The 70,198-nt window shown below is 36.4% G+C and overlaps 1 protein-coding gene across 2 annotated transcripts; it reads right to left on the minus strand.

Moving 5' to 3' along the window:
- Window positions 1-25,296: 25,296 nt before the first annotated feature.
- RASSF9 (Ras association domain family member 9) lies at window positions 25,297-52,528 on the minus strand. Of its 2 annotated transcripts, none has more exons than XM_042816198.1 (2): window positions 52,330-52,528; window positions 25,297-28,246 (listed from the first exon to the last, which is right to left on the minus strand). In XM_042816198.1, the coding sequence occupies exons 1-2, from the start codon at window positions 52,374-52,376 to the stop codon at window positions 26,971-26,973; spliced, it is 1,323 nt and encodes a 440-aa protein (XP_042672132.1). In that variant the 5' UTR covers window positions 52,377-52,528; the 3' UTR covers window positions 25,297-26,970. The 2 variants fall into 2 exon arrangements, with proteins under 2 accessions (XP_042672132.1, XP_042672133.1); XM_042816199.1 differs by lacking the exon at window positions 52,330-52,528 and adding an exon at window positions 51,988-52,084.
- Between the last annotated feature and the right edge of the window lie 17,670 nt (window positions 52,529-70,198).

Genomic DNA, 70,198 nt, shown 5'->3' on the forward strand with positions numbered 1-70,198 from the left:
CTGCAATCCAGAGCGGCCTTCTTAAGATCTGATGGGAGACAGGATTTGCAAAGATAGACCTCACAATTGTAAAAAGTAAAGTTTTTGTCCTAAAATCAGCAATTCAGTGAGGCTGAAACACTACTATGGCTTGCAAACAAATGGCAGGTCCTGGGGGCTTCAAAATGTATTTTTAAAAGAAACATATGCTAATCATGATATGCTCTATATAGCTGAAACTGCAAGATTCACAAGGGAACTTCATCAGCCCCAGTTCTGAGTAGTGCTAGAACTCTTGGGAGATTCAGTAAACTAGGTGATTTAAAAATATATGTATATGTGTGTGATTTTTGCTAGTTGAGTCCTCTGGGCTTCACAGGATTATTTTTTTTTTAGTTCTGTTCTTTTCCATCACTACTTTGCTGTCACACAGAATATAGATTGTCATGTAGGAAAAGAGTAGCAGTACTCTCCTCTCTGACTTCAGAGGACAGGCAGATCATTAATGGTATACAACAGCCAACTGAGTATGTCTTGACTTCTGTAAAACAGACAGGCAACTCATCATCCAAAAGTAAATAGATGGGTACTGACATAAATTGCAGCTAAACAATAAACCCAGTGGATTTTATGGAATAAAATTCAGTGTTAGTTTGTAAATAACTTGGAATATCATGCCTCAAACTTGATTAAATAATGCTTGACAACGATAAATAACTATGAAAAAAAACTATAAAACTAGAATATTCATTCATTTTGTTCAGATTCCATTTTAAAAAGATGAATGGTTGATAATTTAGTAATGCAATAGCTATTGTATTCCAGTTTATAACTGATATTATTAAGTATAATTTTCACATTCTTTTCTTTTTATTAGGGGCAGAAATGAAATGGCAATGGAATAGAAGAGAAAAAATGTTAGCGGGGTAACAGGCTCTGTACAGCATGTGAGTTTGGTGTCGAACAGAGAAGCCAAGGGGCAAAAGGGCTACTGTCCACTCACAGGCTGCATTTAAATCCTAGATCAGCCTCTGTGACAGGAACAAATGCTAAGACACCAAAGTAAACTCTATCCTGGCAGTTTCAGAGAACAGTCTCAGGGCACCAGTGATGATTCAGTCATGAACTGTGAGTAAGCGCATATGAAAGCCTTTCGAGAGTAGGGCATAGTCACTGCATCTTCACCAGCAGGGCTGAGGCCAGCATGACCGACTGTTCCTTCTTCATTTACCCTGCAAGGCTCACTGAGCCCATGCTGAAGCTCATTTATGGTTTCTGATAATATCAAGTATATCCCTGTGCTGCAGCAGGCAGAGTTTGATCTGAAGGCTGTTACCATGGCAGGAGGCAGGTGGAGCCTGGCCCACTGGCTTGCTGGGCTTCAGGTCAGGAGCACCCAGCTCAGGAATGTGAATTCTGGAACCTGTCTAACCTTTGGTAACAAAAAATTATCATGTACGCATAGGCGATTAGTCCCATTGATCCAATTCACTTCAGAATTCTTCAGCAGAAACTGAAGAATTACTCTACTCTCAGGCAGTAAGGTAGATTTTCTGTGATAGTATGAGGGAATTAGCAAGAGCTAATGAGTGAGACATACCCAAGGTGTTTTAAGTTTATGCATGGCTGCTTCTCCAAATCTATGTGGCCATTTTGCCATGAAAATAGTTTGCAACAGAAAACCAAACTCAAATCTGTTTGCTAATGCTAAGCACTTTTTTTCTGTGCTTATTCTCCAGATACTGTGTGTTCTGTATCTTTCAATCTAAATCCCGTTGAGATTATAATATGTAATATGTGTTTATTTATTTGTGAAGAGGAAGATAAGCCAAATACTTCTATTTTTTTGTTTGCTTGTTTGTTTGTTTGTTTTGTCTGTGTGTGTGTAGGTGGGAGTGTTCAACAATCAATCTTGAATCTTGAGAAAGAACTTGGACAAAAAATCATAATATTTGGTAAAATGCAGCCACATTGCATTGTGTTAGAGCTTCCTGGTCTGGAAAACCTTACCCATGAATTTGGGTACACAGAGAAACTGTAGTTTGCAATAAGAAAACATTTTAAAGTACTTCACAAAATGAAGTTACTAAATACAAGCTAGTCCACTGTGCATAATTTTTAAACATTCACGTTGTAGAGGTGAAAATAATTGAAAAACAGGGCAGAATTCTTTTCTGCTTTTTATTTTATCATTTACTTTGGTGTAATATTATCCTAACAGTAGTATTCCCTTTACTGCTGCTATGTGTTTGAAGTTTTGTATGTGAGACTTTGGATTAGAATACTGTTGAAAAAAAAGTTTGTCATGAGTTGCAGATAACAAATTACTGTTCTGTTTACATCTACATTGAAATAAAGCATGGCGTTTCCTGCTTTAAATTACGTAAAATCCAGCCATTGTTAATCAAAGGAAACTTCTTTCTCTGGTATCTCAGATGAGATCTGATCAAAACTTTTCAGAGCGTCATTAAGGTTGGACATAGTTCTTGTGAAAGTCTTTTTTGACAGATATCCTCAGGATTTCTCGGCAGTGTTAGTCTTCGACAAGTTGCATCTGCAAAGGCTGCAGAGTTCAGGGCTGGCTGGGCACCCCCTTATGGCTCTCTGGCTCTGGCCTCCTTTCCCGAGACCCCTCAACTCACAGCTCATGTGAGTAGAGTCAGAGAGTACCTCGAGCACTCTGATGTGAAAGTGACCATGTACACCAGCTCCTCTTAATATAATAAAAAGTACTAAAGTAAAATATATGCTTTATTTATACTATCTTTTCCAGAAGATGACATCTTAGACATTTACCTCTATATTTGTACAGGCAATCAGTATCTTGCTATGCAGAATTAGGAAACTGCATGTGCTGCTTCTCACTCTTATACAAGTATGTCACAGGAAGGGCGAAACACTGCCAGACTGGTCTAAATAAAATCTACAGACTTTCCAGGAATTCTTCCACATAACACAGATGAAAATGCAATTCTAAAAACTGATATTTTTTTTTTTATTCAGTTACTACAATCAGAACATAAATTTATGACAATGGCAACTCTAAACTGAACAAAAAAATCATGCAGCACTACATTTAAGTTGATTCTGCCAACTTTAGGGAATCACAAAATTTATATGAATCTCAAATAAGACTTACCAGACACAAGCAAAATAATTATTGGCGTCTAATACTGCTGTCAAATTAGAAATAATGAACTGTGAGGGTAATTCTAAGATGTATATTAAGAATAATAACTGTTAAACTGTGGACAGTTTTGGTCAGTGAGGTAGTTATTGAACAATTTAAATGCATGATCTCATTTCCAGTTTTATTTTATTTTAAATAACTCTGCCAGAATTCATTTCATATAGGATTCCATTCTCATCTTGTTATTGACTTCTTTCTAATTCAGCTTTCTCTTCTTATTTTGCTGCCCACTCTTTTCTGTTAGTATATGTAAATCCACAATATTTTCATATTCCTCTTCCTTTCAACTTCGGGCATTGCACTGTAGCAGAAACATGTAAAATGCAGAACTAGTGAAATATTATATGTTTTTACATGCAATAAATAAATAGATTTAAATGAGCAGAATTTCACTACCAACATTTTTTCACAACTAAATGATAGGATCTGAATGTTGTTGTTCTTTTCTTCTTTTTTTTTTTTTTAATCTGACAGCCCAGTGGCTGGCTTTCAGAACATTTAAAAATAAACAAACAAAAAATTAGAGACTACAGCAGAAAATAGTACAAAGGATCTGCAGGAAGAAAATGACAGTCTTTGAGGAGAGAACATAACTCTAAACTTCACCTTTTCTAACTGAAGAATGTTAGACTTCTTTTTTCCCTGCCTTCTTTTGTGCCTCATCAACATAAAATATTTCTACTTTTGTTATATATACTTTTTTTAATCTCCATTCCTTTTTATTCTTGATTCTAGAGGGATAAATGTATCCCTCTCTACATGGTCTACCTTCAGAGTGATATTATTAAATGGCTTCCCAATTTACAAGACTAAATTTAAATTGTTTTACATCTTGCACAACTGATGCAAACAATTTTTTAAAATAAATTTTGGTTTTGTGGGCTTTTTTTCCCTACAAGAAGTCATCGTTAATAGGGAATATATTCAAGCCCATATTAAAATGGTTACAATTAATGTGATCAGCACTTTGTGTTTGTGTTGTACTATTCTAAAATTAGTAGATTCCAAAGGACAGGATCACAGGCTGCTTTTCATAGCTCTGCTCATCTCATTGGTCCGCTTATACTTTATTTTCTGTAGATCAATTAGAAAACTACTTGGAAATTAGGAGATCTCTTTTCTGATCTTCACAGAATCACAGAATCACAGAATCACAGAATGGCCAGGGTTGGAAGGGACCTCAAGGATCATGAATCTCCAACCCCCCTGCCACATGCAGGGCCACCAACCTCCCCATTTAATACCAGACCAGGTTGCCCAGGGCCCCATCCAATCTGGCCTTGAATACCTCTAGGACAGGGCATCCCCAACCTCTCTGGGCAGCCGGTTCCAGCACATCACCACTCTCTCTGTAAAGAACTTAATATCTTATAGAACTTACAGTCTTATAGGACTTGACTCTCGGAGGTACTGGAACACGTACTAAAAGTGGAGTTAACTGGATATCTAAACATGTGGTAGTTAGCCTGAGATCTAGAGCAGTATTTCAGGATATAATTTCTATCATTTAGGTCTCTAAATGCCTTTCAGGATATGGGCCATAAATTTGAAAAACATTATCTTTTACTGCTACCTCAGAAGTCTCATTTGTAGGACTTTACTGTGAGCTGTAAAATTCTTTCAAGTTACCTGCACTCACAAGCAATAAATACTCAGTTTTTCATATCTAACATTTTACTGTATATAGTAATTTACAAGAAAATGTATGTAGCATTAGTTTCTGCCTTTTAAATTCTTAAAATTATTTTTTTCATCTGCCCGTACTTGTCACACCAGGCCTCCTTTTGTTTCTAGAGGAATGAATTTCAGAACCCTGCTTGGCATCAGTCACTGTAACAGAAGTCCTCTATTAATGCTCATGCCTAGAAGGCTGAAGGGAAGATTCTCTTGAATATCTATGACAGATAATATACTCTTTGCTTAATGACACTGCAGTAAATGTCTTGTAAACTGAAATATGAGATTCCTATGTATTTTTTACTATGTTTTTATGTTACTTGTGTTTCCTCTGTGCTATGTTGTCAGAATATGATGTAGTTAAGGATTTTCCACATATAAGAGCCATCAAAACCAATTATTCATCTTTATTTGTTACTTAGCAAGGCTTTCCGTAAAAGATAAAAGAAATACTAGTGTTTCCACTGCATGGTATACTTTAGACAGGAGCAGTATGTTTCCTTTATGAATCACTGAGTCTGAAGGCAGCACTAGGTCTACAGTGTAAAAGCATAAGAGTTGCAGGCCTCTTCCTGTATAGGAGAAGATAGATGCAGAATACTGGCAATATGAGAAGATTGCGATGCCTGGGAAAAAAATTTGAGTGGAGAGAGGAGGGAAGTAATCACCCAAGGATCAGTTTATAGCAGTGAGCAGGCTTGGCTCTAGGTTATTTGAACTATTCTGTTTAATTATATCATAGAAGCAAATGACAACTCTAAAATTGTCCCAGAAAAAGCACAGTTGTCTCAACCAGTGGTTGCACTGTTTGAAGTAATTTTCAAAGTGAGCACTTTTGAATTTCAATAGGGCATTTCCACAGAAGAATATTACAACCCCGCATATTGTGTAACTTTGGACCAGATAACTTATGACAGGAGCTAGGAAAATATTCTGAATGGAACAAAAGACCAACTATGAAGGTACTGTCAATGAAAAACAGCTCAGTCCTTTAAACAGAAGTTCTGTGTAAAAAGAGAGCAGTCCTTTTAAAGAGCAACAATGAAATTTGTGTGTCCTAAAAAAAAAAAAAAGCGTGAAAGCATTAGGAATCAGCTGGTCAGTTTATAGTACGTGGAAATTCAACAATCCTGATGATTAAGAAAATGGAATAGAAAATAAATTTTTAATTTACCTAATACAGATAGGTCAGATTAACCTGGAAACAATTCTATTTGTTTCCAAATATTTTTACAGGGGGAGTTCTGGAGAGAATTGTGTTCTGACTAATGAGAAACTAAAGCACTACAACAAGCAGCAGAAGCTTTGAACTCTATTCTGATAGTAATTACACCAATATGAATGAGACTAACATTGCTATTGAGTTTTCCAGTACAAAAGTCAGATCACAAATAAGATATTCAAACTTCAAATTTTTCCTGGAGGAGGTAAGGGGCGATTAGTAAAGAAAATGACTTATTTTAAAAATTATGATATTCAGAAGAGTCATTATGGAATTTGGAATAAAAAATAAAAACAATTTATTATTCCCAAAGGGCATCAAAGAAATGGAATTTCTTAACATGAAAAACATTATTAGAGACTATTTTTGTTACTTCTGTGGTCACATAATTTACTTTTCATAATGATATAAATTATAGCATATTAACTTACATGCATCAAAAAGAGTTAAACAAGATAAATATGATAGAAACAAAATGATGATGGTGGGCTTTTTTGTTTTGTTTTGTTTTGTGCTTTTTTGATATATACATTGTTTTAACATTGGAAAGTAACAAAATAGCCAGGGGGATATGACTTACAGGATGATTTTCTAGGCAAGTATATCCAAAATTCATAGATAGCACAAATAAAGATCTCATTACTATGCTGAAAAGGAAGAAATTTTGAGTGTTATTGTCCATGTTTATGCCCAAAGTTACAGTTTGGGAAATAAGATCCATGCAGAAGGTTGGAGGACTTCAATGACTTCACAGTGCAATCTTGAAAAAGAGATTCCATCTACATAATCCACAAGACCCACAAAAATCTGCCTTTGGTTTTGTGAACTTTGAACAGCCTGTGCCACAATCTTACAGTATGTTGACAGTGTCTGGGCTCTTTTTAATTTTTTTTTCCGCCTTCATCTTTTTTTTTCCTGATATTTGTTATTTTTACATACTAGCCTTAACCAAAGGCTACTAGACTGTAACTTACCCTGTATGAGAATTTAAAAACTATCTTACTCCATACATGAAAGAGTCCTTTGTGGTCTTCAGAAAAACAAAAGAAAAAAAAAAGGAAAAAGTCTATGTTCCTCTTCTTTGTACTACTTTGAACATATATGTAAAATGCTTAGAAACTGAAATGCTACTACCCATTACAGCCACAACAAAGGACATTGCTTTTTCAAGTGAGTGGAAAGTCATTTTGAGCATTAAATGCATAAACAATTACTTTATCGATTTTCTCAATTTTCCATGACATTGGAAGTCCAGCATGTGACCACATTAGTCAGAGAAATTTCAAAGAGGTATTTCACAGATTTAATTGTGTACATTTTTAAAATGGAAGTCAAAATAGTAAATGCGTAGTGTATATTCATGTTCATTGTAATAGGAGAGATATTCTCATTTGTAATTGCTGTCCAATCCACGAAAGCATTTTTAACTTGTGCTTGCTTGCTTACTATATTACAAAGTTTTAGCATTAATGCTCCCACTGGGACTTTTACCATTGACTTCAAAGGGAACCAGATTAGGATTTATAAAGATTTGGCTAGTACCATTGCTTGTTATTAAAGACTTTCTTTTATGTTGCATTAAACTTTGCCCGACTTTAACTATTTAGGCTGGAATTCCATCTGCTTTGTAGCTGCCGCAGGCTGAACTCTTCTGGAAAACTCCAAACATTTTCATATTCAGTTCTTTTCAATAGCAAAGACTGACTAGGCAAGAAGACTATGGGAAACCAAGGAATGTGACTGAGAATGGAAATGTCTGGAAGAGGTAGCTTGGCCTGGCAGCAGCAGTAGAAATCTGCAATAACAAGGAGAATTTAAGAGGGAGAATCTAGAGGTGTATGTTAGAAAAGGACAAACCTGAGAAACTGGAAATAAAACTTTATGGACAGAACAATATGGCTGAGGCAAGAAACTATGAGTGAGAATGACAATGAGCTGAGAAATGGGTGGTAGGTTAGAGAAGCAACAAAGAACGGGATACAATACTGCAACACCCTGTGCTATTGCAGTGTCATCTTCTTTGCAGCTCATAACAGAGCCTTAAACACTGTAACTTCATTGTTCATTCCTCCTGTAGGCAAATAGCTACAAAAGCCACCAGCAAAATTGCTCATTTTCCTCTACCACAAGTCCATGCAGAGGATAAAATTTGCTAATCTTTCCTTTGACCACATTAGTTTACATGGTCTTAAATCCTTTATTTTATTCTATTGTCTTAAACAAGGAATATAAATATTCCAATTTCAATGACCCATACATACGCCAATATGAAACCACAAGAGAACTTCATGTTTCTCCATTTCTTCTTTAAAAAAAATTCATATCTGACTTCTCTGATTCAGTGACCATAAATTCACATTTGGAATATCAGATTTAGAGTCAGATCTAAGCAATTGCCTCCCTGTGACTATGCAATTCCTACTGCTATTTTTTTTCCTAGCGAGGAACAACAGCTATGTATTAAAGAGAGACCACTGCCACCACAAACACCACAATAACAATTAAATACTATCGGCCAAGAATGCCAATGGCATCCTGGCTTGTATCAGAGATACTATTGCCAGCAGGAGCAGAGAAGAGATCATCCCTCTGTCCTCAGCCATGGTGAGGCCACGCTTCAAGTACTGTGTTCAGTTTTGGGCCCCTCACTGCAGGACACTGAGGCCCTGGCACATGTTCAGAGGACAGTGAAGCTGGTGAGGGGTCTGGAGCATAAGTCTTATAAGGAGTGGCTGAGGGAGCTGGGATTATTTAGTCTAGAGAAGAAACTTCTAGACGCTGTACAGGGGGACATGGTTCAGTAGGACAAATTGCTAAGAGATGGACTTGGGCTGGGTCATCTTAGCGTTCTTTTCCAACTTTGGTTATTGATTCTATGATTTTATTTGAAAATTAAAGAGGAGATCTCAAGAGAAACCAAATTTGAGATTATAATACTGCCTCTACCTAGAAGCTCCTATTGTGAAAAGTGTATGTCTGATTTATTTGCTTCCAACTTGCATATTTTGCTCTCACTCAGAGTGAGAGGGTCAGATTGTAAGGAAGACAAGAGATTGCTCTTCCTCTTGGGGAGGAGATCATGGAGACAGAGGAAGCTCACTGAAAGACTGTAGAGAAAAGCAGGAGACAAATGAAGGAGAATGACAGCAAGAAACTAGGAGCACAGGTCACCATAAAGATCAGAGAGTGGACAGATGTGCACCTAAGACAATGGAAAGAGAAAATCCCTAAGGACCATTATGGGATATGTCATTTGTGATTGATAGCAGACCAAGACCTGCCATCAGCAGTGTGATGTACAAAGGAAATGTGGCCTTTTTATTTCTGTTTCTATTTTATTTGGTGAGATTGCATTGAGTTTTTACTTTCATTGGATTTTTGTTTTATTTTTGTTTTATTTTTATTTACTTGAAAAACCTTGGAAAGCTCAAAATAAACAAAAGGACTAGGTAGAATTGGCAAAAAGATCTTCTAATCTTGGATATTGACATGACAATGAGTTGAATTTTTCAAGGGCAACTAATGATTTTGAATTCATTTCTTTTTAAACAGGAGATTCCATAGGAAGACTGATAGACTTATTCTCTACATGGCAAACAGTATAATCGTACTTTATCCCTAGCTACAGAATCATAAAATCAGAGAACTACCAAGGCTGGAAAAGACCTCCAAGATCACCTAGTCCAACTATCCACCTACAACCAATATTTTCTCATTAAAATATGTCAAAAGTCAGTGCAATAATTAATATTTCTTGAATGCCTCCAGGGGTGATCCTTGTCTTATGCATTATATGCTGTGTACAAGGCTGTATCTGCATTGCTCTTCTTCCACTTCAGCAGGACCTCTTCTTCCACTGAGAACTGAAGGACTAATTTATGGGGATCCTAAGAAATCAATGAAATGCAAATAAAATCAGTGGAAGTCAGAATTTTGAACTTGTCATTGAGACAGGGTCAATGCTATGAGTCAAGTTCTAAAGAACTCTTGTTAAACATGTAATATTAATTGATATGTTTGACCATAAGCTTTTTGTGCTTCAGCTTCTCTTTTCCTCTTCACAGAGTGGCTTACAACAAAAAAAATGTGAGTCTTCATAAATCATTTGTAAATTCCATGGGTGCTTAAAACAGTGGAATCCAGGATTTATTAAGTTTTGTTATTGCCTGAATAGTGTGCAGTGCATAGAGGAGAACATCATAACAGGAACAAGGAGAGAATAATATCTGAAACTATGGCCCATTATGTGATAAGTATTTTACCTGCACTGAACAAAGGACGATCTTGCTGAAAAACAGTATATGTTAATGTGGTTGTGGTGCCTGCATGTTATAATGCCTGAATTCAAATGAATTTAATTCATTTTATGACAAGAAACTGATCCTGACATTTGAATGCTTGATGTTGAAGTTAAATAATATATTTTTAAGTAGTTTTCTTAGATAACAGTTTTCTTGGATAAGAAAAAAATGATTCTGTAATCTCTATGCAGAAATACCTTTTGTGTTACTGGCACAAATATGAGAAATTAAGTTGCTATTTAAATAACCAAACTATTAATGACTGAAGAACTATTTCCATTATAAAAATGAAAATGCCTCTTTAGAATTTAGAAATTTATTTCCATAGACTGTACCTGCACACAGACAGAAGGAAAAATCAACACTGTGTTTATCATGTTTTTCCATATAAATGCTATACATTATCATTTAGAATGAGATTTCTACTTAAAAATATAGGGCTTTTTTTGTTTGTTTGTTTGTTTTTTGTTGTTGTTTGTTTGTTTGTTTTGCAGCAATTTCATTACTTTGCAACTGAATGGCAGGCTAAGTGATACTGGCAAACTCCATTCTCTTCTTCTGCCTTGCTTTACCTTGAAAATAGCAATATTAACAAATTTCAGAAGATGCTGTAAGACCTGAAGATGAAAATCTTCATGACACCTTTCATGAAAGCTTCTACCAAAATGGTCGGATATAGTAAAATTGCTGCTGAATGTTGTCTTAAAATGTAGACATTTTAATTTTCATTTTCTTCTCATCCATCCTCCCTAGCATATACCTAAACAGCATTTTTGCACATTCAAAAATTTGTTCATGAATTTGTCCCCACACTCCAGTGGGTCAAATAGCTTCCCCAGTACATAATGAAAAAAATAATTCAGCTCTTCTAGCAGATGCTCAAACAATGTGGCTTTTCAGTTCAGATGGCATATGAGAAGGAATGGTTTCAAAACACATTCCCTTGAGTCACCACTCAGTAGAGCTAAGTCACAGTCACAAGTGGCAATGACAGTAATACCGGTAGCTTTTTGTCTTGCTTTTGCTTTGAAACCATTTTAAGATGTGATCCTACAGTGATAACAAAAGCAATGAGACCCTATTATATACAATAGCTATGGGAGACTCTATGACATTCGTTACCACAGCAGGAAACTCTTGAGTATGCCCTAGATGAGGTATCTTAAGGCAGAAAATTCAAAGTGAAACCTACATGCAATTTGTAACTCATACACACTGCACATCCTTTGCAGCTAGAAACTAAGTAGTTTCACAAATATAATAAAGAGCCTGTTGCATGACTGCAGCACACGTGGCAAAAAAGCCAGCTATTATTTTTGGAAAATGACTGTTGGTGAATATTGAAAAATTTTGAGTGATAACAGCTTTGGAATTGAGGAAACAGTGATAGACGTTTTACTCTGTAAATAACTGATACTCTGTGCATATTTTTCCTGGTTAGCCACAGTGCAGATTCTGGACTCCACACATGGGGAAAGGCCAGCTTGATGTCTAGAAAAAAGCTGTGCGAGGGTGTCTCTTTTTCCTATGAAGCAGAGGCTCTAAAATTTGCTTTCCACGGAAGCCTCTGTCACTGTCTCCCAGCCTCTTGTGAGCTGAGGGAGAACATTTTTAGAGAAATAAATCCATGTGCATCATATTAATTCTACCTTCCACACCCACACTTTCTTGTTAGCAGGAGGGGATGGGCAGAATTTCATCACTGATGCATCCTCCATTCTTCACCATTTCTTCTTCACTGTTCTGCTCCCAACCAGAGTGTCCAACAGGAGCCTGCTTTGCTAATGCATGTTTGCAGATATGTATGATATATTTGTAAATATTTACACACTCCACCAATAGTCCCTGTGAACTCTTACTTCTGAAAGGAACAGTTACATCCTTGTAAATCCTCAGGTATCTTAATGGGAGAGTATAGTCAAAAAAGGATCTTGACACTCGAGATGTAGGTGAAATTATATGAATTGCAATAGATATGCTAATATAAGCAGTCACTTGTTGGTGTCACTCAGGCATGGATGCAACAACAAAATGTCTATCTACAGATGATGGATCAAAAAAACCATAATGCACTGACAAATCAATAATTAGGCTAATATGAAAAATAAGATTATTTTTCTCCTTTGTCGCTTGACTGTGACCATTCTGATAGCACTTAATCCTTAATTACATCATATTCTGACAACACAGGATAGAAGAAACATCAGTAATATGTGAAGTAGTTATTAGACAATTTCTTTCTATGCAATGAGCCTATTTAAAGGGAGTAGTAACTGAAGAAGTCAGGCGTATATTAAACTATAAGTGAGTTTTTGCCAGTATCTTACTGGTTTTACTTCTTTCCCTTGGGTAAAACCTTTTTATTAGAAGTTTGTGTTGCCATAACCAGTTCTGAATAGTTATTCCTGGATCTGTTTTCTCCCTAGCACTTCCTCCTAGTGATCTATTTATAATATAACTTATGCTCCTTAATTCTTTTGCCTGGCATCAATAGCTGGCTATGAATGACTTCAGTGTCAATGTTCCTGCAAAATTTTACACTTCTAAGTCACATGTAAATTTTTGACATTTATTTAAAAACCTATGCAAATACAGGGAACTCACTATTAAAAGAAAAATTAAAAAGGAGGAAAAACTTATGAGAGTTTTCAGTTTGTAGAAGGAGATCCATAACATTGTCCCGACAATGACACAACAATTTCATAAATCACTTGTTTTAGACTACTAGAATCCTAAACTGGGACAACATTATGCTATATGCTACAAAACAAATGATGCTTCCACAAAGAATAAGAAAAAATTGCTTCTTGATGCTTGTAACATTGTAGCTCATTCATCATCACTGTACTTGATGCATCAGCTCTGAAATTGTATTAGGATGCAGCGTAATCTTTGCTGAAAATTCAGTCCTACCTATTTGAGAACTATGTGTACCAAATTCCTTGCTAATTATGTGAAGTCAGATCGCTATTTTCACTTTTCCTTGAGCAATTCTTCCTAATTTTTAATGCCTTAAGGCTCTTGCAGGCCTTACAGTACAGTTCGATTTCGGAGTACATCAAGCTTTAAAAGACTATGAAAGCAACAATTCCAGTTCTTTTGTTCTCTACTTGTCTGTTCCCAAGAACATTGTATCATTTGCCAAGTTAGGCAAAGAAAGATGTGCTTAACTTACTGGAGAAACAAGTCACGCAATTCTGTGTGAAATAGCTATTCCTTTAAAGATAAATTGAGCTTAATTTGCAGATGTTCTTATTCTTTTACATGTAATTTGCTGCTCAGCATAGGTATGTATGTACAGAGATCAACACAGTTCTGCAAGGAACTAGGAGGTTGTCAAATAACTTTATTTAATAAAATTTGAAAAATTACTTTCCAGAGGCTGCTATCAGGAAAGCACATTTCCACCAACAGTTTGTCAACTCTGTTGTACAGTAAATTATCCAATTCCCATTACAATAGATGGAGTTGGCAATTAGATGACTTCTCATATAGGATCATCTGAATTTTATTAACTGATGCCTATGCTGAAACTAAATCTGAAGAATGCACTGAAGCATTTCTACTTTGTTCACTCTCTAAATTAGATCCTTCATCTTTTTTTTTTTTTTTTTTTTTCCTCCTGTGGTAGCTGTTTTTTGTTGCTATTTGTTTACTTTCTTTTTTGTGCAAGCACAGGAGACCATATCAATAGTGTGTGATTTAACAGTATATATGTCAATAAAAAGATCTATGACATTAGATATCAGCATTAGATATAGCATTAGATATCAGGGGGAAGTTTTTCACACAGAGGGTGGTGACACACTGGAACAGGTTGCCCAAGGAGGTTGTAGATCCCCATTCCTGGAGGCATTCAAGGCCAGGCTGCATGTGGCTCTGGGCAGCCTGGTCTGGTAATTGGTGACCCTGCACATAGCAGGGGGGTTGAAATTGGATGATCATTGTGCTCCTTTTCAACCCAGGCCATTCTATGATTCTATGATTCTATGATTCTATGATTCTATGATTCTATGATTATGTTCTCATGCTTTCCACATTTGTTCAAAGGACCTGTAACACACCTCTTATTCCTCAGTCTTGCAAACACCTTGTTAGAATTTAATAAGTTACTTTACTGGAAGTGTAAATCTAACATAAATACAATCCTCCTGTTAGTGTGCTTGATGGTTTATAGTAAATCTGTAAAAAAAAAAAAAAAGCACAAGTAATCTTTGCAGGTGTTGTTTTACAGCAGCAAGTTAAAGACACTTCAGTGTAACTTCAAATGTTTTAAATAGACTATGTCAGTACAGATTCCAAGTCTAATAAAGTAAAACCAAGACTGATTTTTAGAACTTGAATTCATACGAACACATGCAGCAAAACTGTCTCAAACCTAGACAAAAATAGTGAATAGAAAATTAAGAATTAAAGTTGAAGTAATTTGGAAATTTGCAATTTATCCTTAAAAAGGATGCGGCATCCAGCTAAAAACTATGCAGAAGAAGCAGAATATAGAATTAATACCTTTCAGCTATGGCACAGTTGAAGAAAATAGAAATTTACTTCCTTTTTTTAAAACATGTATTTCAATTTATTTTCTCTTTGCATTCATTCATTTTCCCCATCTTCTCACTTTTTATAAGATGTCTCACACAGTGCTTTCACTTGTAGTCGTGTGGTAGTGTTAGAATTTTAACAGAAGAAAATATGGAAGATTTACTGTGTGCAAAGATGTAGAGACTAGATGACAGAATCTAGATAGGAAGAAAAGTCAAACTATACTAGCTTAATAGATCCAAGCCTAATTCTTTTTATTCATTAACTCTGATGGAATTCACAACTTTGAATGGATCAGTCATTCTGAGCATAGTTTCTCACTTGTAAGAGGATGATTTTGCATCTGTTTAGACAGTCATGCTAGCAAGTGAATTTCTACATGTCCTGACATCAGAGGTGTAGGCAATACCTTATATTGCGGGGTGGGAGAGCATTAAGAATTCCCAGTTTGTGGATTAGTTCTGGTTTTATTTTTGTATGTTGAATGTTTATTTATTTTTGAGGTGGCAGGCATGGTGATGGCTATAATCAAGTCCAGAACAAGAAGATTTGCCTGTTCTGGAAACAGTAGTGCTTTAATTACAAGAAAATATTTTAAGGCAGTTTTTCAGGTCTCCTCTTTTCTTTTATCATTTCTTCGACAAGGTTTTGTTTCTGAGAAGATGTAAATTTTAAAGACAGCTTTTAAGACATAAGGATCATCTGGCTTGATCTTTGCCTAACACAGGCCATAAAAGCTTACCAATAATTCTTGTAGTAGAACATATCATCTTCCTCTCCTATGTAAGTGAATACTGTCAAGCTCAATAATTTGCGGTTTACTAGAGCATAAGTACATCCTGTCTCAATTTAAGGAATCCTAGAGATGATAAATTTCCTTGTTCTTGACAATGGATGATTAGTGTCACTGCAGAACAGTTGTTTCTAATTTTCATTTTCAAATAGAAACAACTCTGGGGCTGCCATATGATATGGGTGAGTATGGCCTGAGAGTTTGTCACACCCACAAGGGAGAAAATACTGTATATCTGTGTGTATGCCTTTGCTCTGTTGGCTTTTTATAAGTATGTTTTAAGGGTTTTTTGTTATGGTTGGCTGCACTTTAACTTTTGCTTTACTTTTATCTTGTTTCATGCTTAACCACACAAATTCATCTCTCTCTCGGATTTCACAAAAGCTGGTTCAGACCACAGAAAAAGTAAGGCTGAAATTATATGACACATCATGGGATATAACAGTCAATTGTGTGATGATGGTGTTTCCTGCATCTATAAGAGTATGTGCTGGGAGAAAAGCTGTGGCAGCACAGTTCAATTGTGAGATTCACAATTACCTGCTTTGCGAGCCAAACATCTGCCAAGCATAAACTACTAGCTTCTGCATAACTCACACTGGGACCTCCACTTCTATATGCAGCTGATCATATCTAAGCCTGACTTGACAGAATCAGGCATATAGGATAGTGGAATAGGAGAGTCTCAGCACGTTGAATGCCAGAAATACCAGTGCTGTAGCAGGAAAGCTTGAAATGGGAGGAAGACACATACAAATGCATGATTCATAACAAGCCCATTCCCAGTGTATTTCCATACTTTGTTGTCTTAAGGGAAAAAAAAAAAAAAAAAAAAAAAAAAGAAGCAACCTTGCCCCAAAAGAAATCCTACAGACTGAGTTTCCCAACGGTTTTTATTAGTCAGTGATTTTACATTCAGAGTACCAGTCTATTCTGTAGTTGGTAAAACTGTGCATTTCACAGCATCACAGAATGGCCCAGGTTGGAAGGGACCTCAAGCATCATGAATCTCCACCCCCCCGGTGGATGGGAATCTCCTCCACTTCCCTGGAGGAAGCGCTCCAGTCCTTTGACCATCAGAGGAGAGTCCAGCCCTCCTCTGGACCCTCTCCAACACCTCTCTGTCTTTCTTGTATTGGGGGTTCCAGACTTGAACGCAGTACTCCAGATGGGGTCCCACAAGGGCAGAATAGAGAGGGACAGTCACCTCCCTGTCCCTGCGGGCCACCCCTCTTCTGATGGAGCCCAGGATACCATTTGCTTTCCAAACTGCAAGAGCACACTGCTGGCTCATGTTAAGTTTTTCATCCACTAGAAAACTCAGGTCCTTCTCTGCAGGGCTACTCTCAAGGTCTGCTCCTTCCAGTCTGTACGGATGCCTGGGATTCCTCTGGCCTTAGTGCAAAACCATGCACTTTGTTGTGTTGAACCTCATTAGGTTCACCTGGGCCCACCTTTCAAGTCTATTGAGGTCCCTCTGAATGGCATCCCTTCCTTCGACCATGTCAACTGCACCACTCAGCTTTGTGTCATCAGCAAATTTGCTGAGGGTGCACTCAGTTTCACCACTGATGTCACTGATAAAGATGTTAAAGAGCACCAGTCCCAAGACAAACCCTGGGGGACGCTGCTCATTACCAGCCTTCACCTGGACATAGAACCATTAATCACCACCCTCTGTGGCCTTTCAACCAATTTCTTATCCATCAGGTGGTTAACCATCAAATCCACTTCCCTTCAATTTGGAGATAAGGATGTGGTGGGGGACCACATCAAAGACCTTGCTCAAGATCAGGTAAATTACATCGGTTGCCTTTTCTTTGTCCACTAATGCAGTCACTCCATCACAGAAGGCCACCAGATTGGTTAGGAGTGATCTTTCCCTGGTGAAGCCGTGCTGACTGTCTCAGATCACACGCTCATTCCTCATGTGATCAAACATGTCATCCAGGAGGGTCTGTTCCATGATCTTCCCGTGCACAGAGTTGAGAATCACCGGCCTGTAGCTCGCTGGGTCCTCCTTGTTCCCTTTCTTATAAATGGGATCAGTGTGACCCTCCAGTTATCTGGGATCTCACCTGACAGCCACAGCTTTTCAAATATGATGGAAAATGGCTCAGCAACTATGTCAGCCAGCTCCTTCAGAACCCTGGGATGCATGCCACCTAGTCCCAGAGACCTGTACGCACTCAGTCTCATAAGGCAGTCTCAGACTTGCTCTGCCCTTACAGTGGAGGTGGATTTACTTCTCCATTCCCCACCTAGAAGTTTAGGGATGCAGGGCTCAGGGATGTGAGAAACATTAGAATCCTGGCTGCCAGTGAAGACCAAGGCAAAGAACTCATTCAGTATTTCAGCCTTCTCTTCATCCACTGAAGCCAGTTCTCCTTTTACATTTACTAAAGGAGGTACGCTCACTTTGGCCTGTCTTTTCTGGCCAGCGTGGCTGTAAAATGTCTTCATATGGTTTTTCACATCCCTCACCAAGTTCAGTTCTGCCTGCACCTTGGCTTTCCTGATCCCATGTCTGCAAGTCCAGATGAACATTTGTCAGTAATACATTTTTTAAAGTTTTGATAAAAATTCTGTCTCAGTATTGTACTAACCATACCAACAATCATAGATGTCTAAAGCTGTTTGCACTAATTACAAGTCAAAATGCTACTTGGGGAGAGTCATGGCCTAAAAAGATGGAAAATCAGATATTAATAAGCAAAGTAGAAATACAAACAAACTGTAAGATAACAGCAACATATTAGTTAATGAACTAATGTATAAAACCTATATTATAAAGGTAATGTAGAGAATGATAACAAAATAAAGAATTAGCAGGGAATCAAGACAAAAGTTTGTGATTTTGTGCAGAAAAATAAGGAACCCATTTTTAGAAGAGGTTAAAATATTCTTTCCATGCTTTATTCCACAGAATTTCTTTCAAGCATCAGTTTTGAACTGTTACACCATCCATTTACTATAGGAAAGAGCACAAAATATTTCAGAGGAAAATCCTCATATATATGTATATATATAAATATATACATATATATATATAATTCTTTGAGAATATACCTCAACAGGGAGTCCAGAAATGTAATCAAATCAAAATGCTGGATATCAGGATACTCTTTTGACAGACACATTTTTTGCATATCGATCTGCAGTTCTATTGTCCCATAAATTCAGGTGCAAAGAGCTTTTTTGGAGGCCAATCTGTGATTTAAAACTACAGCATTAAAGTAACAATTGAAAGACTTTAACAAGAGCCCCTCACCATAACATCAGCTTAATGATCATAAAAATTTGATGGTTTTGAAATAGCTACTTATGTTTGATGAAAAACAGCAGAAAATTTTTCAGGCAGTGTTCTACAAGGTTACATCAAGAATTTTATTCTTGTTCTTACTCCTGAAAGCAGAGAGTCCCATGTAATCACAAAATTCAAGAAGTTAGCTATCACATATTACAGTTCATAATGCATTCTCCTGCCAAGATACAGCTGTAGAAGTACACTTAATTTTCAGCAGATGCCATGCAATTACTTTGCTTCCACGCCATAGTCATATATAAGTAATCTCTCTTTTCTGAAGCTCATGGAATTGCACAGCAATGAAATAGTTACAGAAGTACAGGACTTGGTCTTTTTCTGAATGCCTGTGTTGCATAGCTCAAATATTGACATAACTACAAACACTCTTAGTCTGTAATTTTAGATATCAAAACTAAATATATGAAGATTTTTTTAGAAAAGAATGCTGAAACCCGCAATAATATGGAAGTGCCTAATCTTCATAGAAAAGAATTGTACAGTTTTTCTTAAAAACTTGAACTAAAATTTATTTTTAACCTCCAAATTTTAGTAACTAATGAAAAACAAGTGAATACTTGCTTGTTAACACAATCCTTCCCAAAGAGTAAGAGTGTCTAAATGTACAGGACTCAACTGTTTGCCTAGCAAAATAATAATCCAGATGACAAAAATATACAGTCCTCAACATGGTAAATGTTACAAGGAAGGTTCTGCTTTTTTGTGGTTATCAGCAATAACAGTTTCACAACTATTTCAAGCTCGCATATTTAAACATACTAGAACAGTTTAGTGAACATTAGCTAATCCACACATTGCTGACTATTCTAGAAATGTGTGACTATGCAGTAAACCCTTTGGTTTGTGATTGACCTGTCCCTTTTTGTCATGAAAAGACCAGAAAAGGAATAGTGTCAGTTTATAATTTTGCTTTCAGAACTCAGTGTAGCTATAAATAATATAGGAACTACTTCAATCAAATCATGCTTATGTTATCTAAAAGAATCTTCTGATCCATTTAAACTTTTTCATAAAGTAGAATGAAATAAAAGGCAATTTAATGTGTGCAAATTATTAGACTAATAGACTTGGTGAGCTGGGATTTAAACAGAAACCTTCTTCAAGAAAATGTGAATATCTATTTTATGAATATTTGGCAAAATAAAATCTGAAGCAACAGCAGTGTAGCTACTTAATCTTCCGTTTAATACATATGCATGTGCTCAGAATTTAGAACATGAAATACAGCATATCCAATGCAAAACAGGAATAAACATAAAATAAAAAGGTAATATCATAGAATCACAGAATCAAAGAATCATCTTAGAATCCAGGAGTCATAGAATGCCTTAGATTGGAAGGGACCTTAAAGATTTATCTAGTTCCAACTCCTTAGCCATGTGCAGTGTTGCCAACCGCTAATTCAATCTGGTCTTGAACATCTCCATGGATAGGGTAACCACAGCTTCTCTGGGCAACCTGTTCCAGTGCCTCATCATCCTCTGAGAAAATAATTTTGTCCTAATATCTAATCTAAATCTTTTAGTTTAAAAACATTCCCTCTTGTCTCATCACTATCAGATCATGCTAAATTCAGTCTTCTTCCTGTTTATAAGCTTCCTTTAAATACTGGGAGGCTGAAACATGGTCTCCCTGAAGCCTTTACTTTCCATGGTAAATGTGCCAAAATCCCTCCACCTTTCTCAACAGGTGAGATATTACAGCCCTCAGATATTCTTTTTGGCCTTCCTCTGGACCTACTCCAACAGCTCCATGCCCTTCTTGTTCTGGGGGCCCCAGGACTGGACACAGTACTTGAGATGTGACCTTCCAAGGACAGAGCGGAAGGGAATAATCATTCCCTCTCTCTGCTGGCCATCCTTCTTTGGATGCAGCACAGAAAACAGTAGATCTACCGGGCTGCAAGCACACACTGCTGGTTCATAGCAAACATTTCATCCACCAGAATCCCCAGTTACTTCTCTGCAGGGCTGCTTTCAGTGAGGTCTCCTTCCAGTCTGTATACATAGCTGGGATTGCGCCGACCCAAGTGCAGCACGTTGCACTAGGCCTCGTTGAACCTTATCAGATTCTTTCGGGTCCTCTTTTCAAGCCTGTTCAGGTTTCTTTGGATAGCATCCCTACCTCCTTTTGTATCAACTGCATCACTTAGCCTGGTGTCATCAGCAAACTTGAAGATATTTTTAATTGGAAAAAAATCATAAAGAACATCTGATCTAATCAACTGAATAACTCAGAAAAATGCATACATGAACATAATAGAAATTGCATAGTGTTGCAAACAGATAAAACTGGTAGTCCATTATGTAACGTATGGAGATGAGTCAAATCAGAAATGAGGAAAATGATAAAACAAGCTTTATGTTCACAGTCAGTGACAACCTGCAAAGGAATTAAAATTACTGTGAAAACTGAGTATTTTTCTGTCACTATAGTCTAATAGAAAAGGATTCTGCACTACTTCTAGGTAATGCATGACAAAAGCTCTCTAAATAAAATCGAAATCAATGCCTAGCAAAAACTCTGAATACAGGTGAAAGGGAATTAACAGTCATTCTTTCCTCCTATAATCTGTAATGAACATATTGACATATACTATTCTCAGGACTCAGATACTCCTGTATACTATTCTAGTGCTTTGAATCATGGAACAGCATGAATTCTGTATCATGGAAAGTAACTGTGTGGCTTTTTCCAGATAATATCATATAATCCATTCAACCTCACTACTTTGATCAAACTGATCAAAGTTCACTAACATTGAACTTTTGTATCAGATAAGCTTTTTATCTTCTCCTTAACTGGATCCTAACAAGATTGACCCTCTCCCCTCCATAAAAAGATCATTTCCTGAAAAATGTTTTGCCAGTGAGTGGATTGAACATCAGATATGAAGTTTTCAAATATTGAGGTGAATTAAAGTATCATTCAACAGCCTAATCAAGTAAAATCTGCATACAGTCATCACATATGCAGAAAGACTACATCTCACATCCTTACAGAGGATTCAGCTGAGAAAGATAGCACAGACAAGTGTTTCTGGCATTCTTACTGAAAATATTTTTGAAAACGCTATGATCATTTGGTTTTTGGATGAATCATTGTTGCAAAAACCCTCAAATTCCAGATGAATAAGACAGAAAACTGATATGAAATCTAATTAGATTTGAAGTTTTGGATTTTCAGTGCGTTGTTTTTTTTTTTTTTTCTGAAAAACAATTGTAGCACAAAATGTAAGTACTTTATTCATAATTCAGAAAAAGTGAAATACTGCCCAAATTTCATAATAGGTTCTTATTTGGAAATATTTTCTGAGTTAAACAGTAAAGCTTGTAAAACATTATGAACAGCTCCCATTGAAATAAATGACTTGTCCAACTGGTCCTGATCTATTGGACACACAAAGCATCCATAAATCTGATTAAAAAAAAAAAAAATCAACCAGCAAGCATCACTTGGAAAATCTATGTTTGATGTAAGCCATGTAAATGAAATATTAGAGACTGTTCAGAATTAGAAAAAAAAAAACTCTTGCTCTGTGTATTTTGTATACCAGCAAAACTGGCAAGATAATCATTTCAGTCAAAAGCTTTTGCTTAAGAAAGAACTATGAGAGTTCGATATAGTGCAAAATAGTCCGAGTTTCATTTTAAAATTAAAAAAAAAAAGCAAAACAAATAAAAAATAAACTTTAGAGTGAGACTATTACATTTTATAAAACCATATCACAAAGGAAATAAAATCTTAAAAAATGAACTATACTCATTTAAACGCACTTCAGGAAACAAACATTTAATGTATTTTAAAAAAATTACATTATGGGCACTTTAAATGTAGTCGTATTAGTTCTGAAGTGTTTATATTGTCAGATAGAGACATGAGAAAGACAGTGATCAGCAATTTATTTTCAGAATTTATAAAATGTCGAGTAATTGAGTTGTTTTTTTAAATGCTGTAGAAAAAATACCCTGAAGGATAAACACCTCAGTTCTAGGAAAAGAAAATATTATGCACATAATCATGATGAGCACACAACTGTTAGTAGAAAAGAGTAATTTATGTTCAAGCTTATTAAACTTGCAAAACCAGAAGAGATGATCTAAGGGAGGTTTAGAAGTCCTTTCTTATGTACATTCCACTTGCACTATTAATGAAAATATTTATCAAGCAAGGAATACTTATATATTATTAAAGAAAATATAATAAAGATCAATCACACATAAAGTAATTCAAGTTACGATTTGCTTTAAGCTACATATATGAATATTTTGCTGAATTAGGTTCATGAATCTAGATTTTTGTCTGTCCAAAGCAATGAACACAATTAGGCAACCAGAATGATATGATTTTGCAATAATGATTAGTTACATTATATCTGTTTATGTCTTCATGCAGTTGGAAATATGCAAAAATAACAAATGATAATTCTGGGCATGTAAGGAAATGAAAAGCCTATTAATCTTATCAGTTTAAAGCTGCAAGTTGAAATTCACAGACATGAGAGCTTCAATCTGTCATTATCATATAATAGAATGTCCTCTGCCAGCAATTTGTGCGTATGCATGGAGCATAATATAGCCAGGGAAAGAATCTTTGAATGCACAATTTGAAGGTAAAGATATAATCTATTAGTTTGAAGTGAAACAAGTACTTGGGGGATTACTCAATTTTCCCAGGGAAAACAAAACAAACAAACAAACAAACAAAAAAAACCAACAAAAAATAACCAACAAACAAAACCCACCAGAACAATTTTCTCATAACGCTGTAATGCTTATGTATATAAATGGATGGAAAATACTGTAAATGTATGTACAATAAAATGATAATTATGTTTTGTATTTGTATAGTAAATTAAAGAGTCATCATCAAGGGACTGAAGCAGGTAATTAAACTGACTCATCTGCTTTCATCAAACTTGTAAAAGTACATACTAAGTAATGCAGAAATATGAAGCTTGAGCATTCACTGTATTACATGGAAATTGTTATAGAAGTATTTCTTACAAAGATATATGTGGTACTATTTAGGTATGTAGGAGCTTTGTATTAGCAAAGTCCATTCTCTTCAGTGCTGTTAACCCAGATGACAGTCACTTTGCCTAGATAAATACTGGGAACAAACCTATCTAAATCCTAAAACAATCAGGCTGAGTCTGACAGCTATTTACTTCTGTATTTCTTTCACTCTGAAGAAATAACTATTTATTTCAAAACCTTTCAGTACATATGAGTGTAGCAAAATGAATTTCTATTCATTTCACTTTGACATTACACATTTTCTCTCTCTGGGTAGATAGAAAGGGAACTGGCTTGAGAGAATGGCAGGAAACGAACCCAAATGTTTGTTTTTGCACTTTCTTTGGGGAATAAAAAAAATTGTGGCCAGTTGATGCAAATCAGTGAAGATAAAGGATTACAAATTTTACTTTGGCATGCTAAAAACAGGTCAATTAAGTGTGTGAAAAGTGTAGGAGCAGATAAAGAGTAAAGCATGCACACTTCATCATCTTGCACATTTATCTAATTTCACAAATAAACAAGATTTTTATGAGATATCAAAGTATAAGATTCAAAACACCGTGAATTGTGTTAATTTATTTTATTAAGAAATATTCTTTCTCTCAACCTATTTTTTTTCCTATTTTCTTCTTAGAACACAGTAATACTCAAGATCTACAAGTTGCAGGGGATATATAATCAGGCACATACTGTGGATGAAGATGACATGTGAAAATCAGTACAAATTCCTATGAGTAAAATAAATCTGGTAGAGTGTAAGTGGAAATTATTTCCCATACAGGTATTGTACTGGCCTGCATAGTTATGTATATTCTTTTGCTTGAACTTTTACCCCCTAAGTATTTGTAAAAAAGACTCAGTAGAAATAACTATTAGCTACATTCACATGAACTCAGAGAATACATTAGCCTGCTCTCAGCAGTCAAAGCTCTGTGTTTTCTACTTGTCAGAGTGATATCACAGAGTTCAAAAGATTCTGAGTTGCGTTAATAAATTATTACAAAGATAAGATATCTGATGCATACTTGAGTTTTCATCAAGAGCTGATGAGCCTAAATATGACATATTATTATTGAAGTATTCAAATAACATTATATGATAAAAACATAAGACAAAATAATATATTAAGGTAACTACCACATATTCTTGGAATAGAAATTCTATAATATCTAGGACTCAAAAATCTTAAAAAAAAAAATAAAGAAAAAAAAAGAAAGAAAGAAGAAGAAAAAAAGAAAGAAAGAAAGAGAGAAAGAGAGAAAGGTATAAAAAAATTAGCTTTTTAGAAAAAGTGTTTTTTTTTTCTCTCTCTCTTCCTGAATGTAATATGTGCTAATCAGCAGTCCCGACAATTCTGTCATTCCAGAGTACAGTTGTCTGGCAAACATTTAAGAGGAGAAAATACAGGAAAAGAAAGCAGTGCATCTGGAAATATTCTACCTTTATGCTATCTAGGTATTGCCGTTTCACTCACTTTGTCAGCCTTCTTTTTTGCAGGCTATCTTTGAACTCTTTTGGAGTTCAACTTCATTTAGTAACTATTTCTCCATTCAATTCACTTAATCAGATTTACATTATATTTTCAAAAGCATTAAACAAATTGATCTGCAAAATACAAACATAGCAACCCTCAGTGTGCAACCCAGAAATTATTCAGTGTTCTTTCTGTCAGCAGTTTCTAGCTCAGAGTTAGAAACCTTGTTCAGTAACTAAGACTTCTATACCTAATTTTGAATTTTCAGCATTCACTGGAGAAGGATTTGAGATTAATGACTACATCCTAAGTGAAATCATTTGACTTAACCACATAGTTATAAAAATCTCGTTTCCTATTCTTTTTTGTTCCTTTTGTTACCCAATATTTAATTAGATATATAGAATGGACCAGCTTTAGCTCTATCCTAAAGTCCTTCTATTAAGGACATAGCAAATACATGTCTGTATCCCTGCTCCAAATATCTGTCTGCTGTCTGAGAAGCTTAAGTACCTGGCCATTGGGAACAGATAGTAAAAAATGTCTGGTTCCTGCCTGTCTCTCATGTTATGTTTGATTTCACAGTCATGATCTAAGGAGACCCAAGTCACTAGATCCTACTGTTGAGATAAGCAGGAGAGAGCCTTCCTGAAAATGTCCCTGGGGCTAGGTGTGAGTTTGGGATTTATCAGCTCACAGAAGCAGGAGGCAGGCAGTTCTGACATGCCCGCTGGCAGAAATTGTGTCCACATAGCATCACCACGGCAACTGCAGAGTAAGAGCAGAAGAGTGGGAGTTTCAAGAATTTTACCAGCAGTTGGATGCTGCTGAAAGAAAATGGAAATTAACAATCCATGTGAGTATGGTCATTTCTAAAGTGGGACTTAAGTGTTTCTGAAATTATCTTCCTAATAACTCAAAACTGGATTATAAATTACACAAACAAAATTGCTTTTTTGTTTTATAGCATCATAAATATTAATTTTTAAGAGTCTATATGCTTGATTATATATTCCTTTACAGCAGCTTCATGCCAAGGAAAATCAAGCTCTCCATATAATGTCTAGCTCACTTTTCAAAAAATTTAAGAGAGATGTAAAGGTGGACTCAAAGATTAACAGTTGTCAAATCTACAAGCTTTTGGTCCAAACAAGTCAGAATGCCCCTGTTCACTGAGTATCAATATTACAAAGACTAAACAGTCTGTCTGGATTTAGCAAAGCCTACAGCCTTGCATGTATTAGCTATAAATGCATTCACAGCTAATCCAGTCTACCTGTGCTTTTAAAAACAAGTGCACTTTTAAGCACATAGACACTGTTTACTTTTCTAGAGCTGTGCTACATTTTTAACATATTGAAGGGATGAACTTCCAAGACAAGTCTCGTCTATTCTTATAAATGTCCTCCAAAAAACCACTTCTCAGAAATTCATGACTGTTTTCAACTATGTTGATAACAGTACCATGTCCCCAGAAGTTATTTCGGAGTCCTGACTGTGTGTAGAGCTAATTCCAGTGTCAGAGTCAGTGTCGTTTATGTCCAAATTAGTCACTCTATGAACAAAATCAGGAACTGCAGTGCTGTTACTGGAGATGCCACTGCCCTTAGGCGGCTCCTCGTTTGATGGAAGCCTCACTTCAATGTTGTCTTTAACATGTAGTAAATTAAATTCTTCTGTAAGAAGTTCATATTCTTTTTCCTTCTTTTGAAGCAGCGAGTCCCTGTAGGTAAGTTCTTTCTGAATGCAGCTCAGGTATGAATTGATTCTGAGACCATCTTTCATACTTTTTTCCAGCTCATACTTTACATTGTCCAAATCTGAGTTTTCCAGCTGAGCATTAGTCGCTCCTTCTGTATGAACAACATCTTCATCTTTTTCTGAGCATATACCATGTACCTCTTTTTCTATTTCAGCACACAGCTTCTCTATTAATTGTTTGTGATGTTTTAGTCTCTCTTCAACCTGTAAAATTCCCTCACTTTTGCTGAAATAATCATGCATCTCTTTTTGATCATCTGCCCTACTCCCTTGCTGCTCAGCCTCACTTGGATTGATCATTAAATATGAGTCCTGCACATAATTTTCTCCATCGTTGGCAACACGGTCTAAGTGGAATTTTGCTTCACATTTTTCGATTTCCATATCAAGTTCCTTCATTCTAAGGACTTGCTGATGAATGGTATGATCTTGAGATATGATTAAATGAATCAGTGTCTCCATATTATCTCTGTCTTGCTGAACACTGTCCTGTTTAAGTTTGGCAAGTTTCCGGAATGTCTTCCTAACAATTTTCTTTTGCTTGTCAATTGGCAACATCTTCATGTAATTTGCTGGGCTGAGTTCCCACTGCTTTTCTATATTTTGTACTACCTTAGCTTCAGCTGTTTTCCACAATGGAAATGAAAGGAAAGCATCGGACTTTACCAACACGAAGTGCAAATTGGGCTGCTCTTCTCCCCAAGCTTTCCAAAGTCTCAGAATCTTTGTCAAAGGAGGAAGGACTCGCTCGGAGCCTCTCCATTTTTCTACAATACAGTAATCACTAGGTTTTCCAAAGAGGACTTTTTTCTCCCCAAATGTTGCTTGATGTTCCTCAAGCAGAGCCTGAATCACTTCTGCGCATGTTGTGCGCTTTGTCAGGCCACATACAATCTTCTCTTCTTGGCAAACCCACACCACAATCTCTCGTTCATTTGAAGCCATGTCTTTGCTGGGAGATCTAGGAAAAAAAAAAAAAAAAGAAAAAAGACCAAATTTAAATTATATTTAAATGGCAGAGACTTTATGAACACCACCAGTTTTCTGATATAACCAATACACTGAAAAAATCCCATATTCTTGTACCATACAATATACTTGTTTAAATTACATTAAAAAATACGTTTGGAATTAGAAACAGAAAAACACAGCAATTTCTACTACTGCTCTAACGTTACTACTTGTCCAGCTGTTATTTCCCACAGAAATGTGACATCTGTTTTTTGTGGACTTAACAAGTGTTCATTAATAATAAGCAAGACAATTTCCAAGCTATCCTAAGCTAACATAACTTTCAGATCTGCATATCTGCTCTAATCACATTAAATATTCTGTAATCTCTTACTACCATTCAGACTTCTAAAGTGAAGAATCTTGCTTCTAACTACACAGCAAAACAGGGTTGAAAATGAGAAAAAGATAATAGAACACTATTTTAAAAGAACCTGACGGTAAAAAAGATCTATTGCTCAGGCATGTTGACTGCACTCCATACCTTGGTGTCATTTGCAAACTTGCTGAGGATGCACTTGATCCCACTGTTAATGTCGCTGATGAAGATATTAATATCAGTTCCAGTCCTGACTCCTGAGGGACACCACTTGTCACTGATCTCCACCCACACAGCGTGCCATTGACCACTACTCCTTGGCTACGATCTTACGAGCAGTTCATCATCCACTGAATAGTCCACCCATCACATTCATGCATTTCCAACTTGGAAAGAAGGATTTTATGGGATATAATAATATAATTATAATATAATATAATAAAAATATAATTATAAATATAATATAATTATAATACACATGAGTTTCAATTCAAGTATGTGTGGTGGACACAAGAGGAGGAGTTAGTCCTGCACTGTGCCTTTCCCTCCGCATGTTCTGCTGTTGCCTACGTAGTCTGTACTTGAGTTATGCAAACTGACTCATTCAAAATATCACTAAAAATCACTCCAAGTTAGAAGTTTAAAATTTGAAGCCACATTACTAGATGTCCAAGGCTTCATGCAGCCAATAGTCATGGTTGGATGTGCCTGTTTTAGAGCTAACTTTAAAATTTATCTCCTTCTGAGTTCTATACCATCAGGGGCCATGGTAAATGGAGAAAATATGGCTAAAAGGAGAGGAGGATGTGATGTCCAGGAGTTTCCTATCCTCTAGCCTCCACACACTTGTTTGGAATTGGTGATTAGGCCTCTTGCCTAAAATGATAAAAATAACAAGTTCTCTGAGGTAATGCACATTTTTTTGGATTTTCTGGTATCGCTTCCAGTTTAATCCAGTCTGACAAGGAAGCCTGAAAATGATAATGACAATGTCCATGGTATTCTAAGGATTCAATACCACACTTTTTTTTTCTTTTTTTTTTTTTTTTCCTATCTAGAACTACTCATTTATAGGACACTTCTAGTTGATTTTTCTTTTTTGAGATTTACTAGGAATGGAGTTTTACTTAGGTTAATTGTGTTAATAGGTTACAACCTATAATTATTAAAGCAATATAGCTTATTTCATTTTTCTTAAGTATTATACAACAGAGGAGAAAAACTACAGTCCATTAAATTGAACTATGATTGACTCAGCTATAGGTGCCACTCTGACCAGAAGGCAATAACCCTCAAGAGACAGGAGACTGGAAATGAATACTGAAAAAACCTACCAGAGCAATTTTATTAGTATCATGATACAGGAGAACTCTATCAAACTGTTGTTTCAAGTCTTAGAATATTCTTCTGTAAAATCTGTGTTTTGTTAGAATGATAACTTCATTTTCTCACTTCAATAATTCCCTCTTACTTCAGGATTTTATTGCAATTATTTTTTAAAACTAGTATTCAGAAGAAAAATGCATTTTTCCTAGACTATTTAAGAAAACATGGAAGAATTTATGGCAGACACAGAAAATGGCAAAATGAATTGTCAAAAATAGTGTCTCAAACAATGTTTCCTACTACCATACAAGTAACTGACATAAAAATAAAACTGTACTACCAGTCACTGAATTTCAGCTTGAAAAAGTACTGACAGAAAAATTAAAAAATGCAATGGGTGTTAAAAATTTCAGAAATATTAGACTGAAACATTGAAGCAGTAAGTTCAGAACATGTTTTCCCTGTTGCTTTTCATAATCAATAAATACATTTTAGGGTATGAATGTCATATTGGTCTTTTACCATTCTTCTGAGAGTCTTAACACAATCTGTTCACACATGGAAATTCTTCCTATTTTTTCTCATTCTTTTTTTTCAATGATTGATACATTGTCTCTCTCTTGTTTTGTTTTTTTTTCAGTGTGTAAGAGATTATCTGAGTTACAAAGAAGTTTACTTTCTCTTTTCCTTCTGGTTCATTTAAAGTTTGTATATGAAGACATTTTCTCTCTGTGATATAAGTAAATGTTCAGAAAAAACTTAAAAACCCACAGATAACCTCACTGCACTTGTGTACTGATAAATACTTATGTTATACACATTTTTGATATGGACTTGCTGCTGACTTCAGCAGGGGTTCAGCATGCTTCTGATGGAAAGATACATTTATTGGAAAGCAATTTCTACAAGATCTCTGCAAACTTTACCCAAATACAGATATAAAATATGTAGAAAATTTTCTAATTTTCTAGCTGCTCATCCTCCTCCCCCCATCCACAATATTTTTTCAGTTACAGCACACTTGTCCAGCCAGACTCTATGCTGAGCTTTCTTTGGAAGGATTTTTCTTTAATTGTTCATAGAAAAGTATACATGTTTACATATTTAAAATACTGAAGTCTAACTAATAGTAGCACCACAAGAATGGAAAATTTATCCAAATACTGGTGCACAGAGGACTCAAGTAGCTTATACACACAGATATATACTTCCATACATGTGCGTACAATGCATATAACATATATTTGTAATTATACTCTCACCTTTTGCAGAAAAGAAGAAAAAAATCTGAACACTGTTTTAATTATAGGATCAAAATAGGTCTGTAAAGTGCAAATTTGTCATTATTTTTTCCATGTTTGTCACAACATATATTATCCTCATTTTTATTCAGCAGCATTACTATATTTTTAATTATGCTTTTTAATCCAAAATGAACTAATGTGTCATTTATACTCTTACAGTACTATGGAATTCTAATATATTTAAAAAAAATCAAAGGTGTTCTTTATTATCTTCCACTATAAAGTAGTAAACAGATGTGGCACACCATGATCCTTTTAAGTAAAATTAATTCTGTAATTCCTTAATCAACACAACCCAATTTATGCCCTCCCACTCCCCAAAATGAAACTTCAGCTTGTCTGTCACAGCATAACAATTATGAAGGAGTTGTTTTAGGATGCAAGAAGATGCTAGTACTAGGAATCATCTTTTATTAAGTATGCTTTCTTTATAGAAAATAGAGGGCAGATTCTACATATATCAAGTACATTTCATCTCACTTAGAAATCCGGAGCTTAAGTCAGTATAAATCTGCTACCAAAGCTCCTCCTTGGCATGAAAGAAGAGAAGACCTCCACAATCTAAACCACCTATGATCTTTGGTATGAAAATTCAAATGAAACTTTCTCTGTTTTGTTAACTACAAGAGATCCATGTGATCACCTTCAACTAAATATCTCATTTTCAGGCAGCTAAATACATGTGAAAGTAATCCAATCACATTATGGTTCATTGTTCAAGAGAAATGTAACAGGAATGTAAAATGATTCTTTCTTTTTTCCCCTGAAATTTAATATTAAAAATAACAATATTCAGCAATGAGATCTGCTTTTAGAGGGTCATTTAAAAAAAGAGGAAAGCTTATCATATTTACTGATTCCTTAACCTTTGCATCCTGCAGTTTTGTAAAGGAAGCAAAGGAAATGTCATTTTTTAATAACTCATGAGCAGCTGTTTATCTAGTTAAAATGTTAAAATGTTTGGCTTTCTTGGCTTTCTTGAATAACAGTTTCAGTAAGAGCTTCTTCAAAACCATCTGGGCAACTTATTCATTAAAAAAAAAAAAAAACATTTACTGCTGTTGCTGTAAAGTCTTTAAAACATTTGAAATCTGTATCTTTGAAGTGGCCATTGAAATGTACTAACTATCCATAATCCATAATTTTAAGGCCTTGATGATAGTGGTAATATGCAGATCTTTTTTTTTTTTTTTTTTTTTTTTTTTTTTTTCCCCAGCAGAGTCACTTATTGCACAGAAACAGGTGAGAATTTAAACTTTAGAATGGTGAAAAGTAAATTTTGATTATATTTTGTTTGCTTTCATTTTTAGTTTTATGCCTCCTGCTTTTTGACTGTTGCATGTCAGATATACACTTCATTAATTTAATATTCAGGCCTAGGGGAAGAAAAGTAATACATTCCAGCAGTGTATAGACAAAACAAAAACACATACTTATGTTGCACAGAGTCAAAATATTAAATAACTTCAGCACTTTTTATATTCACTAAAGAGATGACTGACATAAAAGAACCACACATAAATACAAGTGTAATCCGTTGCCTTCTTGGAAATGTTAGCAACCTTATATATGGAATATATAGCTTTACAAGCAGTCAAGACAATCAAATAAATAATTTACTCTTTTTAGAATTACATCCTTATGCCTACATACCCATTTGTCCTTACTAATTTCAATAAATTTTATATTGGGTCTAGATTGGTTATGCACTACATTGATAAAAGCTTAATACATTGTTTCTAAAATATAATTGACATTAAAATAGTTTTTGTTTTTTTTTTTTCATTGAGAAAAATTAACCCACAGATAAAATTATTCTCTTCCTTCACTACAATAATTTTTTTGCATACTCTCACATCAAAATAAAATGGAATTCCTTTCAGAATATTTCCAATTTTTATCTACTTGTTCCAAGGAACTAAACTAACTGAGTAACTTAAAAGTATTAGGTAATGGCTAGAAATTTCAAAGCCAATACATTTTTGTGAGCCCCTTACCAGCACTACTGCTTAATGCTTCAATAATTTTAAACCAATATGACAAGTTTCCTAGAAAATTTTTTTTTTTCTTAGTAAAATTTGATTACGGTCACGATCAAAAATGGTAGTAGGTGGATCCTCTCAGTCACTGAATTCACTTACAATACAATACAATAAAAATCTGCTGGTGAACATAAGTTATACACAAAACAATATATTAATTTTTGGCTGAAAAATGCGTAAAATTGGTAATAATTTATAAATTTACTATCAAAGATTTCATTCTGGAAAGTTGTGTGAAATAGCCTAGTTTTATTTTTTCAGCTATTTATTAGTGCAATCATATTTTATAATCTTAATTTTCAGCTATAAAAGAGCTTTTACCTATTATGTGTGAATTTGAGTACTGTTAATCAGATGCCATGATGTGTCTGTTTTTTTCCTTTTTCATGCTATGCTTCTATGAATGCATTTCAACATACATTACACACAGAAAGCTAAACAACACAACACAGCTATAATTTGCAATGCAAAAACAAACAACAAACAAACCAACAGAACTGTAGGTTATGAACAGTCTCATACAAACAGTATAAATCACCTAAACAGTGCACCTGCATATGCAGTCTAACCTGCAGCAAATCAGATGATAGTTTATCATTAACTGGCTGCTCTAACAGCGTCCTCAGATGGCCTGTGCTCTCTGGTAGGTATGCATCTGTCATGACCTCTAAAGAGTCATGATTTAGAAACTTCTGTGAAACAAAACTCTGCATTTAGTCATGATGCCACCTAGAACAATTCACTTTTTCAATGGGCAAATCAAAAGCAACAATGTAACAGAATACAAATAATAATCTTAAGAAACAACTCTCTTGCTGTCTACCAGGTACTTAAAGATGACTTCTTGCATAAACCCTCAGTACCTGCCGCCTCAATGCTTTTCTGGAGTCCAGAAAGATCTGTGGAGCTCTCTAAGAAGCAGGAAGTGCCAGTGTTAGACAGGCCCAGGCAGGGCTATCCTGACACCTCTCTCATTAGGCTCTCCCTTCCCCCTCTCTATCTGCGTGCTTTAGCTCTTTGTCAAAGACCTTCTGTGTCTTATCTATTGCCTACTGCTTTGGGCAATGTGGATCTTTTGGCCAAGCAGGCTCAGTCACCAAAACACTTGCTCTCTTTTGGAAAGGACACGACACAATTGGTGTATCCTGAGAAAACAAGAGACAGTGGCCACAAGAGCATTTAATAACCTGGTGTTTCAAAGGGCCTTTGAGCATGCTGCTGAGGTGACATATTTGCCCATCTGGATTCTGACAAGTGTGCTACGGTCTTCTCTTTCCTTGGCACCCTTCAGTGCTTCCTCAGAGCGTAAGGAGGCAGAAAGTACATCCCTTATTTGGGCACTTGCTAATAAAGATTTTTATCTCTGTGCCTCAGATCTAAGCCATAACTACAAAACAGTATGATAGCTTTTAATTATATTTACTTGTTGGAAGTAAGAAGAGGCCAATATTATAAACGCAACTCTGATGCAAACAACCTGCACGGGACACACGCTATACTTGTCATCTCAGAGCTTTTCATAACACTTGTGCGTGCAGGTATATAAGAACTAAGTAGTTTATCAGCCTCTACATGATGTTTAGAAGTGACAATGAAATTGCTCTTCTTATTCTTTATCAAGATCTCAATAGATTAATGTATATGTAGAAAACATATATGAAGCAGTGGACAATAATTCTGAATATATGTATATCTATTTAGGCTATGTTTATATTTACCGATGAGATTTGTGACAAATGGACATATTGGTGCCATGTATTGCATATCTAACTTAGTTTGATCAATACGGATTTTTAACAAAGTGATTTTAAACACTAAATCAATTGAGAATAGGTTCCACAGACCATGTGGAAACTGAAGTCAGACTTTCAACCTTTGGGAGACAAATGAAAGCAATGGGAAACAAATACTGAAAGTTCACACAAATTTTATTTAGACCATCCAAATTTAGTCCACCTTTTTGCTCAGCTTTCTATCACCTTCTGAAGAGTTATTCAGAAAGAAAGGCCAAACCCTCCCTACACTCAGTATACCTCCCATCTAAGTAGCTTGTTACATGCTTCTGATTTTCCTAAGGGCAGCAATGAGGAAGTATCTCCTCTCACCACGCAGGGAAGCTGGAATTACTCCAAAGCCTTAGGGATTCAAGACAGCCTATTTACTAACAACACTGCCATTCCCCTTCATCGATTCCTAAATAAATAAATAAATAAAAATTCAGAAATATTAATTTAATGTTGCAGTTATATCTGTTTCATGTAGGGGATAAAAATTTCTAGTATGAGGTGCCAGAATCTTGCTCCTTCTTCTCTTTTGCATGACACTAATGCAATGGCAGTATCTAGTTAAAAGGTATATTGGCAAGGAGCTCTTTAACAATGATAATAACAGATAGAAAAACTCATTATAGGTAGTTAGTGTAATCCTAATACTACAGGAATGCTCAAAAAGAACACGACAGAACTTGTGAAAGCAAAGTAATTATTTGAAAATAGATAATTTAAATTTCTCTTTACCATCTGTTTCTATATCTATTAATGCTGTTTTATGATATAGCTTACTCCTTTACAGAAATGCACATAGGCATTTATTAAAAACAAATGAGGAAATAAGGTTTCTAGATATTCATGTGACTTTTTTCAAACATATGCATATACATGATAGCTTGGATGCTCTAATCATAATATTTCAGATGTTTTAAACAAGAAAATGATTTAAATAGAGGCTATTCAAACCAGCTTTGTACCACATGCTTCTTTCACTACCAGTTCATGTGCATTTTGCAATTCCTTTTTAAATGTGTAAATTTTTAACTCAGTAAGATTTCCAGAATCAGGAAGCCTTTATGAAACACTGTAATTAGCAACAGCTGCTGAGAATTTTGTTCTATCAAAATTATCATTTTTGCAATTAAAACTATAACTATTTCCTTACTCCCTTCTTCAGAGGAATGTTATCACCTCATTTTGCTTTTGTATAAAATTACACACATTATAATTCATCAATGATTTACAGTAGAAATTTCTGCTCATTCAAACATTTTACACTATATTAGTGCTGTATGACAATTTTCAGTTAAGTAACTGAATTTGTATGAGATAGTACTGTTCTGCTATAGTTACATAACAAAAAAAAAATTATGATAGTTTAAAATATAAAGGTCTTCAACTTAATTGTCTCACTGTAAGTAAGTCATTCACAAGAGAATTCTTGCTGAATTTAAGCCTCAAACTTTGGCAAAAATCTCAAGAGAAACTGTTCTTCCTTCTAATAACTGCACTGTTTGGGACAAAGGAACATAAATGGGGACCAATATTTGAGAAAAATTAAAGAGAAAAAAACCACATCAACTCATACTACCTAAAACTTATATAAAAGAAATAAAAGCATCCCACAAAAAGGACCAACAAGGACTGAAAATCCACCTTGCAAAAGTTATGGCAGATGATATTTCGGGAGAAAAAAAAGGTTTAATAATGACACAGTAACACCAGTAACTCTGACAGATAATATTTTGCAAAATCTCCTTTGCAAATTCCAAGGGCAGATTTTCATCAGAGTTAACCAAAAGTTCTGTATACTTTCTTTTGCTTATTAGCTCTGCCCCTTACCCTGTTTACTTTGCAATAACTTAAGCTAGAGTCAAGTGCAATGGCTGCAGTCTCCATTCAGATGAAGACTTCATCTGCTGCTGTCTTTTTCTTCAGTCTTACTTCAGAAAGCATTTATCTCCCCAAGGGTACACATTCCTATAAACTATGCTTTAAATTTCCTTCCTGTCAGACAAATCATCCTTTCTGCATTGTATATTCAAAGTCATAAGACTGGTAAGTGGATATTATTCAAAAAATGTTTGGAATTTCAGTGAGTAACTTTCCTTGTACACAAATTGTCACAGCAGGTAATGTGCTTATCGTATTGGGTCCATATTTGTGATGGCCTGACACAGTGGAGGCTTGAGAAAAGAACAGAGCTAGTTGTATACCAAAATATTTTCCAAGATGAACGACAAAAGTATTAACAATTTGCTTTACTGAGAAAACATGCTTTGATGTGTCTATTGCAATGCCACTGAGGAAACAGGTGTCATACAGGAATGGCAGATCCACAAGGAGCTCCATAGCCAAAACAAACACTAACATATCCATTGGAAACCATTTGTTACACCATGATGGGGGGAACAGGAAGTCAGACATTTTCAAATTCCTCAATGTTAGTAAACAACATGCAAACTTTAGGAACACCAATACAGTAAATGTTGTATTTTGACTTTGAGCAGTGGGTTGCTCTTACTACTTGATAAGTGCAGATGCTAGGTTTTTTTTTAGCTACCATGAAAATTTCACTATATTGCCAGAATGACTCTCTGTATATATCAAGTTTACATGTTTGTGTATACTGAAGCACCGGTTAAACTGTAGAATCTTTAAAAGGCTTCTATTAAAAATGTCCAGAATGTGTCTACAATTTCGTCACTTTACAGAAGAACAAGAAATATGTATAGTTAATTTAAAACAAAAGCTTCAAGACGACAAAGTTAAGAGCTGCTATTACAGTAGAAATTTAGATTATCTAAATTCTCCCACTAGAATTTTTTTAAACCGTCTTTTAGAATCACCTTGGCTGTTTACAAGCTTTTGACATTAAAAGAAACGAGGGGAATTCCAGGAGCTGTAGGCACTAGTTTTGTTATTGTTGTTGTATGAAATTGTGTTCAGCTCTCATTGAAAAGCTAACGTATACTATATCCCCCCCTGGGGTTTGTTGACATCTTTCTCAGTGAAAAAATACACAAAGCATTCTGAGGCAGGGCTTGGAATGCCAGAACAAGAACAAAGTGCACTATACACACACCAGTGATACTAAAGTAAGTTGAATAAAGGAACAAGATGCAGACAAGTAAATGATAAGATTTCACGCCACCTTTCTGATACTCCCTGGGCTAAAGGAGACTATAATGGTTACCATCTTATGAACCCTTAGACATAGAGTACGGCTCAAAGAATTCCACTCTCAGTGGCTGCATGTGGGAACATTTGCTAACCTCATTCACAGTGAAAGAAAACAAAGTCCAGATGGACTTGGTTTATTTTCACCAAGTCCTCAAGATGAACAGAGTCTCAGAACAGAGCAAAATGAACATGAGCAGAGCAGAGCAGAACATGAACAGAGCAAAGAAATGTTTCTGTTCCTTACAGTCTTTTCTTTAAAGATAATGACTTTAATTACTGCTGTGGCTGCTCCATAGCAGCCTATGGTGAATTTCAGAGCATGTGCTCATGATTTTGAAAAGAAACATCATACGAATCAGTATTATTTTATTTATTGATTTTTTTAACACCTTAAGCCCATCCTTACAGTATACAAAAACGCTTACAACTATTTGAGACAAGTGATGATCCTAAATACTATTTTACTGCAAAGTTCAATTTTTTAGGTTAGCAACTGCAAAACTTAGAATTTCATGAAGTGGTAGGTAATCTGATGACTACCTGTGAAATGTATATGCATATGTATATATATATGTATATATACATACATACATTTGAGCATTGATCCTTGAGTTAAGTCATATGGTGTCAGGTGATAATGGGCGTCAATGCAAAGATTGCTGAGTATGTCAAGTAGCATGGTATGTGGGCTTTAGGAATGCCTCTTCTGCCACAGCAAGCCTATGGACCTGCTCAACCATCTTATCAAACATCATGTTTGGTTATTTAAAATCTAAACTACTGTGTATTATAAAATTATAGTACCCATATATATATTTTTCCCCAGAAAAACCCAAAGTCTAATCATATCAGCAGCCAGAAATCTGATATTTTCTATTTGCTTTCTTAACTTTGCACATCTAAAAATCTTTCAAAACAATTTATGTATATATATACATATATACACATAGCTTACTCTGAAAGCAATGCTTCCTGTTTATTTCCATGGAAACTACAAGAGATGCAAAGAACACAATAACAGTGTTTGGTAGAGCAAATTCTCAGCTAGAAAACACTATTTTTCAACATTAGCACTACCATTTTCACCAGCAAAGTACAAAAGCCTGCATGCTTCATTTGCAAAAATCTGCACCAATGGAGGCAACAGCCATTATGGCAGTTGGATAATGTTACCCACTCAGTCCATTTTTCATTGACTCCAACAGATGGAAGTCAGAAAACATCAATAGAGAGGGTGTGGTAGGACAGTCTAGTCAAGATTAGTGATGTGCTCTGTGGTCTGACATTCTCATGCTTCTAGAGAAAGCTTGTCTTCTTTTCTGGCCTGACTGTAAGCTTGAGCCTTCAGTTTTGTCAGAGTTGTGATGCAGTGGTCAGAATTGATAGTTTGCTAGGGTTCCAGGAAAAATGAAAGTTTTCTATCCCAAATCCAGAAGTTTCCTACCCCAAAGGATGCTGTGCATCCTTTTGTCCATTTTGCCCCTCTGCTGCCATCTGTTGCACAGCAACAAAATGTAATGGAATATTGGTGGGAAGATTCAACCTCTGCGGTCATACCACCACCATCTGCCTCTGACATTGTGGGACAACATAATAATATAGAAGGAATTAATTTTGGAGCAGCCATCATAATATATCTTAATCTAACTATCTATTTATTGTATATATATGCATATATTTACAGTTTGCCAGGAGTAAGAATGGGTTTCAATTTTCTTTTGTATTAATTGCAGTATATTTTACAGACTTTAAACCATTTTCAAATTATACTGTATGATTTTCTCCATTTGGCTTGATTTCATTAAAGTCTACTGAAAATGTTGCCTCAAAAGGGATTCTACCAGAAACTCATTTCCAATCAGTTTTTGTTGTTGTTTTTTTTTCCCAAATTGATTTCTTGAGCTTTTTGAAAGTTAGCTTGATTACAAAATGTGTTCCATTACTTACAGTGTTTGAACGGATGAAAGGTAAAAAGATGAGCTGACAAAGTGGACTCAATATTAAAAGGGCTAAATTCAGTACTAAATACATAATTACACTAACAAGAAGAGTGGACTTGGATTTTTGAAAATAAAACTGTAGCATTTAATTCCCATTTACAATCTGGGAGATTTTGCAGCTTATGCTTTCAAGTAATTTCCTAAAATTACCTATCAATGAATGCTTCAATATGTAGCCCCAGGGAAGGGCTGATAGGGCCTCTGAAAAAGTTCTTCATCCTCTCTGAAGAGGCTACTGAGCAAATAAATTGTTAACCTTAGTAGGTGCCCTAGTGATGGATATGCTAAAGATGGCAAAGGGGCTTGCAAAACTAGTTCTAGACAGTTGAGCAAGAGAAGGGAAAGGCAAAAAGGGAGGAACTGCTGTCTGGAAGCAAGGTCAATGCTATATCATAAAGATCAAGAGGAAATTGTCTGCTCTAATGTGAAGAATAAAGAGTAGGTGAAGAATACCAAAGAGTGGTGTCTGATAGCACACAAAACATTTTAGCAGTGAAAAGATAAAGGAAGTTGGCCCCAGTGGAAGAATGTCCCATGATTCAGATAAAAAAGACATGTAAATCCTAAAATATTTGACTGGTCATGATGTAAGCCTGAAGTTTCTTCCAAAACATCAGGAAACCGAAATGGTGAGTACAAGAATTTTTTTTTTATTATTTTTTCCTAAACTGCTTTAAAAACTTTTGTCGTAAGTTCAATTTTTCTTGTCCTTAGTTAAATTTAAGAAAAACTCATTTATGAATCCTCACATAAATATTCTCTGGTATCCAGATGGGTCCACTTCACTCTAAACACTTCACTCACATCAAATGAATTGGGTCATAAAGATAAGGGCCTTGTTAAATTGTCTGAGATAACCCACCTGAAAGTGACCAAACACTTTAATAAAAAAAAACATTCAAAAAGTTCATGCAGCTGAAGGGATATCACACACAGAAGTGTCTGTAGCCAAAGACTATTGCAGATCCAAGACATTATGGGGCTAGTTTTGCAAGATGTTTCTGTGGCAGAATAGTCATTATCCCAAGAAGTCGATGACACCAAAAAGACACCGCAAAGTATATGTTGTCTTCAACTCATGGAAAGTCAAACTGAGTCAACATTCAAATGAACCTAATGTTTCTTTATTTCACATATCCAAACATCTTTGCAGCTTGGGATGTTTTCAACACATGAGCAACATAGATGACTTTATAGCTTGAAAAGGACAAGTTTAATTCTGACTGTACATGGCAGAACCTGAATGGATAAAACAGTGATAAATAACTGAAGGCATACTTCCTTCTGCCATGAAAACAACTCTGTGATGTTTAGAGAAATATACATGAATAGAACTCTTACATGGCATGCTCACATTCTGTTTGTCACTTCTGACTTTAAAAGAACTCTTGTAGGCGCCAAGTTTTGTAATATGTTGATGCACATTCATGCAATCTGCAGAAATGTCTTTCTGCAGATATTATTTATAATGATGGGATAGACAATATATTTTATTGATCTTTAGATGCAGTTGATACAAGTTAATCCAGTAATAAGGTGTATGACAGTCTATTTTTTTAGCTATAGATATGAATTACACGATACACAGAGCACGAACTGCCATATATGCATTTATATACTAAATATGGGCCTGTCATGCACAAACACTTTCATGAAAAGAAATATGCTCAATATATACTCAAACTTTTGGAAGCACTATTGAAGTTTTCCATGCTACTTCGTTCAACCAAGACAAATTCAATTCAGCATACCCACAGCAAGGTGCCTTCTCTTACTTATGTTGGCCCCCATCTCACTGAATGCATGACAGTACTCCAGATTTCCTGTCATAGAAAGCACTGAGGCTTTGCAGACACTTTCACATGCTTTCCCTGCTTCTGAAATTCATAATCCCCTCGTGGGCACCTAGACTTCCACAAAAAGTGCCATGGAAGAGTTTAACTCCTAACAGGATTTGTTGAAACCACAAGGTCAGGAAAAACTTACATAAAATAGGCAGAAGCATAAAGAAAAGGGCAGGACTTAAGTATTTACTGTTAGTACTGTTAGATGTCCACCGCATAACACATCGTAGTATTAATTAGAATGACAATCAAGAGCCTGATCCCCTTCTCCCTTCAACACAATTCTTTGTATTTGAGTTATGTAAGTAATTTGCGCAAACAGACAAAATGGAACAGTGTCAAAAGGAAACACTGAGAGAATTTCAGTTCAGAAAAGAAAAATTCAGTTTAGAAAAAAAAAAAGTCAGAATTTCCCTCACAAATACATATTGAGGCCGCCAGAGCGGATATCTCACAGGTGTGTTCAGGTCATTAGGGAACCTGACTGCACCTTGTGTGCTCTGGACAGTACTGCTGAATACGAATTCATAGCTCAGAAAGATGAAAGGCTGTTTTTTTCTTAATTGTGCAAGAGTGTGAGGGAGTTTTATAACCAGAATTTTCCACTCTGGTGTGAGACATAATGATAGTACAAGTGACTGGAAAATTCTGTCAATCAAAATGTTACTAGTGTGGGTTTTAATAATAATAATTTAATGAATATCAGAAGATTTAATGCTAGTCTTAGGTGATTACAATGAGATCTAAGTATCAAAGCATCTGTCATAAATCTAACCCTTATTACTTACTATTGTTCAGTATCTGTTTATTCTATGTCTTCTGTCCTATGTATGATACTACCATTTGCAAAAGATGGCTTTAATTTTAATTTAATTAAAATTTAATTAATTTTATTTAAATTTAAAAGTAATTAATTTAATTAATGAAGTTAATTTTTTACTATGCCTTCTATCACTAGATATTCAACTGTTTCATAAACTGACACATTACTTAATTTATCTTTTCATTCTCTCCTAGGGACAGAAGGGTCCAAAACTCAAAAAGAGTTAAGCCAAACTATTTATTCATTTTAGCTCCCAGTCCAGTTAACTGAACCGATATCTATAGAGATGTCCAAAGCATGATATCCCTAAGCTTCCTCTGCTCAGCTCTTGTGCAAAACATATTACAGGGTATGGAATTATAAAATGAGGAACATGCAGTGAGTAACCACTTCTGTAAGCTGCGGTTAACGTGACTTGCCCAGAATCACATCGGAATTTTGTGGCAGGAGTAAGGAATAGCATCCATGCTATTAGGATGGTTCTCCCTTAATCATACATTACCCATCTGTAATTCATCTCTCTATTTACTATTCCCTTTTTAATTACTAAAATGAAAGGTACAAAAGACAATTAAATAGATGTGCTATAAGGTCTGCGCATGCTTCATGAAGTCTTTTCCTTTGAAAGTGATTGAGGTGGAGCTCAGCTCATCTCACTTTAGCTATGTAAAATGTAGATGTGTAGTCAAAGACAATTTTCTGACCTTCCTCTTTAATCAGTGGCATAAGATAGGCACCTCCACAGGGGTGATTAATCCTGTACTAAAATAGATGTCTGAATGAATTGCCCTCTGGAAGTGTATACATCTAAAATATACATTAACTACAAAGAGTGCTGAGATTAATAGATGCATAAATGTTCAATGGCTCAAGTTGACTAAGTTGAAATTCACCTTTTTGCTTTACTGTGCACTTGAATCTAATGGACAGTCTGAGTGTCAGTAACCAGTACTATGACCATCCACATGCATGCAGTGACATGCTTGCACTTCCAAAAATAACTACATCTTTGTCTGATACATGAAATGGCCTTTGTGAGTAAACAAATGTGTTTAGTTATCTACCAAGACCTTAAAGCACTAAAACTCTAGGAAAGTTCAGGAAAGTCCATAGCAAATCTAAATTTTTTGGGTTTTTTTAACTGGGTATGTTAAAACAGGATACTGACAGCAAAGTGGCCCTGAGAGATACAGACAATAATCAAGTTGAACAAGTACACTTAGTGCTTTAGCAGTCAGTACAGAAGAAGTCTGTCAACAGGTAATGTCCAAGTGAAAATACATTTTAGCAAACCAATTTGCTGATTATAAAGCCAACAAAAACAAGAGCAGCTGAAAATTTCACTGACACTAACAGACTAACCCAATCCAGCTAGATACAGCACACTTTTTTTTTTTTTTTTTTTAATTCCTGTATTCTGAACTGATCCATATTCTCTCAGGCACAGCTTATTTTTCAATGTGGTAATCTCCTGACTATCCATTGGATGGACCATGATATGATTCTTCATTTATAAATATCACTAAGTCAGACTTTGCTCAGTAATCTGAATCTGAATTTGATACCTTCCTATGAAAAATTAGGCACAATATATGCTATCAAAACAGTGCCCTGACTTTTTCTCTTAAGTTTTTTGTCATATAAAGTGTTTTAACAATGGAAACCACCTTCAATGAGACTTAATGTTATTTTGAATTTGGAAAAGGTCAGGGAAAACAAAGTAATATGAACGAAGAAGTCTTTGAACACAGAGTAAATTGCAGGGTCAAGACAAAAGAACAGATTGCCTTAAAAATTAGTAGTCTTCACTCAACCACATGATTCCATTGATGTCATGCATCCTTACAAGTTAAATTAAGGTAAACATATCTGACCAAAACAAAATTTTTGCAATATATTATTATTACACTTTTATAAACCTGATTTAGCCCCTGAATGTTATGCATTTCCATTTTTAATCTAAGCCTTATTACTTTTGTATTATTAAAATGAGAGCAAAATAAATATCTTGTCTGGAGAGATGATTTTTTTCCAGCATAATAGGAAATTCATAACCCAAAATTCCCTACATTAAGTGGAGAACAAAGAAAGCAGATTAACCAAACTGACACAATCTACCTTCAAAAAAGGAGGTTGGTATTTATGCATTTCCTTTATAGCAAATACCTCTGTATAATCTGTATAATATAATCGTTATTATCTTCCTCCTATCACTTCTAAGCAGCTAACAAAAGTAGAATAAACAAGTGAAGAAAAAAAAAAATACTAGGAAAACGAGATTTACATCACCTACAGGTTTACAACATGGATCGGTAGCCTCGCTTCTTACTTCTAACACTAATGCACAAAAATGAGATGGTTCAATCTGACAGATGTAAACATGCTCAGGCAGAAAAATGAATGAAAAACTTAGTGAAATAGAAACACATCTTTATATAATAGGCATTTGAGAGATCTGCCAAACTTTCTGTGGAAAAATTTCTTTCAGTTGCAGTGTCTTTTCTTTCTCTCTTCATGCGATCAAGCTTTAAGTTTTGTAGCTATAAAAGAATGATTACATGACAACTTTGTTGTCATTACTACTGAAGACCTTCCATTCTTAGTTTTGGTTTCAAAGGTTATTTCTTTTTCTTCACCCCACAAAACCACGTCACTCCCCACAGGACATATTAATATTATGAAAAATTTTAGACCCTTAAAAACTCCTAAGTGAGTCATGAAACGTGAAATGAAATCTAAATAATCCACTATGCATTCTTATTTCTTTGTGTGACAGACAGGTCTAGTGGACTGTACAAGGATTAGAAATAAGGAACTCCCAGATTTTATTCATACCTCTCCCACTGCCTTGCTTTAATACCCTGCATTTCCACAGAATTTTTCACTGTCTAGTCATGTCCCACATATTCTCCTGAGGCATGCAAGCATTAGGCCCTAAATTACAGCTGAGGAAAACTAGGTATGCTTATCAGTTGTCTGAGGTCATAAACAAGCTTGTATCATTATAGCTATTACAACACGTGCTCCTTAAGTGCATTTCTGGATAGGCCAAGACAGGAAAAGGTGACCAGTGAGTAATTTTGGTAATTCCTTGAGGTGAGATCCAGAAAAGTGCTCAGTACTTTTAAAAACAAATTGTATTTTTAGTAAGAGTCTCCAAAATCTGCAACATTCTCAATTAAAAACTAGTTTTTGGCTTTTATATGTATGTGTAACATACATGCATGAGAAATCATGTATGAAATTTTCTCATTTCTTATTGCAAGAATTTGGGAGTTCCATGGAAAATGTACAGTCCTGGAGGTAAAAAGCCATCACCATCATTTGCATGCCAACTATCCTGCACCCAATTCTATGTAATTTTTGTTAATGAGACATAGGCATGAAATAGATGATGCAAAGTAGATCAGACACAAATTGATCTCACAGAAACTTTCAGAGAATTCAGCATGATAATTGTCTGTAAAATGCCATCTTACCTACCCAAGAATTACAATGAACTGCAGTTGTTTATTATCTGAGGAGGATGATTCTGGTATTTGTTTAACAAATAAACTTAGCCAACTATTTTTCCTTTTAATTTCATTTTGTTGGTCATTCTTTCCTTCTGTTCATCATCCTGAACCCATTTTACTTTGTTGTGCTCTATGTGATACTTGTGGAACTGCTAGCACGATAACACTGGGGAAGAAGACAGAAAGTCAGTCTGTAGAGTAACATAACATGTAAGAGAAATAGTGTAAGTGCTGATAGCTCAGTCGTCTATGTACACAAATGGGTACCAACATGTCCAAAGTTCATTCTAACATTTCGTTTGATGTGTGTGCGGTCTTAAGTAAAATATGTATCTTGCACCATATTTTTATTACCATTATTTTTTACCTATGTATTAAATACAGAAGTTGGAGGAACTAACTCACGTTTGTACATCATTTGTTATGTTAAAACTTACAAACTATAATATTCTATTACGTGACTATCACTGACTTTTAATAGATATAAGAATATTAAAAAGTAATTTCCCATCTCTAGAAACATATTTCTCTACTGAAATCACCACATTTATCAAATTAGTCTTTTTCTTGCATGGCAAATACTCATTTTTCATTAGTAAAATATGAAATTACCACTGCCTAGAAAGATTTTCTTCTATATTACTAAAAACATGTTTCTTTGTCTGAAGTGTGCCTTCTCAGCCCATACATTGTATGTGTGTGCTTTCTCAGACTGCACATAGTATCAGTGTTTCAAATTAGCTCCAACTTAACCTATATAAAGCTCTTTCCTTAGATGGTGTAGTATTACATACTTCTATTAGTCATTTTATTTACTCCGCTGGTATGAAATTGCTGTCTGCCCTCCTGGAATAGTAGATAATTAACTCTTCAGAAATAAGATTAGTCTTTTGCTAGACAAAAAGCTTTTCCTGAAAGTGAACAAATATGTATGAAGATTACTAGAAAATGTATGCAATCATTTTGACCCCTGAGACAAAACTGACAAGCCAGAGGTAAAAAAGTAATTATAATATATGAACTCTGGCTAAAAAAATAATTTGTTTGATGGCTCAGTAATGCATTTCTTTCTTAAGAAAAGTAAAAACAAGGAGAAGCTTATTTTCCATCACTACCAAACAAGCACCATCTTTTCAAGCTTAAAACGGATAATGCAATTGATTCTAAATAAGCCTTTATACGCTCATCCTACTGTCCCCCTTTCCCTTCCCCCTCACTCAAACATACATACCAAATGTCCAGTAGTTTTGGATCAAAAAGCACATTTATAGCTTCACGTGGACTTTCCTGGAGAAATGCTCATCCAAGAAGTTAAGTATTAGACACCTCACATGGTACAGTAAGACTTACAGTGTGGATCACAAACAGTTCATTCAGATAAGTGGTTGATCTCCAATATCATGTTCTGTCCAAGCCAAAATGCTGACGAAAACCAGTTTTTCTTCATCAAGTCTTAGACAAATGTACAGCAGAGTACTGAAGTGTAAAGCAATAGAAAGGTTCAGAATAATACCGCACTAACTAGGTATGATGCAAAATTACTGGAGGGAGGGAGGAAGGGAGGGAACATGGTAATGGTAGGTCAGCATCCCATAGATGAAGTCTCTAATCTAATTCATTGTCTTACATTGCAATAGAAATCCTCAGGGACCAATTGAATGTTACTCTCGCTGGGGAGGGGCCTCTGACTTTCAGGGCAGGAGGAATTCTATCTATATCTATATGAATGAATGGATACATACGGTCATTCTTTCTACATCTGAATCATAGATTAGATGGTTAAAGAGAGGAAAACAAAAAAAGTAGACAAAGTAAATGATTGCCTACTAAACAGAAACACTATGCTAATGGCTGTGGAAACGAGACCTTGATGGCAAAAGGTGAAAAAAAATCAGGAAGGAACCATAAAAGCAATAAATACATTTAAGTAATAATAGATTTATAATACAATTGTTTCATCATCAAACAGTACTGTGGGTTCAGATGCATTGTATGTCAACAGAGCATACTAATAGTTGTGGTAAACTCAGGATCAGCCTGAATTACGCTGGCAGAAGTGTTTCTCAAGCCACCTGTGCCTAACAGAATAGCCCTGCATCATCTAGGACATCCATACAAAGAAGAAAGACTCTCTGTGTGCTCTCCCTTTTGGATGTCTACTACCCTGGTCAACAGCTTGCATGGAGTAGGGCTTCAGCAAGTTTGAGTAAGATCTATGTGAAAAACTCAATGAAGTGGTATAATAAAAGAAAAATAGCAATGGGGTCAGTTATTGTTATGAGATCACAGGGCAGGTAAGACAATGATAGATCCAGATATCCTTGAGAAGATGGATAAAGTTTGAAATATCTATATGACTGATGAATGTAAGACTGACCAAATCTAGCACCTGAGGATAAAGAAATCCTAATCCTAAGAAAATCCGTGGGGCACAGATTCATCTTCTACTTAGCAACCAGGAAACTGCATACAATGTGAAACACTGGTACATAAACACAGTACACTTTGTATTCATTGCTCATATTTGGATAGAGAGCTGTTTTGTCTCTGTGCAGTCTAATGTGTTAGTTCAATACCAGACCTTATCTGCAAAGAACTAATACTTTATGTACCTCAGTTTTTGGCTAAGCATTTCATCACATCACACACTTCCGAAGCATAGTGTCTTTAAGATATCTGCATAAAAAAATTATCTTCTTGAGTTTATTCATGTTGCTGAAGTTTAGTCCTTCAGGAAACTGCCCCTTTTTCTTTATTGTCTTAGAGGATACGGTCTGTCCCTACTGAACAGAGTTGGAATTCATAGATGGGTGGGGCATGGCCTTGCTACCTTTTGGGTGTATTGTTCTCCAGGGGACAATGTCAACAAGTACATACACGCTCTAGGGACTATAATTATTCTTGATGTCATTAGAGATTGAAGAACAGTATAAAAACTCCTTGCAAGTCTTGGAAAAGATATCAAGATATCACCCTCTGGCCAAGAAAAGTATGCTAGGGTTACATTCCTAGTGGCTGCTCCTCTGAAATCAAATAAAATAGGGGCTGAATGGTAACCAAGGCCTTCTGTTGTCTCTTTACTGAGGTAGATTTCAGCACAAGAGAGTAACTCCCACAGATCTTCCAAATGCTAGAAGCAGTTCAGTACAGGTTTTGTCTTCCTGAAATTTAATATCAGTTTCTTTCTTTAAAGACTTATGGCATCACAGCCAACATCCCCTTGCTTCCTGATGAAATTCCTCATACACACAGATAAAATTAGAGTAAACCTTTTTTTTTAAACTCTTTGAATTAGAGACTGACATTTTATGACCTGGATGTGAAGAGTCTACTGCAAAACAGAGTTCTGAACCTGTACTGGAACCTCTAGGCAATGCTGCAAGACAAGCACTAATTACAGAGGTGTCATCTTGTTATCTGAGCAAATGACTGCAACTCCTTCATTTTCCTTCTGGCTCTTGTTCCAACTACCTTTGCTGCCTTCACTAAGCCATTTAACTTAGCTTTATCTCCTCCTACTGCAAACAGAATTTACTTCTCATTTGTTTATCTCCAGGTGCTATATTTGCATGTAATTAATGTTCATTACATACTTTTAGAGAAAATTCAAAGTGGAAGAAGGGGAGAGAGGATAGAGTTTGCTATTCCTGTATTCCCCCTTGGTAACTTTTCTCTTACAACAGCTTTTTTGAAGACACTGACAAGCTGATCAACTGACTTCTTTTTCATGGTTTCAAATGAGTTGGTAAAGAGGCTATCAAATGAAAAAAAGAATTATTTCAGTAATCATACTACAAGATCCATTTACTAGTTGGATAAATAAAGTTTAATTCTCAAAAGTCAGTATCAGAAGTTAGCATTAAATACATCAAAATTTGAATATTTGAAAAGACAATAGCAAGTTTCAGAATTATGTATTTTACTTTTTTCCTTGATTTATTTCCCTCTTAACTGTGGCCACAAGATTTTCAAAGTTTCAGCCCCTTCTTATTCTTATTGCCACAGCAACTGTTTGCTCATAAAGGCATTCATTTCTTTTATTGCCTTTTTTTTGGGGGGGGGGTGGGGGGTCAAAGGAAAATGGGAAATGAGAAGAAAATGCTAGATATTCTGTACTGTAATGGTTCCTTTGGTATTTGAATTTTTATTGGCTCTTAAAAAATTTTGGATTATGAGTTTCTTTTCCTGAGGAATAGAGTATCACATCAGCAAATGCAGTGAGATTGATGCAAATAGTCTAAAGATATTTCACACGTCCAAAAGAGAAACAGATTAATTAACAGTGGGAAACTGTGCTTTGTGATTTAACTCAGTTATTCAGGTAATAGATGCCACTAGCAAAACTTCTACTTAAATGGCAATAAAATTATAGCTCTATGTAAAAGCAATTTCATGTAGAAGTTCAAGTAGATCTTTCTGAAGTATATGAACATTGAATAGTCGTATAAAAAGTACTTCAAAATATTTCTGCTCCTGGAACTCCCAGCAAAATATACATGATAAGAGGTAACACATGATATCAATAACTCTAAAACAGTGTCTTATTTTTTAAACCTCAGCTGTTTACAGTCTTTCTGATTTATACTACATACAATACTTGAATATTTTCACACAACCCCACTATGAGAATAACTTTCAGTTTATCAAATGGGAAATCTAAAAGCCAAAACCTGCCCTTGGAATAAAAAACAATACATTCTGATGCCACTTTTAAGGCCAGATCACATTCCCTCGGGAAAAGATTTTCCCCTGCCGACCCCTAAACAAGAGCCAAATTTTAGCGGAGAACACCAGTCAAACCAGGAAGAGATTAAAAATGATTTTTGAGTTTCTCACTGAGCCAAAGTGAAAAACAATTTCGCTGTTGTTCCTGTTCAACCTTAGCTAGGATGGGTTTAGCCACTCTAAATTCCACGGGGTTCAAAGTAGCATGTTCACTCCAAGCAAAGTTACTCTTAAAAACTTCAGTGGCATCCTTACACTTAAAATGATTACATAACTCCACACGGGGCTATTTCTTGTTTTTTTGTTTTTTTTTTTTTCTTTCAATAGTTTGCGTGTGTGGCATGTGGAAGCATGCACAGAGGGGCAAAGTCCCTTGCAAAAAAAAAAATTAAAAAATGAATAAAAAAATAAAACTCCGCAGGAGCCAACCCAGGGACCACAACTGTCACCTGGCACATTTTTCTAAAGGAGAAAAAAAAAAAAAAAAAAAAAAAAAAAAAAAGGAAAAAAGAAAGTTGTTCAAGTCCGGCCCAGTTTAAAGGTTAGCTAAAAAGCTCCCCCCTTGCCAACGCTGGAAGATCAAGCTCTCCTGCCTTCCAGACTTAGAGCTAGAACATGGGTGAAGGGACGGGGCTGATCCTCAGCGGCTCTCCCCCCGCCTGGGGAAAGGCGATGCGGAGGGCCCGGCTGGACGCAGCTCCGCTCGGCTCTCCCGTAAGAAACTCAGAGAGTTTTTTTCCCGGCACAGGCGAAAGGCTCCAGGTCCCCCCGACCTCCCGCCGCCCTCAGGACCCTCACTGGGGGTCGCCAGCGTCGCTTCTCAGACCCGGCCCAGCCTCACCTTGTTATCACGGGGGAACTTCAATTGTTCGTGCTGGCGTGGGTTCAAAGTCAGAAAAACTTACGTTCCCTTTGCTGAAAATGCTTTTCGGGACTCAAATGTGCCAGACCCGAGAGGAGAGAGACCGACAGGGGAGTGGGACGGAGCGCCCCTTCCCCCGCGCTCGCCACCCTGCTGCCTCCGGCCGGGCTCCCGGCCGCAGGTGAGCCCCGAAGTTACAGCTCCCGGCGCTGCGTGGGACCGGAGCAACACATCCGTCCCACAGAACCAAAAAACAAAAAAATAAAAGAGCTCCATCCCGTATCCCCCTCCCTTTTCCTCCGCGCACGCAAGCTTTTTTACCTGTTTTTATGCCGTGTTTTTAATAAATTCCTTCCAAAGGGAGCCATGATCCCAGCGGCAGAAGCATAACATCAGCGATCCCCAAACAATTCGAGGGTGTTCCCTTCTCCCCTATATTTTTCCCTGAGCGCCTTCCAGCTTGTTAATAGTCACCGAGCGTAGCGATGAGCTGGAAGTTGTGCAATTTACTGCTAACTTTGAACTCCGGCTTGTTGCTGCTGCTGCACCTTTGGAGTCCTGCCCAGCTGCAGTCTTAAAGGAGGCGTTTTAGGAGCAGAAAAAGAAAGAAGGGGAGGGAGAAGGGGGGGGGGAGGACGGGACGCAAGGGAACGCGTACTTGCTGTTGTGATGTGAAGTTATGCACAGAGCTCTCTAAACTTTCAGCCTCATCGCCCCCGGGCACCAGCCAGCAAATGGGAGAGAAGGGGTTTTGCTCCGGTGGGGAACTCTGCAAAAACACACAACAAAAGGATTGAAAACTTTCCCCGGGAGGCTCCAGCCACTTCAGGTCAAGTCGTTCGGCTAAACACCAGCGTTAATGAAGGGCTGGCAACAGTTGCCACACCAGTTCTCAGTACATAATAACGTGCCTTTCAGATCAAGGAGCAGTACCTCTTTACAAGGTGTTGGACAAGTAATAGGAAGATGAAGGGATAAAGTTAGACCTATGTGGCCCCTCTGCTCTCCCTACATTTTGAAGTAAAGTATCTATATGCATGAAAAGCTTTGCAAACCTTTTCGTGGCTAATGGGGCCTCCGATAACCTGGTAAGCGTGGCCTAGCAGACAACAAGAGAGGCAGCAGCACGAAAGGTTCAGTTCGTACTTGAACGTTGGAGGTGCTTTCTTGTTATTATTTTGAGCTGGCTTTGCCAAAAGGGAAATTAATGCATGCTACAGTTCCTGTCTGCTGGAACCCTCTGGGAACGAGGGATTTGTAGTAAAGTTTCAGGAGGAAAACAACTTTTTTTTTGTTTTGTTTTGTTTTTTTTTCCCCTTCACTCCCTTTCTTCAACTTCATTTAGAGCAGGGCACGGGAAGGAGGAACCATTGCACCACAAAGGCTGATGCCGGTAGGTGAGAGTCCTGGAACAGGAAGCCCCCAGCACAGCGCATTCTAGTCCTCTACTTTGTACAGTTATTTTAGCAGGTACATATTAGATGTAAATTCTTATCTTTCTATTTGTATCATCTTTTATTTATTTATTTATTCCTTTCAGTTTGCTTTTTTCTTCCACATATTACAGAGCAAATTCATTATGTGGCTGACCAAATGTGCAACATAATAAGGTACTGAATTATTAACTGAGGTGATGATGGCGGAGGGGTGGGGAAGAATGATTGGATAGTACTCGACCAGACTGAGGACTTATCTGAAAAAGGCCTTTTTTTTTCTTTTTTCCTTCTAAAATTCCCCTTTCCTCCCTCAGTCAAGATATTTAAGCAGACTGAAGAAAACAAAGCAAAGGCCTATTCCATTGGTTACCTATTACTAGCAGTGCTGGGAATGCCCCACATATTTTCAGTTCAGTCCCAAGTCTCTAAATTCTCTGAGCTGTGACTACAAAGAGAAGGACTCTTAAAAAGCCTTGTTTCAGTAATCATCCAAGTAACATAAAAATAAGGAAGCAGAAATTAAACTTTCAGATTTCTCATCTTGCTTCCAGGGCAGATTTTAAGTAGACTGCTTTTGGCATTATGAATATAAGCCCAAACACATTAAGCCTGTAGAAGTCTTTCCTTTTGTTTTCTCAGGTTGCATGTACCATGAAGAGGAGACTTTCTCATATAAAAAGGATAGGGAAATTTTTTCAGTCCCTAACAGAAGTTCAAGGCATACTTGGCATAAAAATCAAATCAGTGTAACATTTCCTGGTGAACAATTAATATTTAAATAAATATTTTTCTCAGCAGAGGTAAAATGAAATATCTTTATCTGTAGAATAATATTTTTTTTTCTTTTTTCTTTTTTTTTTAAATTACAAAAAGAATTGAGAACCTGGCTATATATGTAGTTGTTTTTATTACTCCTGAATAGTCTTCTCACAATTTTAATTTATTGAAATATTAAAATACAATGTAAATTGTTCCTCTTCTACCAAAAGATGCAAAATACTTGAAAACTAAGTTTATCTAATGTGGGAACTGGCTCCCTTTATGCAAGTCAGTCATAATGCTGCATTTATGTAGCTATGCAATGAATTGTAAGAGACTCCAGCACTAAGAAGCAGACATTCTCCCCATAGCTGAGGGAGGAGAGGAAGTCACAATTAAGTTAACCAAATCCAGGAATAAAGAGAGTGCCTGTAAGATAAAGGAGAGAATCCTACGAACAAGGAACATTGCTCTTTGAAAACAAAATAAAACAAAACCCAAACCTAAAACCAACAGCAAGAATAACAAAAAAAAAAAAAAAAAAAAAAAAAAAAAAAAAAAAAAAGAGAGAGAAAAAAATATACAAGACATTTAGCAAACCATAAATAAGTGAATACATACTATTTCACTTGGTATTCAATTAATCTATAGAACCCCAGACAAAAGTATCATAAAGAGCAAAAGAACTTACTGATTTTATACAAATACATGTACAAAAACATAAGAAAATGCAGTAGTAGGGAAATTAACTTCTGTTCTTCAGCACATAAACCAAATGACTGGAGCAGAGAGCAGACAAACTTGTCAGAGGGACAGGTTAATTTTGTAGGCAGTGTTGACACAACAGTTTAGTTAGCTGGCTCTTAAACTTCCAAAGCACCTCAGACGTTCCGCATTTGTATGTACATGTCCTTAGTTTTCTTTAAACTGCAATTCTGATCTTCCAAGAACATTGGGCCAACATTCCAGACCAGGGCCCTTTCCAGCATGCCATAGGGACACACAAAAAAACAAGAAAGCCACAGCTCCACAGCTCAAGTCTTGAGCACAGTTATCTCCTAATCATTCTCTTTTCATGTGAAAAGTAAAAGGCAAATAGCTGGTAACATCCCATTTTTAACCCGTGAGCTGCTCTGCTCAGCCAAATCATATAATATCTTCCCCGTAGGTGAAGTAAGGAATGAATGACAGCCAGTACAGCTTGCAGGTACAGGTTTTTTGTTGTCGGTGGTGGTTGTTGTTGTTTCTTTTTTTTTTTTAGAACACTCCATAAAATGTTTATATAGTGAACTTAAAATCCTAAGAAAGCCCATCCTATCGCTGTTATTTAAAGGAGAAAGAAAAGGAACTGTAGACATTAGAGTATTACTTGCCACCTAGATAGATAATGAACAATAATCTGGATGCAAATCTTTGGTACTTGATCACAAAGCTTAAAGATAATAAACAAAAAAGTTTATTTTGTCGTTTTCCAAAGCAGCTCATAGTAAGTATTTTAATCATTCCTTTGGAAAAAACACTGCAGCATAGAGATGTGCAATCTAGTTTTAACCAGAAAGTGCAGGTATAATTTCAGAGAATGCAAAGAGCCAAATTAACTTTTTACATGCAACAAAGTACAGATGTGTTACTGCCCTCCCATTCCCATTCTTTCCTCATACCCACCATTTGGTTCCAGCACCTATCTCACATAGCCTCTGGGACCTCATCCAATCTCCTGGAAAGCTGAAGAAACTCGCTCAAATTACGACCCAGCAACAAGAGTTTGCTCTGTCTGTTTTGGACTGATTGACGCTGTGAGTTGGCTTATCTCAGGATCAAACAAGATCAGTCAGACAGTATGATTTCCAAAGCTGATGAAGGGAGGAGTTGAATCAGAAGCAGGACAAAAAGAAGGAAAGAGATGGAGCAAAGAAAAAGAAGGAATCAAAAAGAAAGGAAAGAATGAGACCTCCCCCTTTGGCTATGTGGTAGGACAGCTCGGCAGCAGAGAGTGTTTTAGCATGAAATGACTTCATCTAACCTAATGTCTTGCTGGCCTAAAAAACCAGAGGTCTCTTTCCACTCCCATTGGGCAGACTGCCGACCCTTTCCTTGTGTCTGATCAGGTTGTCAACAAGCTTTGGGCTTACATCATTTTACTTTTCAAATGAATGGAAAACTGATTTGACATGGGAAAGTGAATAAATAGTTTTTTGCTGTGCTAACTAAAGTCACTTACTGAGGTGTCTGGCAGTTGTCAGTAATAGCACACAGGGAGACAAAAAGGATCAAGTTGACAAGAGATGTGGGAAGAGGATTTCCCATCTGAGCAAAGCTGAGCAGCTAGATTAGCTCAGCCACATTGTGAGGCTTGATTCTGACTGCAGCAGTGAGCACCTCCATGGAAGCAGCAAAACTCCCTTAGAAACTAAATAAATTACCCATTCCTTGTTTGAGATTACTATGCATAGTCCGCTTCTAGTACTCTGACAGCCTCATTTTACAACATCATAAATACTTCTGTCTGCTATAAGTGCAGCCAAGTGTATGAATATGTGACACTGGACTAAATGGTCCAATAGGTTAAGAGGGAAAGCTCAGTGCTGGGATTCTAACTGTTTTAAATGCAGGAAACTGGGTGATGTATCCTCAGAGAGCGCATGGATTTATGCTTTTCAACTTACTTCAGAAAATTTGCAAGAGAGACTCAGAAGACTGATGATAAACTGACAGATAAAAGCCATACTGATGACCTCAGCTCAGTTGGTTAAAGAAATATAACAACTATTTAGGATGAAATCAGGAATGAAGATGAAAAGCTCATTATGACACTGTAAACATTCATTCTGAGCCTACAATTTCAATATAGCAAGTAACCCAACTGAAAAAGAACATAGTAGTATGAGGAAAAGGGGGATAGGTAATGGCAGTGAGAATTTTAAGACACAGATTAATATATGATCAGAAATCCATTAGCAATAACATTTTTCAAGTTTAAAAATCTGTGAATATCTGATTACTATGGAAAAAGTCTATATTATGGAGAAGAAAGTAAAAACAGTGATAACTTCTGGTGTAAATACAAGGGCCTGCAGAAATAATCAGACAGCAAAGTTAAAATATCTTAGTTGCTCCAAAACTAATGCCTCCTATTTATTTCCACAGAAACTACAACAGATATAAAGAGCACAATAACACTATCTGACAGAGCAAATTCTCAGTAACAAAACACTTTTTTTCAACAGTCACCAATATTAGCTATGTAGTTTTGCCAGTGATAAACAAGAGCCTGCACCAATGGAGACGACTCACTGTATTACAGCTATTATGTTGGTGGCATTGCTATGAAATGCCACCACTTGCCGTGCAAAAAAACCTTCAGCTCAAACAGGTAGAAGTCAGAAAGCACTAAGTCTGGACTATAGAGTGAGTGTTTTAGGGCAGTCCAGCAAAGACTGGCAATGTGTTCCATCATGTTCAGACTGGTATAGGTTCTGGAATTATTGAATTGCCAGTAAAAGATTATTTCCTCTGGCCTGACTCTGAGAATTTGAGCATTCAGCTTAGTCCATGTTGCAATGTAGTGGTTAGATTTGATGGTTTGTCCGGGTTCCAGGAAATCTACAAGGATCACTCCTTTCCCATCCCAAAAAACAGTGCACATCGCTTTATTTGTTGAGGGCTGTATCTCCAGTTTTTCTTCAATGGGGAATTCACATGGACTCCACAGACTGCCATTTTCACTCTGGTTCATAGTGGTGACACCATATCCCACCACCACCAATGACATGATCCAAGAAACTGTCCCTTTCAGACTTGTGTGGGTTCAATAGGTTCTGCATATGATGTTCCTTCTGTTCCTGTGTGAGCATTCATGGCACCCACCTGATGCAAACTTTGTCACGTTTCAACATTGTCACCATTGTTTCCAATGCATGATATTCAGCTATGTACACAGTTCCCTAGTCATAACCCACTGATTTGCATGGATGAGCTGATTGAGATGCTTTTCACGTCATGGTTTGACAGCTGTACATGGCCATCTGGAATGTGGTTTGACTTTAATGCTGGTATCACCACTGATGAAATGTACCACCTCCACCTCACTGTGCTCACATCCACGATTTGGTCTCCATCAATGTTCAACCAGTGTCAATGAATGTCAGTGAGTATCATTTTTTACCCATGTAGGAATTCAATTACATGCCTTTGCTTTATATGCACTTCCATGTCAGATGCCATTTTGTCAGACTGCCTCTCTGTTGCCATCTGTCACACTGAAACAAAATGTAATGGAATATTGGTGGAAAGGTTCAACTTCTGCTGTACCATCAACATCAGCTTCTGACATCATGCCAACATAATAAAGTAGGAGGCATTACTTTCAGAGCAGCCCTTGTAAATCTGCGCTCTGACTGCCAACTCTGCCACGGACAGAAAAAAGCAACTAGGCAAAACTAAACAGCTACTGGAGGTCATATGAATCACAGTTTTCCTAAGTCTTTATTGCCTCTGTACATTTGTTTCCTAAATCTTTTTTTTTTTTTTTTTTCCCCCACTATCCTGCATTCCCACTGCATTCCCAGTAAAGGCATACCCTTCACTGCAGGAAATCTTGTAGGTTACAATTTGCAAATTGGATCCAGCTGGTGCACCACCCCAGCCACTGTGTCCTGTGTAGAGGACGTCTATGTAAGGATTACCCTTACTTTAATACAACAGTAAACAAAACAGACAGCTTGCCCCTCTGTAACTAGGTTTTTATTGATAATTTCAGATACAGAACTAGTTTTACAGTCTACAAGCTCCAAGTACTCCTAACCATAAACATCATTCGATCTCAAGGGAGAGAACCACTCCCCAGATGTGGATTCAAATTCTGTCTCTGAAGAACTTCCAGTCAACACGTTGTTCATCCAGCCCCAAATCTCTTTCTGTCCTTGCTTTCACTGGTTACTGAGCTGATGTCCTGTGACTTGACTTATTTTTTTTTCTGTTTACAATACTTACCATTATACATATATTTATAACTTTACCTATAACCCTATAACTTTTTAATGATAAGTGTCTACTCTTTCTCTAATGGTAAATGTCTGTCATTTAGGTACCTGAACAGTCTGCAATAAGAGCTGAAGGAAATTAACCACACACTGAGGTATACTAATGAATAACCTATCTATTATAGGACTAGTAGATATAATATAATTAAACAAGTTAAGTGTAGTGGATTAAACAAGTTTTTGGCTCCAAATGTACTTAAACTGCTGATTACCTGATTTAGGGAATAAAAAGACTATTTCATATTTGCCTTATTTTTACCTTAAAAATCTACCAGTGCAGGACGTGTATCGGGGATAGAATGTGACACCAGTAAGGCATTTAGTGTAGTAAACCAGTTTGTCTGTTAATGATTGGACATAACAAAACAATTGCTCCATTCCTTATGTTTTTTGTTTTGTTTTGTTTTGTTTTGTTTTTCCTCCAGCAGCCCATTAGATCTTTTTTCTTCACCCTATAATTTTGATTAAAGTGTGTTAAGAGACATGAGTTAATTTTTCAGCTCTTCCAGAACTGCACAGTAATCATGGAAACATCAGATAGAGATAAGTGATCCATCTAATACCCTCCTTTACTTTTTTTTTTTTTAATCCTCTTATGAAATATATAATTACTTTTCACAGCAGTTCATATGGCATGCTACAATAGTGCTTTGTGGTTATATTCTTTGGGTAAGTGTCTGACTTGGTAGTAGCTCTGACTATTGTGGCATCCACATCTAATAAAGCAGTTTGGATGCAATACTGTGTCCCAAGTTGCTGTGTCTGGGTCACCAATAATTGACATAAAGCCTTCATCAGAAAACCTAAAATGGATCTGAGAACAGCTCCAGGAGCCCTAGCTGAGATTGTACCCATTACAAAACACATGTTGGAAATATACCAGGTTCACCAAGAACATTTCCTATTCCTGGAAGAGGTTTAGCAGTTGAGAAGACATATACATATAAAAATATTTTTCCTTATTTAAAAATATACCAAAAATAGTTTTACTGGGGGGGAAGGGGTGGGGAGTGGGAAGGGATATAGATACAATGTGGGGCTATAAACACATCTGAATAAATATTTTCTGAAATTCATTAAATTGCTGAGAGGTTCATAGCCAGATCTGATTCCTCAGATAAATACATATCTTGGGTTAATATTTTATTTTTCATCTGATATTTCTAAAGTCTCTCACTCAATTGAGCTGGAGCAATTGGTTCATTATCCAAGTTAGGTGCATTATTTAACACTTCAAGAGTGAAATTCATTTTTAAGTAATTTTAAGTAATTAGCATTTAGAAAAACTGATCTTTGCAACTGAAAATGATTTTCAGAAACAAGTCTCTGTGTCTGTTGAACATCTTTTAGAGCCAAACATCTGAAATACATGCCCCCTGAAGGTGAACACCACTCTAATCATTAGAGAAGCGCTTATGTACTTTAATGCTAGTTCCTAAGATTCTGACAGTACCTGCTCTGATTAAGCCTATCACTTTTCAACTTTACATCAAAATCCTTGATATTGTTTTTCTGATGTACATTTCCAGCATGCCTGTTTTCATCTGCATGGAGATCCTCTCCAGATGTCAGCTCACATATGGGCCAGATATACAAGCTTTCCCTCTTTCAAGATACTAGCCATTCATGAAAAACGCACAGACCTTCTCTAAATGACAAAATACCTCCATCCCTGCAGCCTATTTTCATGCAGGACAATAACAAAGATTTACACCCCTCAATCCTGTATCATGTAGGGAAGGATGGAAAGTATCACACATAATTCCACAGTGGCAGAAAGCTGCTGTTTCACAATCTTATTCTAGCATACTGACAGTTCATGAATTACGTTTAAAGGAAATTAGTGTACCATGAAGAATAAGAAAGCTTCTTAATAGATAACATACGAAAATTCTAGGCTAAAACAGCCTCTAAATCTTTCTCTCACTCCATTTCTTCTTTAAAAAAAAAGACAAAAAAAGAAAAAAAAGACTTTTCAGCAAGGTTGGAATCTGTATATGATGTAATACCTGGAAACAATTAAATTCACATTTTACATGCTTTTTTGAAGCTTCTGCATTGAAGCCAGTGGGAGTTTTTTCTGATCAAGGCCTTCTTACACAAATGAACAACTGCAAATGTGTTAGGAAAGACTGATCTCCAGAACAACGAATGATGAATGTTTCTCTCCTTTAGGAGAAAAGAACGAACCTCCTGAGACTGGCCAGTAATTCATATTCAAAAGAATTTCTTACCTTCATCCTAACTGTAAGGCAAATTTATTTGACAGAACATTGACTTAACATCAATCTGGTGTCAACTTCAGAATAAAGCAATGCAAATAGAACCAATTTAAGATATAGAAATGAAAAAACAAAACAAAACAAAGCAAAGCAAAACCAAACCACCTCCCACCAATAAAAGCAAACAAACAAACATACAAACAAAAATAATTTTTAAAAATATTGAACCTGCTGCCTTGAAGGGGCAATATATTTCATACTGTATTTTCTGATCCTTTGCCAATTTCAAATTTAATATTACATTTGAAACTGTTTATGTCCTTCAGACATTTGAGTCACAATTTTTTTGACAGATTAAGCATTAGCTCCAATAAGGGGAAGAGGTATCTAAGGAAATATTTAGGAAGATTTGACATATATGAATTTTATGACCTAAATTCAAATAAGAGATAGTATTGGAGACCAGCTGATAACAAGAAGATTTTCAAAGGGTGCAAAGCCATGTGGGATGCATGCTTGAATCTGACAAACCAAAAAGAAGCACTGGGAAGAAACAGATAACATAGCAGAGAGATAAATATATATCAAGGCATACATCTTCTGAATATGTCGCTTTGGATTGGACTAGGATAGGATTCCTTACAGCGAAGCAGACTTGCTTTCCTGTAAACAGTCACTGCTGTGTAACTATCCTGTGCCTCTTGGTCAAGGACTTATTTTCCCCAACTAATTGTTTAATTATTGTTTCAGCAAGAAAATTGCCATGGTCCCCGGGACCTCGACTCTAGAGGATAAAAAGAATGTACCCCTTGATTTCTGCCCCATCCTCCTGTTGGCCAGTATCCATATTACTGACAAGTAGTATATGAGGATTATATTTATGTAACAAAGAGGTATTGACACTTTTGACTTAGTATTGCCTCAGGTCCAAATCCTCAAAGTTGCTTATATTATTAACTCCCACTGATTTTAATGAGTAAGGTTACTTGTATTATTTAAAACTAGCTCCCTTGCACTAGAAGGTATAGAATTAGAGTGAAGTTAGTCAATCCCTGACTATGACTATGATCGACCATACAGGCCTGTGTAATGACATGAAATGCTATTCAAAATAGATCTAGTTGGATAGGTGCATAAATCTATGACTGGGGACTGATGTATAGTCAAATCTATGACCACGAAGGGTATGGTCTGGCAAGAATCTGCCACTGAAGCCTACATGCAAAGGTGCAATAAATGACAGAGAACAGCACTGTATTGTTATACATGGCAAACAAGTACCCTCTCCTTTTATCTTGTGAAGAATAGAAATTGCTGTCAGAACCACTTGTGGAATCTGCCTCTAGTACAAAGCCTCTATGCAGTGATGATGCTGGTGCTTGCACACTGCAAGCATTTCCAAATACAGCTGCAAGCCCTATACCACTAAAAGAAAATGTACAGGTTCACTCAGCACTGGCTTACCTGGTAAAGTTAGAATTATATCTGAACTACCCATCATAAACTACCTCTAACATTTATTTCTGAGAAACTTCAGAAGTGATTTTTAGAGTAGTAAAGTTGGTTAGTACTATGTTATATTCTCTATTATGGTAAATATGAACTGAACTTCTGAAAACCTACACAGAGGATAATTCTCTCTACTCACAGTGAACATCGTCCTGCTGCAGCTTTGGACTGTGAAGAGTCAAAACTATCTACACTTGTTGTACCTGTATAAGCCTGTCATAGATAATATACCACACCTGTTAAGTTTAATTTCTTCGCTCTTTCTGCATACCCCTTAGCTCTATAGTGATGCTATCTAACATTATTCTTTCTTCATTAGGACATCAAGTGTCTGTTCCCACAGCAGAGGGACCTCATTTCTCATCTGCATAACCAAATCTTTTCCCTTTGATGACTTCTGTGGAAACAGAGGCAGAGAGGCTCACTTGCAACAAGTTGCATTGCTCATAGAGGTACAGCCCTATAGAGTGAGACCATTGCAGCTATGCTTGCTAACCCTAACAGTGAATACCAGTCTATCTCACCAGTTGCCAGTGAGTACAGCTGGAGTATTTGTTCATCCAGAGGAGGCTGGGAAAAAGGAGCAAAAAGAAAAGAAATTGAAGTTTGTTGTTTTGCCCTAAGTTTTTATTCCTGATTTTCAAAAATTTCAGTTTTACCTAAATCAATAATGTGAAATGTTGCAATGGACCACCAGGTACATTTAGTACTCTTTAATCCTACTTTTAACGCTGTATTGTTAAAACATTTTCAGTTAGTGCCCAAAGAATTTCAGAAGTATCTCATTGAAACGAAGAGTTGCAATCCAGGGCTCTCTGTTTAAATCAACAGTTCATATTCTTCTTCACTATGGGTACTTGAAATTTACAGATACAGACAAGCTAGAGTTTCAGCAATTGAGTCATGCTATTCATCATAGAATTAGGCATGTATGAAGGTGTCTGCAGGACTGGGGCTACGTCATGTAGTGATTAGAAAACAGTGGCCTCTGGGTCTCAATTAAACATGGCTCCAGCAGCACTAATCAATGCACAAGGGGTGTGGTCTGAAGCTGAGATCATGTCTGCAGTACAAGGGATGGCTGACATCACTGTGCTAAACTGAGGTGTGAGCACCCTATGCTAGCTGAATCCGCCAGTTTACCTACAGTGAAGACAGCAGTACTGTTCTTTTCCCAGTCTAATATATTTCTGTTGGGAAGAAGTAGGGGAGAAAAAAGCTTGGAAATGGATAGCAATTGCACATGTGGAACTACTATCATGACACCTGGTCAGGAGCAGGATGCTCTGCTCTTGATGATTTTGATAAGTAATTGGGGTAAAGGTTGCATCTCTTCAGCAGTCCCAGTGATAAGCCTTACCAAAACAAACAAGGCTACAAGGCTGGTATAGCCTGCTGCAGATAATGCTTTTTTTTTTCTTTTTTTTTTTTTTTCTTCTTTCCAGAGCAGCATATACTTACAGCTGCATATTAGTTTAGACACAGCTTTAGTTAATTAATGCTTGAAAAGCACTGAAATTGAAAGGTGTTATGCAAATGCAAAATATTCATCAGATGAAAAGCCTGAATGCATTTTTTTCAGAAAAATGTTTGTTTTGTTTTGTTTTGTTTTGTTTTTGTGTGTTTGCAAGTGATTCATTGCTTGTGTTTGCTGTTGCAAAATATTCCTATTACCACCCTGTCTTTCTTTATTGGAATGTCTGCTTTTTGGTCTCCAAGGAATTTCTTAAATGCTATACATGCAAATTTCAGTTTACAGATGTGCAAATTACATAGATGCTTTTCATCTCTCATAGGCTGCATGTTGCAGAAAGGGTGTAGATTTGGAATCTGCATGCTGGCACAATACTGAAACCACAGCTCACTGTGGTTCTAAAGATATTTTGGTTGTAAAGATAATTAATACATCAAGAGCAATCCAATCTAACATTTTTTTTAAATGATTTACACGTAAATGGTGATACCAAGCACCTTGTATATGAATAATAAATTTAAGTAAAAATAGTTCTTTTACCCTGTTTAATGAAGTTTTCTAAAAAAGGAAGATAAGTAAAAATAATAAGCAAATACAAGAAACACTTCTACATAATGAGGTCATGATTGTTTTTTCTCATGCTACAGCAGACTACAGTCAGTCATGCTACAGTCAGTGACTCCTGAGGCTTCTTCTTATGAAAACTGAAAGGTTACTGATAGTTAGGAAACCTGTTACAGTCTCCTGGTGAGGAACCCGTATCATGCTAAATCAAAGGTATCAGCATGATCTCACTGATTTACAGCAATAATAACATGTTGCTTCTCTACTGTGCACAAAGGAAATATTCCTCTGCATTTTTAACACAAAGTAGTTTTGTGGCTGTATGATTTCTAAGTAACTAGTTAAATTGAAACTGTCTCTTGGGAACAAGGAAATAGTGCGATTATTTAAGAAATTTGTGAAGGTGGCCTAAGAAGCAAAATAGAATAATTTCAATAATTTCACAGTGCAGGGTCCAATTCCTACCTACATTATGTAACTGCAATATAACAGTGAATACTACATATATATTTGGTTGCCATGTTCAAGGGAAAACTGAGGGACAATTGTTGACAAAATCAAAATATTGTTGGAAAAAGGCAGTCACGCTTCTGAATTCAGATCAATTTCATTTCACTCTTTCAATTTAGCACAAAATTTTCAAGCAGAATCACCCTGATAAACAGGGAATCACACAAACACGCAGTCTTCAATAGAGTTACATCAGGCTGTTCACCCATGTCCATTGTATATATTACATGCTGAAAGTTGCATTAAAATATTCATGGTTCACTGGAGACAAATGAAAAATTGATTAAGTTGGCTATTTGGAGAAAATATGTAATCAAGAAATAACAAAGATGCAGTCTGGCCTGGGGATGCACTGCTGAGAGGTGAAAGTGAGCAGGAGGTGTCCAAAGCATAACTCCCATGACACACTGTGGTGGCACTTCTAAACTGCACTGCTTGCTAGTATGAAGATACCAGTAAAAGAAAAAAAATGGAAAGTAGGAGTAGGAGGGAAGATAGTTTTCTTCCAGCCTATTTTATCCAAAATAACTTTTCCTAAACAATGCCCAAACATTTACACATACATATGACTGAAAGGTTCACAATTTGGCAGTTCATAATAGTTTTAACTGCACATACATATAGCTGCACACGTTCCACACTTGCTTTACAGTCATAAAGACAGAATCTATTTTGCCAGCAGAAGGATTAGGGAATCTCAATGTCTCAAAAATGTAATGCCTATGTTTAAAATTAAAAAAAAAGAAAAAAAGAAAAAATGAGACTTCATTCTATTGAGATGACAACACCTAAAATATTCTGTGATTGGAGAACTGTGGGCCTTTGGGGTACTAAGATGTTGTTGCTATTTGAAGTGTCAAAGTATCACAAATAAAAACCTTGCCAGACATGTAGTCCTCAGATGCGGAGGCTGCACAGGAGTGCCTCTTTCACTGCCTCTTTCACAGTTTCAGACACTGGAACTTTAAAACTTAAAGAAATTAGCCATTAGATGTATATAAATCTGTGCTGATTTGCAGCTCATTGCAAAATGTGTCATAGATTTGCTGTGTATGAAAAAAAAAATCTGATTCAGATAATGATTGCTTTTAGGTTTTTTTTTTTTTTTTTTTTTTTTTTTTCTACAGCAATAAATTTCGGTATCATTCCGTTGGATCTTCAGTGTTTCCTTAAAGTGCACAATCTCACAAATTTCAAATATCATAAGACAGAATGCGTAAAGGAGATGGAGTTTAGAATGGAGGGGATGCTTAATTTTTTATTTACTTAGGAATGATCCAGTTTGTGAAATGTCTTCCCTTACTTCCGAGTTTTTTTATGATACTGTCAGCAGCAGCACAGATGGTCTCCAGAGTCTTAAGACTTTCAGCATTTGAACACAGTGCTAAAATTTGAGCATCACTGTCCTGACTAAACTGAATGAAAAACCCTAGACATATTTTGTGACAAAGAAAGTGATGCTGCAGACTTAAACTACCTGAGAAACTCATCTGCACTGTCTACTTTATACTTCAGATATTCTCTACTTTTCTGGAGCTGACATGACAGAAATTAATGTTTCCAGTTTTATATCAAGAAAATTAACTTAAACTGCTGGTAGCCAAATTGCTGCAGGGGCAAAGCAACCTAAATCAACTAAATTTGAATTTGGTATGATGAACTAGCATCTTGAGCCAGTGCGCTGTTTAAAAACTTGTGAAATAATTCCTAGGTGAATGAATCTTGAATGATTCATCTTCCAGTTCCATACTTGTTACATCTCCTGAAGGTTTGGATACAACATTCCACTCCCCCAAACAAAAACCACACATGAACACAAAAATCTCAGACAAATTAATAATTTAATATCGAAAGACAAACAGCCTGAATTGGATCTCATTTATTCTCACTGTGCTTATTTTTGTTTCTAAGGCATAAAACTGCTAACTGGAAACAATGACTCTACCATATTATAGTTTCCAGTATTTCCTATGGCAGAGTGGTTCTCTCCTTTCTGGTGCATACAGTTTTTGTGTTAGGTGTCATCCACATGTAGAGATGATATATTTTTTTGTTCCAGTGATGAAATAAAGATATCTGTTCTTTAATGAATCTACCATTTGCCTAATAGTTTCACTATCTTCAGATGTCTCACAGTTGTGAATGGAGATGATTTGTGGGCCTGGATAGACTGATTAAATCATGTTGAGGGCAAGCAGATAAAATGATTCCCAAGTGGACTAACGTTAATGAAGAGCTATACATGTTTTCTCTAGCTGAGAAATACTTAAGAAGAAAGAGGGATAGAAAGAGGTCTAAGAATTTGTTTTCCTTGTAGAAGTTTTTTCTGGGATAATCCTTTGCAAGAAAACAAGGCTCTTTCTCACCTTGCAGAAAACAAGGTGATTTAAGGCATTCATTTTTAAAAGGCTTAAAAGTACTAGCATGCAAGGAATAGAAGGAGCTACAGATGTAGAAAAGAGTTAGAAAAAGCAATCACAGGAACATCTGGGAAATAGAAGATAGTTTAGTTCTATTGGGGAAAAAAAATGTAATTGTCCAAACTCAGTTATGCCTGATCTAGGGCATCTGAAGATAATGTGTGAAGAGCATTCAACGTGATGAGAAAGCAAAGACTTTTAATACTGAAGTTTCTGCTTTTACATTTCTCTTGGGAAAAACAAAACAAACAACAACAACAAAATAACAACAACTAAACAGGTGAAAACAGAACAATTATAAGAAATATTATGGCTCATAACATAACATACAGTCATTTCCTAAGATGCACAAATATTAGAATTCCAGGGTTATTATTTTTTATTTTAAAGCAATTAGGTGATTTTTTTTAATGGCAGGAAAACTGGCAATTACTCTCTTCCTGAGGAAAAAAATAAAACGTCATTCCTATAAATTCCAGTTACATAAGAATATGGGCAATTACACTATTGAGGAACTCTGTGACAGAGAGTAGGCACTAGAAAATACCTATGAAATATGATTCTCATTCATAGAGCTGCCTGAACTGCAGAACACCCACAGAGCAAAATCAGCTGCAGATTGGTCTTTCTACATCACGGAAATAATAGAAAATGGGACTGGAGGGGAATATGAGTGGCCATCTAACCCCCATGCTAAGGCAGATGAGCTGTAGCTGAAACTTTCTGGCAGACTAGTATAGCCCACACAATGTGATAAATTTTTCCTTCCTTCCTTCCTTCCTTCCTTCCTTCCTTCCTTCCTTCCTTCCTGCCTTCCTGCCTTCCTGCCTTCCTGCCTTCCTGCCTTCCTGCCTTTCTGTCTGCCTTTCTCCCTTCCCTTCCCTTCCCTTCCCTTCCCTTCCCTTCCCTTCCCTTTTTTCCTTCTTTCTGTTTCCTTCTTAGTAAGGCAGAAAATGTGTTCCCACCAGTACACACAAACAGAGCTAATACCACTGGAATGCACTCAGCTGTATTTTTGCATGCATTTAAGCATCTACAACCCAAAATAGCTTACAAATTTAAATTTTATCCTGTTACAAAAGTTGATTCAGGGAAGAAGGAATTCAGTTAATTGAACTCTTCCCACCAGGTGTTCTCTGCAGCAGGGTTTTGAAATTTCTGCAGGTTTTCTGTTAATGAGGTATCTGTTTCATGGCACAGACAGGAATAGAAGGTAGACAAGGACAGAGGCACCCATCACCATTGAATTTCCAAGGAAACTTTCTATAGTGAAGAGAACATTAGTGCTAGCAGAATTCTACCAGAGTGCATTCCTGCTATATGTGGCATGTACATTCGTCCTTAAATGCATTCACAGAGACCAAAATGTTCTGCAGTGTAATATCTCCATTCAACAGATGGAGCATTTCTCTGTATCTGAGACAAATCATGCTACGAGCAGCGCCGCGATGGAGGCTGATGCTAGTCTTCAGCTTCTCATTTGCACACTCCACGTTAAAGGTTAACCTGCCCTACCGTCTATTTCAGACAATTTCCGTGCCTTTTATTTTTTTTTACGGCCGGTCTCTAGGAAGCAGAAGACAGACCGGGACAGTTAGTGGCAGCCCCCCTTCCCTCGCTGCCACTTCGCCCGTCCTGGGGCAGCGCCGTCCGCCCCGTGCTGTCTCCGCTTCGTCCCGCGGTGCCCCGCGGCTTTTGCGCTCGTGCGTTCCGGGCGCTGGCTGCAGAGTCCCCTCTTAGTGGGTTGTCTTACCAATGTCGTGAAATTCAAGCAGAACACCTACACCTTTGGATAAACGCCTTGACGGAGCGTTTACTCTCCTTGAAACAACAGCAGCTGTTTCTCTTTTCGGAAGGGGTAGTCTGATTGTGGCGGACGTTAGCACTTCTTTGCACCTATGAAAAACCTTTATCAAGTGACTTTCCCGTTCTCTCTCTCTCTCACACAGACTTCATTTGTTTCTATTATCCGTTGTCTCCCCCGTGTTCCCCCACGCTGCAGGGAAAGCCAAACCAGACGACAAAGCACATCCCACGACGGCCGCACGAGGTGCTCGCGTCTCGGCGCAACCCGTGACCCGGCGCATCGCACGCGCAGGTGTCCGAGAAACTGCGGAAACTTTTTCTTTTCATAAATAATTATCATATCTGTAGATGGGAGCTTTTCGAGCTCAGCGGGCAGGTCGCTGCCAGGATACGAGCAGTCGGGCGCGTGGGTGGGAGTGGGGATGCTGCGCGCCCCGCTGCGCGCCCC

The sequence above is a fragment of the Centrocercus urophasianus genome, unplaced genomic scaffold, assembly GCF_019232065.1.
Source record: "Centrocercus urophasianus isolate 14NV4802_14NV808 unplaced genomic scaffold, USGS_Curo_1.0 seq_15, whole genome shotgun sequence".
NCBI classification, from domain to species: Eukaryota; Metazoa; Chordata; class Aves; order Galliformes; family Phasianidae; genus Centrocercus; species Centrocercus urophasianus.

Excerpts from the sequence above, each read along its gene's own strand:
- RASSF9 (XM_042816198.1), bottom strand. The coding sequence starts at position 52,376 with ATGGCTCCCTTTGGAAGGAATTTATTAAAAACACGGCATAAAAACAG. Across the intron at positions 28,247-52,329 it reads AAAACACGGCATAAAAACAG|ATCTCCCAGCAAAGACATGG; the intron begins GTAAAAAAGCTT and ends TTTTTTTCCTAG.